This window comes from Neopelma chrysocephalum, unplaced genomic scaffold (genome assembly GCF_003984885.1).
Source record: "Neopelma chrysocephalum unplaced genomic scaffold, ASM398488v2 Primary Assembly neopelma1_274, whole genome shotgun sequence".
NCBI lineage: Eukaryota > Metazoa > Chordata > Aves > Passeriformes > Pipridae > Neopelma > Neopelma chrysocephalum.
In genome coordinates this window covers 650851-722939 of record NW_020897936.1, presented here as the reverse complement: position 1 = coordinate 722939, position 72089 = coordinate 650851, and the positions used below count along the sequence as shown (strand labels likewise).

Genomic DNA, 72089 nt, shown 5'->3' with positions numbered 1-72089 from the left:
TAACAGAGATGTGGTGTTGTGGTAGGGTAGTGTCTGCCTTGCAGACATTTGAAATGATAGAGTTATTGTGAGAGTCTTTTTTCCTCAGTAAAACCTAAATTTTTCATAGCCTTTTTTTTCAGGAGGGTAGTGATTTTGCATACTGCACATTTGTAACATGGCAGCATATTGCATTGCTACTAATGTTTGTACTTACTTCAGTCTGAAACGGAATGGTTCTGGAAAAATGGGAGTGAAAGGTCTGAATTCATGAGGGCTACAGCTCTTCCTAATTTTAAGTTCTTACCAATTATTTCTACATGTCCATTAAAAAAAAAAAGAAGTAGATTTGAAGCACTTTTATTTGCACTGAATTTTTAAACAGGTTTTATAAAAAAATTCATTATGACTTTCAAGACTTCATGTCCCAAAACCCCCACGTAGTATAGTTTTGGGCACCTGAATTTCAAAAGTATTTTCATTGCTGTTAAAATGCAGATGAATATTAAAATAAAATTAAAATATAAAAATTTTATTACATTTGGAAAATTTGATGACCAGCTAGGAAATTTTGGATCATTTTAGATCTGAATGAACTGCTTGTCAAAACAAATGTAATGTATCAATTTATTGCCTTAGCTAGTGCACGAACCTAATCATTAGTTATTTATTCATTTCTCAGCATTACTGAGTGATAATTCTTGCAAGCCTAACTACGTGAGCCTTTCTTGAAGACTGTTGGCTCCACCTATTTCCAAGTCTTCTCCCAGAGTGAGTCATCTCCACCCAGGAGGTTCCCAGATGGCTGTAAAATACCTCCAGCAGGAATGGCAGCTCCGAGCACAGATTTGCACAAGCCTGATATCCAAATATTTACAGAAGTATTTGCAATACTTTTGAAAATAAAACTTAGCTCACAGAAACGTTTCTGTAAAGAGATGCTGGTGAAGTAGATGAATGACACGAGAAGGTTTCCTTGAAGGTTTTGCCTTCACCCTCCACCATCAGTGGCACAGTGTAGGAACAAGAGCTCAGTGGCTCATTTACTCTCCCCTTACACACGGGGCTTTTATAAGAGCTAATTTTCCACCAGCAGGTGAAGCACTGCCTTCAGGACTTCCTCTGCCACCCAAAGGTGCACAACATGAGTTCTGCCTTCCTCACTGTGGAATAGCACTTTTCTGGCCCTCAGAGGAAAGATCCTTTGCCAAAGAGTCTTTGTTTCTGATTCTTTTTCTGCTGTACCCCAATTTTTGCTCTTAACGTGGGTGGCACCATTTCACTGGTTAATCGGGGTTAACCCTAATCAACCCTGAAACCAAGCCTAAAGTCATCTGCAAAACAGGATGCACAAACTTCTGTTGCCATGTGCTGGCTTTGAGGAAAAGCACATCAGCTTTTTCTGATGTCCCACCGAAATTGGTGGAACTGAGCATATGCTTAAAAGTGACTGTATTTTTAGGTTTTCTGCTGAATGGTAGGTCTCAGAATAAGTCCCTAAAAAGTGAGGGTCTTTGCCATGTTAGGTGTTCCATGAATCCAGACCTGTACTTCACATTCCTTGCTGTATTCTGAGCATACACTGAGTCTCACTGACCTTGCCTTCCTTCCTGAAAGGGAAATGCTGGTGTGTGTTAAAGCTCCGTGTGACTCCTGTCCCCAAGGTAAGCACGTCCCAAACCCCTGTCTCTAGCTGCACACACTGGTGAGCAGTGCCCTGTTTGGTTTGCTGTGATTACACCTAATTTCTAATTGTCAAAGACAACTGGGATTGCAGATTATGCTAAAACAGGCCAATCACGTAAAAAGAAATCAAATATTACACTTGATTGTGTTTGCTGCGGAGACTGAGAAAACTGGCAGGATAAAACTTCACAAAAGCCAGAAATATTTAAGAATTCTTAGGGCATTAGAGTAGCAGTAGCATTTGATACTCTGAGAATCACTTCTGTGTAAAGCTGTGCTTTAGAAATACATTAGCAGCAATCCACACCAGCCTGTGTATTTGAGTGAGTTGTATCTTTCTCAGTGAGGAAAAAAGTAACAGCACATATGTAAAAACAAGCAATTACCATGAGAATTCACTGTTTCCCATTTTTTAAAGGATTTGTTTCTATAGTATGTTTTTAAGATCTCCTACTCGTAAAAGAAAGAGATTTACAACTGGTCAGCATGTAGATAAATTACTCTATTCTAAATTATTGAATACATTGTATGTTAGATTGTTTTGAAAAATTAATCGGTCTTCTGAATAATATCAGGCTTGTCTCTATAGGATACCAAACCTGAGTGTTCATTGTCATCCTCAGGACACTCAGATATTTCCATAAAGATTTACCACTTCTGGATTGCTCATTTTAAAACATGTGTTATATGAAATACTGTCAGAACACCTTTCAGTTGTGCCCGTTTCCTCAGAATCCTTTTCTTGGAATATCTTTGAATAATTTTCTAATTGCTGGTTTCTTTCAGAACTCTCTTCAAATATCCCACAATTCTCTTGTCCCCTAACATTTGCTATTGAAAAGAAGTTGCAGGCCTACAATGCAATTTGCCAGTTAAAATCTACCCGTAATTTCCTGGTAGTTCTCCTTTTTACTGGATATTTAGTACTAAGGGGGGGGGGGTGTTCCTTCTTTTTCTTTCTGAGCTCTTTGTGGCAGTTGTCTGCATAATGCCCCAGTTGGCATTGAGCAGTCCAAACCTGCAGGAACAGTGCCTCCTCCTGAAGGAGTGGTTGTCCCATTAGAAGAAATCTCCAGCTATAAAAGGAAATTTTCTGCCTGTTTTTTTAGAGATAATTCCCAATGAGTTGCATTCACCAGCACTGAAAGAAATTGTGTCATTCCTCAGCTGTGTGTGAGAGGCAATAATCTCCATACATAGTTTTCTGTTGCACTATCTGCTAACCTTTGACTGCTCTTTTGGTTTATTTTTCCTGACAGCTGAAGGTATCTGCAGCCCACAGGCCAGTCAGTCCTTCTTTGTGCCCTCTCTGTGCCCTCCAGACCTTGTGGAGTTACCTCCTAGTCCCAGCTGTACAGAAATCAGGGTTGTTTTGGAGGGACCTGACTCATTTCTTGTGTAGCTCAGGTGGCTGCAATACTCACAGATAGTTTTGCATTTGAATGTGCTTTTTTCCCCTTTATCCTTGATAGTGATTCAACATTTAGCACTGTTGTCTAGATCTCTGCAGTACAGACTAAATACTGGGTAGGCTACACCTTCCCAGAACAGATCCAAAATTACCAGGAGATATGTAGGTTGAGGGAAGCTGGAATTCTTTTCATGTGTGAATGTGCAACTTTTCTAATTTAAGAAAGACTTAAACCCATTATGCAATTTTTTTGGTTTATTCATAAACTCTAATACAAAGGTTTGTAACAGAGGATGCCTGTGATACATAATGGGTTTCAGTCACACTTTATATTAAAGTTCCATTTAAAATGCTTTATAAGGAGTTGATAAACCACAGTATATTTTCAGAGGTGGGTATCAGTTGTAGCATATGGATAACAAGCAGCTCATTCAGAAGAAGGTTTTGCAGGTTATCAAAAGTAACTTCAGGTATTTTGGATTTTAAAAAATTAACTTTTTGTTCTATAAATGCAATGGGAATATTGTCCCAGCTTTCTTTAGCAATTAGTTGCTTCTTCCTAAGTCAAAGGTAACATTAAGGGTATCAGTGAAGGAAAGATGCTGTACTTGAAAAATTTTGTGTTGCTTATTTCTAAAGAAGTCTAAATAGGCCAAGTGAAGTCTTCAGAGTCATCTTTTCTCCAGCTGAACACTGGTGTGAGCAGAGCTCCTGGGTCCAGAAGGACTGAGGAGACCCCCTGGACATCTGAGGCAGGGTCAGTCCTTGCCCGGGGCACAGTCAGGGTCATCTACTTCTCGTGTGATGAATGTGTAGATATCGAAAATGCACAGCACAGATCTGACAAAATACTGCCCTCCAACTCTCCAATTCTGCAAACACTTACACTGGTGCTCAACTCCACCCGCCTGAACAGTCTCCTGACAGCAAGGAGTCTGCTGCTTTTCAGAAACTTCCAGAAAGTGTCAAGGAAAAGCGTGAATGTTTTTATCAAGGCCTGAGCCTTCAGCCAGTGTCTGTTCCCCACAGGCTGCCTGATGTTACTCTTCCAGCAAGAGAATCAATGAGAATTTTGCCTGAGGAGTAGAGGGAAGCCTTAGGCCTCTTTGGGCTAAATCTGCTGTCCCCTGAAATCTGAGGACAGAATCCCATTAGCAGTGGGGGCCTTAAATCAGGTGCTTCATTGACATGTAAAATACTTGCAAGCTGGACATGAAAGTGGAGTACAAGCTCATAAGGGAGTAAGGTCTTCATAACACTGGGAGAGTTTTGCACAGGTGAAAACCCATATGTTAATAGAAACCACAATAATCTCAAACTTAGGTCCAGAGAAACAAAATAACTGATGCTGATTGTAGATTGCTTTTCAGCTTAGTATATTTGAAGTCTCTGTCAGTGTATTTGAAGAGTATTTGTTTTAGAGAATGGCAGCTTACGAGGATCACCAAACATGTATAGCATAGGAGTGAAATTATTTCAGTAACAGACACTAGTATCTATTTTAATTTGCACATGGATTTTCCAGTGTATATGACTAAAACACTGTATTGTTAAAAATAAGAGGAAAAGAACACAAAGGTGTTTGTAAGTATGTTCTATTTGTAGACTTAAGGCTGTATTATGTTGGAATTTTACAAGCCAAGTTTAAATTGTAATATAGAAATTATTTTTATATTATTTTCAAAATACGCTACAGAGCAATATTTTGCGCCTTTATTATAAACAGGGTCATCATTTTAGAGGTTCCTTTCAGAAATGCTGGTAGAAATTAACCGTGAAAAGAAAGCTTTGTAAATGTAATTGTTTCTAACTGCTCTGTCTGTTGTGCACATCTATATCTAATGTCAGTTGAATATACAAATTTTTTTTAATTGAAAAGCTTTAAATTTTTCTTTATATATTTTAGTACACACTATTCCTCCCTATTTAATTCCAGTCCCTACCAACAGCCACTTTTATAAACAGCTTCTGAATAAACATTCATCTAAAAATTTCCTTACCAAATGAAACATTTCTGTGCAGATATTGATTGACTTGGGACATTCATAATACACCCTGAACCCATTACAGTAGGATTAGTTTGCCTTTTTTTTTTAAAAAACAGAATCAGAGATTTATTATTCCTTCAGGATGAAAACCAAGAATGAATAACTTGTGCAATCATTTAGCATCTGTGGGAAGAAAATCACTCAAGATCACAGAAATGCCATCACTGATTGGCAGATACATCGTGTCTTAACAGATCTCAAACATGCATTTGCTTCTTGCAGGTTGAAGGCTTCAGATTTTATTTCTTCATTGTTCTTTGTACTGTCCATATCAATTACTGATGAACTGTGCAAAAAAAAAGACATCATAAACTAATGTATATGCTAAATTAGGAATGTGTGTAGTTTTTAAAATTCCCTGACTTTCGTGGTTTAGTTTGTTGGGATTTACTTGTTTGTTTAAGAATTACTATTAAGGTACATTCAACAACCAAAATGTTCCAATCTGGATGCCCAGTGATTCTGGGTTTGTCCTGGTAAAGAGACTGGGGTTAGGATGTACTGAGCATCAACTCCTGTGGGAAGAAAAGCTCGCTCTTGGTTTCAGAAAATCAAGTGAGCATTACTCCAACACATATCAGGGCCTTTCTTTATTAACACTCTACTCTTCAGTCCATGGAATTTCCATTTCCTCTTTAGTGATTTTCCGCGTGTGAACAAATAATTGGGCTTATTCATAAAGTGATTGAGTATGGAGAGACTTCCCTTGTACCAAAACACCATCTAATTGTTTAACTGTTGCATTCTTAATGGGGTAGTGTATTCCACTGGCTGGGGGGGGGGGGGTTAAGACCTTATTTATTCCTTGGATATCACGGTCACGTTGTTTTGGTTGGTTGGGATTTCTCCTCTCAAGTGAATCTGCTGTTCTGATTGCTGTGTTACCTCCCATTGCCTGAATGTGTGTACTGTGTCAAGAGAATTGAAATGGCTGATGCACATTTGCACTGTGGAACAGGCAATATGGGTAAAAGCCACCATGTTCCAAACAGCCTTAAAATTATGACTCTCTGGGGACTGAGAGTCACTTAACTGGATGCAGCCTCTGTCCCACTTCCTCGTTCCCCCATGACTGTAGAACACTCGAGCCTGCTGTGGTCTGTGTGCACATATCTGAATAACCTGTAATCTTAACATTTCCTTTAAAAAATTGTGACTCTGATAAGTGTCAGTGTGTCAGGAAACCTTAATCAAAAGAGGAGATGGAGTAAAAACAGAGAGAGAATGGTAGCTTGTGGGGTAACCAGGGCACCAAAATCCTAAAAAGAGGGAAAACAGTTAAGATGTATCAAAAACTATTTGCTGTTAAGACTGTAAGTTTTAGAAGTAGATCCTGTATTTTGGGAAAACAGAGAAATTCATCTCTGCATCTAATGTAGCCTCTTACTTTGTTGCAGAGGTTTGCTGTTGGGAAAGAAGGGGGAAAAGGAAGTTTTCTTCCCTTCTTAAAGCAAATTCTAGTGGTAAAATCATCTGAGATTGCAAAACGTATGATCCTATGTTGAAACTAAACAGTGCCTAATTCCTGTGTGTGTTGTGTATTTCATTTGCATTTTGCCCCTTTCGAATTCTATTTCTTTTTAAAAAAGGGGGTGGGGGAAATTTAAAGATTTGGCTTATATGTTAGTGACCCAGTTCTTCCTTTTTTCACATGAAAATGGAATTGCACTTTCCTTCTTGGGCAAAGCTGAGAGATAAAAGCCACCTTTATAGGTAAATTCCATATAACTGCTTTGCCACAGAATGAAGTTAGAAGCCCTTGGCACAGCAGCTTTGCCTGAGGAAGCCTGACAGTGTGTGGGGAGCCTGAGAGCCACGGCCAAAACAGCAGCTCTGGGTCACTGTAAAACAGATGCAGTTCAACGTGGCCCGTGGGGTCTGAACAGCACCTTTGTAGTGAAGGTGAAGTGGAACACTGCTTAATTGCCATTTGCCTCCAGGTTTAAGTAACACAAGGCCTCTTCCCCAGGCTTTTGGTTCAAATATGCAGGAGATGCAGCACCAAACCTGGCATCTCCTTTCCGTGGGTCTGAGCTGACACACAGCCCTGTGGGCAGGACAGGAGCGCTCTCGTCTCTCAACTTTGCCAACTGTGTGCACTTTTAATGCTGACAGAAGTTAAGCAATGGTTTTATTGTTTATTTGCTCAGTATTCTGAGCACTGTAAATACAGTCTTTGTATAATGCCCGGTGTGTGTACAGAACAGAAATGCTTTTCCCCGGGGGCCGCTCAGAGAGCTCTGCATGCACGTGGGGCTGGGCTCTGCTCATCCACCAGGACCAAGGAGAACAAACAGGATTGATGCCCAGACTAAATAATGGATAAAATCAGCCACACAGACTTAAGCAGCCAGAAGTTCCCAGCCCCAGTGTTGTGGGCCAGCTTTGACAGCTTTGTATAAAACTCTGTCCCGGTGATCTAGATTAGGTTTGTGCTCTTCCCTGGGAAGGAGCAATTGCTTCTGTGTCTTTTCCAAGCCCATTGCTCTGAGCCTGCTCGTTCCTTCTGCAGCTGCAGTGTGCCAGGCTGAGCACAGGCAGCTGGGAAGCAGTTTTTCAAATCTGCACAGAGTTCTCGTTTTGTTTTGGAATCCATCTGGAGTTTTCACTTTGCATTCAATTTTAAGACATAAAATACTGTTATGAACTTTTCATAATGCCTTGAAGTTGCCTCTTGTGGGGCTGAAAGACTTTTGTTCTCCTTGGAAGGCCTTGTTCTTCCTCATTGATTCTTGTGACTGACATTTTTGTATGGAAAAAGTTGAATGAAACATTGAGCATCTCAATGCTGTTTACATGTGTTTCTGCCATTTGGACACACTGTGTTGTTAAAGCCAATGCCTCTCAGACACGGGCAGATCTTGAAGGACAGTCTGAAATATTATATACAAAAGGTATTTGGAGTTAATTCATCATAACTTTACTACTGCCAGTGTATCAAATGCCCCCCAAATTTGTTTGTACATCTTTTTTGCTATTGTTAACATTTTTATTTTCATCTTGCAGTTTCTTAGACGAATTCTAAAGCTCTTTGTCCCTAAAGCCTGTAGTAGATTTTCCAATAAAGAAGACTTGGCTTTCTCAGTTCAGTTTGCATTAGAGTGGCTTGTCTCCCCAAACAAGAATTAAAGTAACTCAGATGTCCCACCCTTGGTCTAGAGTTCATTTACTCATTAACTGAGGATCTCTGTTCAAGTATAACCAAAGCTAATTCTGTAAAGTTTAAAATATCAGAATAGGTAATGTGACTCTTTCTAATAAGAACTGCTGGCAAAGTCAGCATTTTTTAACCCACAGAAATGTACAATAAAGGTATTTGTACTTGAAGCCCATATTTCAAAGAAAGATAGTAGTTGGCTGTCACTGGGGCTTAAAGAAATGGTAATAGGGAATAAAGTAAGTCTCATTGATTTTTGCTGGCTAAGAATTCAAATTCTTGGTAGTCTTACTACCCTTCTCATTTTTCAGAGCCTGAGCTTCTTATTGTCTTCTATAAATTTACATTCTCTTAGCAAAGATTGCTTTAGGACTTCAATAAACAATATGATAGCTATTACAGAAATCTGTTTAAAGCTGAAGTGACTTTTCAAGTTTCTTCTTTGACCATTTTCATGCAAAACATTTATCCCATATGAAAGGAGTGAATTTCTCTTTTCTCATTCCCCTCCCTATTCCTAATTTCAAGACATGATTGGTTGCAGTCACTTTTGTCTGCAAAGAAAACAGTTGATCATTTTTAAGCTGACTGCCATCTCATTTAAATCCATTGTTCAAAAGAAACAGGATCATCAATTACCATTAAATGATAATGAATATTTTTTGTTGTGAAAAGTGTGAGTTCTTGAGAACCTTTTCTACATGCTGTTTTCATTCAAATTCAATTTAAGTCATTTTTAATCTGATCCATATTTTGACAAAGATGATGTGTGAGAGCTGTTTTTAGCAGTTGGATTGTTACTTTGTAAAGTATTAAAGCACTAAACTGATTTTTGCAATAGGTAGAAAAACTTGCTTTTGTTTTGAAAAACTTCCAGTATAACTGTCGCACTTTTTATAGCAGAACTGTATTTAATTTCTTTCTTTTATGAAAGATTACTCAAAGTAACTGATAGCTCTGTAATCTGTGTGAATTGGCTTCTCCATTATTTGAAACTGAGAGAAGCTATGATGCCTATTCAATAAAATTAACTTATTTCTAAAGTACCTGTTTGCTGTGATTCCTGTCTGTGCTGTCTGGGTGCTCTCCTGGCTGGGATGCTGCAGCCAAGGGTGAGGGGCATCCTGCAAACCTGGGGCTCTGCTGGCTCATCACCAGCTTGTGCTCTGCTGCCAGAGTTCACTGTTAGATTTCAAATTAAGTTACATGAATTAGATGACTGAGAATCTGAGGCAGAAGGCAGAAATCAGGCACCGGCTGCTCAGCTTCTGTTTTCAGAGCATTCCCAGCTCCTGGGCTCCAAAGGGACGGGACCCTGAGCAGGAGGGGCAGTGCTGCCAGGCCACTGTGACTGCCCCTGTCACCCTCCTCAGGAAATCTCTGCCTGTGTCAGCAGGGAAGGACAAGATGTTTGTCACACAACCACTTTAATGAACTGCAGCGTTTCTTTAGAGAACTCCCACGTGCTGAATAATAACCATAATAACATGGCAACTTGTTCCAATGTTAATTAGCCATTTTTAAAACAAACTTCTGACTTGAATTCGTCTGACTCCAGTTTTAGCCTTTGGATCTCCTTTCACTCCTGCCTGATTGAGGAGTTGTCTGTTGCCCTTGAGGTGCCTGTACCCTCTGAAGGGGCCATCCCTCACCCTCCTGTGTCCAGCTGAGCAGATCCTGCCTTCCAAGGCTGCTGCAAAGGTGTATTTCCAGTCCCTGAAAGATAATATTTCTCATGCCTGTGCTTAAAGTCTCCTCGAGCCTTTTAACATCTCCCCTGATCTGTAAAGACCTGAGTTAGACTGAAAGCTTTTTCTGAAATACACTTCAGCTCTGGTAAGAATTGCTCCAGGCAGGCTGTGCTGCAGGTGGATCAGACAGCCCCTCTGCTGAAACAGTCTCTAATTCTGTTTAGAATTGACAGTGCCTGCATCTCAGTACAAACTTATTTCTGAACTGAAATTATTGTATAGTGATTCACTAAGATGTCTTTAGTTTTTTATGTTTAGTTTTCCATCCATAAGCTGTAGAAGGAACAGCTGCTCTTTGAGCTCGTATTTTTTGGAGTCTGCGTTTCCTGAACCAGAGTCCTCCATGTGGTGATGGAGGTGAATATGTATATATATATATCTATATCTATATATCTATATCTGGTGAGTAAAGCCAAGTCATTTGTTTTCTAAATGTCTAATTTTGATTGTATCCAACACACTTGGGTTGTTTGTACCCAGTTTTCTGAGCAATCCAGATTATGCTGTGTCAGCATCCAATCATTTAATCTCCTAATGGCATTAATAATTCTTTGAAACACTTTCCCCTGGTGATTGATAAAATGATTAGTTAGTGTAGGTCTGGCCCTCTCTTGAGACAGTGGATTGGTGATTATTTATCAGTTAAACTAATCTTTTCAAGTGATCTAAAAAGGTTTGAAAGGGCCTATTTTTATAACATAATCCTGGATTTTTTAATTTTGTCCTTTCATTCTTGATTCAAATTCCATATGAACCATTTTATTGTTGTGCCTTTTCACGGAGCATGTTTCCCTTCAATAATTGCTGTTTGACATCACCTTGAATTTGCATTGGGGATAAATCAGATAGTAAAATAGCGTTGGGAGGAGAGATAAAAAAACCTTTGAACATGTTTACCTGTTCTGCAGATCTCAAAGGTTTCAATATACTAATAAGCCAACCTCCTATTAAGATTTCCCTTCTTCCTGGTGCAAACATACTCTACCTGCAGACAGAGGAGAAGCTAAGGGTCAGCAGAGGTTATGGACTTGCTGAACTCTGTGCATTTGCTGGGGTTTTCTGACATGACTAGTTTCTAGCAGTATGGTCCTTAAATGTAAGCACAGTAAGCTTATCTGCCTGGCTGATTGATATTGGAGTTATTTTACGTTTATGGCAGCATTAGTCCTTTTGTATTGATTTAAAAACCACAATCACGCAATTTATTCAACATGATCAGATTCCTGAATCCCTCTAGAGCTCTAACAAATCCAAGAGGGTTTCAGGGAAACACAGAGCAGACTTGCTTGCAGAATTTACCTTCAAGAAACACTTCAAGACATCCCCTGGGGAAAGGACATTAAAGCAACATAAGACATTGCTTGTTGAAATCTAGCTTTGGCTGGCCTCCCTGATTGGCCTCCTGGCCAAAATTTGGGTTCCCTCAGCTTGTTTTGGAGGTTTGTTCTCTTTTCACTGTGCACTCTGCCATGGGTGAGCGTTCAGTCCATACAGAAGTTTGGAAAAGAGCATTTCAGCTGCTGCTGCCTGTGGCTCATCTCCTCATCTCTGAACAGGTTTGGAAGAGAACAGCAGTGCTGGTAAAGGATGACTTCCCGAGGGTCTCTCTGGGAGCACCTCCTTCTCTGATGCCCTGCTCGCTGCCCCACCCTGCCCTGCACAACTGGGACCAGTTCCCCCCTCCTGCTCTGGAGTTGCTGTCACAGAGCACTGCACAGAAAACTGCTGACAGGAGCTCATCTGTCATAGCATACAGTGAAAATCTGATTTAATAATGGAAAGAAAGGAAATACAGCCCACATTTGCAGAGGGCTCATAAAAAAGAATTCTCCCCCAGCCTGTCAGCTTTGTAGTAAGTGATTCCAGTTTTCTTCTGTGGCATAGTAACTAGAACTGTTGAAAAATGTATCACATATGGGTTATCTGACTGGATTTTAGCTTGAAAACAAAATGAACCATGTTTAAGTACAAAAGTGGTTTTACTTTATAAAGCTGTGCTCTACTTCCCATGGTCTCCTTAAATAAATCTATGTATCTCTCTGAGTCGTCACCACATTTGAAAGACTCACTACTTACAACACAAGTGCAATATTTTTCTTCATGTAACCATATTTCCAAGAAAAAAAGAGCATTTTAAAGAACAAATTGAGTACCTTTCCCAAAACTCCACCCAACTTGGATACCTTGCTGAAATCAAGCTGTTAATATTGTTAATTCAGAGGAAGCAAAATGAAAGTAGTTCAAGCCACCTAACATTGCTATAAAACCCCAACTGAGAGCAAGTAAGAGTGGGAAAAATTTCATTTCTCTTCCCTGTTGTAAGGGCTGACTGTCCCTTGTCCAACTTCAGAAATGTGATGATGGAATTGCACCACTGAAAAGCACCTGTATCATAGTTACCCAGACCAGGGACCTGCAGTAAGTGGGGAGGGACGATGAAGACTTTAAGGAGAAAACAGAGTTAAGGGGCTACACTGGGACCTGATAATAATGGTTTACAGGACTGCTAAACAGCTAACCTGAACTCACAAAGTGCTGTGAACCTAAGACAAAAAGGAACAAAACTACTCTTATTATTCCTGTAACCATAGCATTTGCTCAAATGATTAGCTATGTGCATCATAAGAACTAAGAGAAATCTGAGTGATGAAGCAAAGGCTAAGGCACCAGAGCTCCTTGGGCTGGGGAGATTCCTAAAGGATTCCTGCCCTCCCTCTATTGTGCCCCCGTTTTATGGTTGCAAAACACTGTCCTTCTGCACAGAAAAACATTAAGTCCCTGTGCTCATTCAAGGCGGCCACAGAACCATCTGAGTAGAAAAGCTGGATGTCTCAGTGCTGTGCAGAATGGTGCTGAATTTACTTTTTTCCATCTACAGCAAATCATCTTCAGGATGCCTGCAAAGCTGAACACCCTTGGAGTGACTGGAATGAGGAGATGGCAGACTCAAGGACCCGCAGCTCTTGCACAAGATTAAACAGCATGTAAGTCATGCTATGGTCAGGTTTCTTTGAAATGTAAAATACCTCACATTGGACTTCATCTGCCAATTGTAATAAAAACTTTGATTGTTTGAGTAGGAAGGAGGGGGAGCAAATGGCAGTGGCTAGTGTAGGAGCCAGCATTAATATATTCTAATTAGTAAGTGTGGGAGTAAATTTACCACTGTTGGCCAGAAAAAGTTGCCTATCCTACATAAGATGGGTGGCAGCAGCAAGGTGGCTCTTTGGCACAGTTACAGAGAGAGCAGGCATCCAGTCCAGCCCCATCAAATCTGTTGTTAAACCTCCCAGGTGATCCTTACTGCCACAAATCAGTGCCCATGACCTTTGAGAATGCCTCAGATCAAACTGCTCCTCAGGCAGATGCTGCTCTCAGCTGGCTCAGGGGGTGAGCTCTCCCAGAAGGTCCCCTGGTGCTCCTGCCCCCAGGAATGCTGACAGCACAGGCACACAGACATTCACTGCTCCCACTTTAAGTGCACTTTCTGTTGCTTGGATGAGTCCCCAGCAGAGTAGTTTTGACTCTGATAAATGGAATACAAGAGTCATAACATAATACAAGGTTTGAAGCCCAGCTGTCCTGCCTAGACAATCAGGAGGAGTTTCCTCTAGAACTGAACTTGATTTGAGGTACAAAACATTGGAATTAGTGAGTTATGGGCAATGCATCTTTCTCCTTTTGCAGTGCTTATGGGTAATGTTCTCCATAATGTTCACATAATTTGTGTGAACAGAGAAGAGTCATGAATTTAATTTGGTATCAGAGTCTGTTGTAAAATCTGTTATTGACTTCTTGCTTCTGCACAGTACTCCAGAACACCACAAAACTGGCAAATGTACAAGCTAGGGGCTTTAAATGCTGGCAGAAGGGTTATGTAAAAAATATTGCTTTTCTTCTTTAAAGAAAGGTTTTTAACTTTACAAAGCAAAATGGAAGTTGTTTCCGGGCATGAACTCAAATTATGGATGTGTGACTACATAAAACAATCAACTACTTCGTGGCTTTTTCAACAAAGTTTGGACAGCTCCATGGCCGTTTCTTTTCGAAAAGCTGACACATTACTGGTGCTGATAATTTTCCAGAATTTCTGGGTTCTAGCTGGGTTTGAATATAGCAATGAACGCTTTCCAGAAGGCAGGCTGATGTGTTACCAAGCATGTTATAAATTTGCCATCAGAACTAAAGCATTTGTGAGGCTGAGTGGGACACATCCATGAAGGAAGGCAGCTCTAAGGCACAGAGGTGCTGTGAGGCATCTGCTGTGCCTGTGCTTAGATTTGGACAGTCCAGACAGGCTGTGCATCTTCACAACTGATAAAACCTGTACTGCAGCCAGGCTGCTTTGCCTTTGGCTTCTGTTCTTCAAACCATGACTCCTGTTTTTTGAGGAAATTATCAGAGAAGCAAGGAGCTCAGCTGGAGCATAAACATCTCATGCAGCTGGGTTTCTAAGATTTGTGGGCAATAATGCTGTCATATTTTATTGTCAAAAATAACTGAAAGCAAATACAAAATATAAATGCTTCAGCATCACTTTTACTGTGTAGGGCTTCATATTATTAAAATGTGGCTAGCACCAAGTAGCTGAAATGCTCATTACCCTGTCACACGTGAAAACCTTTTTAAAATTAGAAATACTGTTCACTAGAAAAGACAGTCTGTAGCATGTCCTCATTTTCCAATTGTTATAGCTGTGCATGGGAGATGACATTTACCTCCCTGAACTTAAAAATAAACAGATCTTCATCCAGCACGTTTGCAGAGGTTTTGTGCGGAGACATGGGACAAGTATTTATCAGGCAGAAAAGGTATAATTAGGAATTAAACTGAATAATTCCTAGTGATTTTTCCTAGCCCTTCCCAGACCACAGTCATGCTTACAGGGAATGGTAGTTCTAAGTTAAAAAGATAATTTTTGTGTGATACTCCCTGTGTCAGGGATTTCCAGGCTGGGCTCAGTGCAGGCTGAGGGGACCCTGCAGTGCAGGGTGTGCAGTGGTGAGGGCAGACTGCAGGGGAAAGGAGGGAGCAGGTGTTTGTCCTTGCAGGAGAGCAAAGATGCCATTTGTGCCTGTGTTGAGTGCAAGGTGCTGTGTGTAAGATGCTGGGCAAGGAGACCCTGCTCTGAAGCATTCCCTGTTTGGAATTAGGTGGGATCTGAACACACGAACAGAAAATGACTAAGGAAAGGATTTTTTCTTCTAGGGGCAATGGTAACAAGAATACTGATTGAAGACTTTGTCATGAGGCTGAGGGATGTGAATCTAAACCACTGCTATCAGTAAAAAAACAGAATTTTGAAAGCATTGCACACGTTGTCCATCATATTTCAGCTCCTGTATCCAAGAGGCCAGGTTTATTTCTAAGAACTTCCTATCTTAGTTCATTAAACCCATGTTCTATCCTTGTAATAGCCCTGTGCTTGAGGCAGATGATTTTAAGGACCTGTTGAGGGTGCTACATAATTTGGCTGTGATTTTTCTCTTGCTGAGTAACTTCATGCACAGGCCTGGGCACGTTCTCGAGGTCCCAGCCAGCCCCTCCCAAAGCCAGATCACAGCACCACCCAGAGAAGCTGGGAGCCTGAGCACAAAAACACAGCCCGTGCACAGCTGGGGTTTAAAGCTGACCACTCAGCTGTGCCTCTACTCCTATTTAACAGCAGTTAAGTGGTGAAGCCCTGTCTTCTTGAAATGCTTCCCCTCTCTCAGCAAACACTATGTAACGTGCAATTTTTACAGCGAATTGAAGCATATTTTTACTCCTGAAATACAACCCTCCTGTTTTAGTCGTCCTTAATCATAGTGATTTTGTGGAGAATAACAAATTTTCCATTCGCGGACTTAAAACTTGATTTTTTTCCTTATTTCCTTCAGCATTAATTATCCCTCCTAAAAATAGACAGGTGGAGTCCAAAAATACCCAGTGAAGCCTTACTGGAAGGTTTCTTGCAGGGATGCCAACAGCCAGACCTGATTTATTGACCCAGCCTCGTTGTTTGTGCAGACCCACCCCGCCCCAGGTTCCTGTTTCCAGGCTCGCCTCTTGTTTGCTCAGTTAATCAGCACAGCTGCCTGCGAGGGCTCGCTCGGGGGAAACTCTCCCTTCCCCAGTCCTCGGGGAAGGTTGCAAAAGCTGGGGAGCGTGTGGCTGGTTTCACACCCTCAGCTCCTGAGGCTGCCTGCTCTGCTGCAGGGAGGGAGATGGATGTAGGGCATGTCTGGGAGGGTTCTGCCAACCTGGCGGGCGGCTCCCCGGGCTGGCCCTGGCACAGGAGGGACTGGCACTCCTGAGCAAAACTTTCTTCTTTCTTCTTCCTCTGTGTGGTCCTGTTTCTCCCAGCAGGCTGCAAACGACAGCCCCAGAATGGGAAAGATTGGGATTTGTTTTATGACTTCCAAAGTTAACAAAAAGCTTGGATGTTAAACCAAACCTGCAAGGCCTTGCAACTTCATGGAGCTTTCTGTCTGTAATTTCAAAGGGTTTGAGATAGTTCTCAACCTCAGCTCTGATCAGTGGTGACTCTGCATTTTGGTGTAGAAGCCTCGATACAGCCTGGATTTGGGGCCAGCCACTCGTGGGTGTGCCCAGCTCGTTACTCCCCTCTGGACAGAACCGAGCTGTGATTTTGATCTTTAGATGTATGGGAGCTTCCAAGTGTGGCATTTTGAGAGTCCCAAACTGACATCTTTTTTGCAGAGGGTGGGGCATGAGGCTTGAGAAAAAAGCTGTAGGGTCTTTGAAGTGCAAAGCTTTGAAGTTTAAAAAAAGCTAACAAATTCCTCTCGCAGTTCGCTGTCTGTGGAAAATCTGGAAGGTAAGACTTTTAACCGAAGAGACTGGATAACATTTAAAAGTGACAGACTGGGGAAGTGTGGCTTTCACATTTAACTGTTTGTGCAGTGGTGGAGAACGTGAGCTTGATTCAAAGAGTGTGCACCAAACACTGTCAGTCTCCACCTTCCTTCTTCTGCATTCAGATCACGGGCATAAAACGTGTTGTGGAAAGAGGAGGGAGGAATTTCTCTCTTCCCGTTGCTATTGTGTTTTGTTATGTTTTGTGTCTGTTCAGTTTGTCTCCAGGATCAGAGAAATGACTCAGAAAGTTATTTCCACAATAGGAGGGCATGGGAAAACACAAACATTGGTCTCTTAAAGACACACAGCCCTGTTTGTTACACACTGACATGCCTTACCTTCTAGTCTGTTGGAATTGCTACCACATGAGCTGCCTTACTCTGTCCTCTAGAACCCTGACTGGATTTTGCACGTTAGGCCTTTGTTTTCATCTCTAGAAAATGACATAGAATTACCTTACCCTATACTTCTTTCTTATTTTTCTATACTTATCTTCCCCCTGTTTACCTTCCCTTCCCCATTTATTGCACCTCTCCTCTGCTCCTCACATTTTTTCACCTTATTTCTCTTTCTGTGCTGCCGTAAACCCGAAACTCTCTCTGTGACAGCAGCACCATCTCTCCTGTCCTTCACACGGGCCTTTTTTCTCACTGGCGTTCTCCTATCCACCAACCTGGCACTCTGCACCTTCCCTCTGGGACATGTCCCAGCCATACCTGGCAGCCTTGGGAAGAGCACTGAGCTCTGAACAAGCCAGTTTGGAAGCCTTTGGGAGGCAGTCGTGGTGCTGCAGGCCCAGCCCTGCTGGGCAGTGCCCAGGCAGGATGAGGACCCAGTGATGCAGAGAAGAAACATCAGCTCAGCAGAAACCAGCGGCACCAGCGTCCTGGAGCCTCCCTCAGCCCAGCCCCTGCTGCCAACCCCTCTTCTTCCACTGAACATTTGCTGCAGCCAGTAGGAGCCAAAGATTAAATCTATTTCCTGCCTGTGCCAACCACGTAGGACAGGTTGAGCCTTTCTTTAAAATTATGATGAGGCAGCAATTACACTCTAAAGCTGTTTTCTCTTGGTGAGGTAGAGCTATTACTAAGCTCAGGGTTTTGGTTTTGTTAGCAGACCTTTGGGCCTGTTCTTGCCTAAAACCCCCCTCAGGTTTTCTCAGGTCTCTTTTCTTCACTCTTGTTTTTTTTCAATGACTTGTTTAACATAATCTTCTTCTCTGAGTTGCCTAAAGCACAAATCTGGCTCCCAAAGCCAGTGTTCGGTCCTGCTTCCCTCTTCCCCTCTTGCTGTTCAGATATCTGGGCATCCAGACTCCCTCCCTTTCCTGGTGCATGGATTGAGAAATATTAAAATAATCTCTCCCTTTATCCTCTTAGCTGTGCCAGCAGCAGTTGTAGCTGCCTAAACATATGTCTTGCCTGCTTGAGTGACTGACTTAGCTCTCCTCTGCTGCTCTTGGAAAAGATGCTGCAGTCTCTGGTCATCTTTGGAGGTGCTGCCTAACTTGCTCTGAAATTCTTTAGGACAGCCCACATGTATCCTTGGTGCCGTGTAAGCCTTCCTAGTCAGGTGCTAGAAACACTTGTCTCACTGTCCTCACCTCATTTTTATTTCAGTCTCCATTTCTCTCCCTTTTCTCTCTGTTTCTATTGACTGTATTTATATTTGTGTCACTTTACTGTCTTGCAGCCAACTAGCAAAGCGTGCCATGGGTGTGGTTCCTTGAAAAGCCAGGGCAATAAACTTTAAGGTGGATTACTTTGAAGCCAGAAACGATAAACAGGTAAGTGAAAATAGGAAAATTGTAGCACTATTGTCACTCCTCTTCTGGATTGGTGGACTGCTGCCAAGTCAAGGAACGTTTCATGGCACGTGCTGAGTCATAGGCAAGACAGAAACCCGTGCATGCGTTTGGGAACTGGAGAGAAGGTTTTGTGCAGGTGAGGATGTGTTAACACACGTTTCAGAGTGGGTGTCTGGGTGGGGAAGCACATAACAGCACAGTATCACGGCAGCACAACGTCAACTGAAACCCCAATCCTTTGGGAAGGAATTGGTTCTTTTTTCATTCTCCCAGCAAGTTTAGAAAACAGTCTGTGACTGCTCTTCTGTTACCAAACCCAAGGCAGATCTTTCATGTAGGAGGACTTCTGAAGTGCTGCTCTTTGGGGCCTATTTTCACAAACAGTGCCTGGAAGTGTCATGTAACCTGTATATCTAAGAAACTTCAGACTCATTCCTTCACATCTGCAAATGCATCATGTTTTTGAGAAAGTCATTCATATTTGTGTTTCAATTCCCTCATCTTTAAAATCAGGAAAGAACATTTCAAGATCCTTGTGAGATTATATTGCTGCTGTTTCATCAGGACATTGCCACTTGTGGAGATGATATCACAAATTTGCAAAAACTGGGCTTTGAGAAAAAAGGATGACTGACTCTGACCTTCAAATCATGCATATTAATCCCATAACCATCTTGTAAAGAAAAATACGGTAGATACCAGCTTTGAGAAAGGAATTAAAAAATATCAGTTAAAGCAGAGAAGAGTACACAACATACACAACAAACATCACAGAAGCTTTCTCTCAATGGTTAAAAATTCCCATTTTAAACAATAACACTGGATGAAGTTTAAACAGAGATATCAAAAAAGATATCAAGCATCAAATGAACAGCAGAAACATTAACAACTGATGGCTTTTAGCTGATAGATAAGAGAAGGAAATTAGGAGAAAACCAATATTTCATAGTTATAGTTTATTTTGGAAAATGTAAACGTCACTAACCATGCATACAAGTTAAGACAATATTTTACAGTTCTTAAGTTTCTTCCTTTTTCCTTTGTTTCCTTTTCCTGTTGTTGCATAGGACATTATCACAATATATAATCTATGCAGTACAAAATACATAAAAAGTTACAGCAGAGCAAGAATAGATGAACATATAACTGTACAAGTGTAATACTTCAATGTAGTGACTTGGAGTTGAAAAGTGAGCCATGGAAGCATTCACGTGCTGCTGGTGAGGCTGTACAAGTGAGGGTGACAGCAGCAGCCTTACAGTTCCCCAAAGCTGGCAGAATGGATGTGAACACGTGCACACTCCTGGCACACGTTCTCTGTCACCCATCCAGGCCTGTGCTTGTGGAAAAGCACATGTGCTCCCACACACGTCCCCCAGAATGCACAACAGACACAAGCACTGCAGCTGTAACCAGAGATGAAACTCAACCACAAACCTCCAACAGGTTCAGCCTTTCCAGATGCAATGGTGTTTGGATCCAGAGATTTGGTTCAGACCCATCACTACCTACAATGAACTGGATCCCTGGTTTTGCTCTGTAGATATCCCTTCATTATTCAGCGTGTGGTACAGACACACTGCTGTGTATTTATGTATACACACATACTATACAATATACACACATATATGCATTTATATATATGTGCATATGCTTATATAAATCCATATATATAAATATATATATATTCACCTATACCAGTGAATGGGCTTTTGCATTCTATATTCTGGTTTATGGGATAAACAAGTATAATTTGGTTATTTTCTTCTGCCTAAGGCTTTAGCTTTATCCCCAAAGGAGTTACAAATACACAAGTTCATCAACCATTCACTGACACAGACTATATGTTAGCACCCAATGCACAAACACATGGTGTGACGGAGTAAAAGAGCACCTGCAAGTTGGTTTCTAGGCATTACCTGATGAAATTAGTAAATCAAATGACAATGAAAAAGCAAGATTTAAGCATGTAGAGTTGATTTTCCTTATTCTTCACAAACCATGTTCTCCAACACAACAATGCACTTCACAAAGTACAAATTCTGTAGCTCATGACAAAGACCTGGAGAAAGGCAGTTGTGAATGGGAAGAGCTACAAACAGGTGAGCTCCTCACACAGCCTTTAATACCCAGATGCATGAAACAAGGAAAGCATTGAATGTCTGCAGAGAGGGGACTGAGGTTTTCAAGGTGCACACAGGCTCTCACAGCTACAATTATTGCAAGGGTTAATGCAATAGAGAAGAGGATACATACAGGAATTAGATGTTAACCATCAAACAGAGGCTTCTGATGACTTGTCATAAATATATACCTTTGTGGTTATGTAAACAGACAGTATGCGTGTATTACAAAAGCAAGGAACAACTAATTTGCAGACATAAAAAATTCTCTCAGAATCTAGCTGCCAGGAGTATCCCAGGACTGCCTTCTAAGAAGCAGGATGGAAACTGAATTCATGTTGCCATTGGGCCTTTGCAGAGGATGAGGTTAATGGAAGGGGTGACTGAGTTTCTATCTCCAGGTGAGTGGTGGTAGTGAAATGATGATTTTAGCTTGCACCCATTTCCCGCAGCAAGGCAGTTCAGCTCAACTCTTCCAGCCGAAGCCAGAATTGTGGCTGGAGAAAAACAGACAAACTTTCAGGGCTTCCTTAATAATAATAATAAACCTGTTGTTACAGTCTGAAATTAAAATTAAAAACTCCACAATGGCAGTGCTGTCGTCTGTGAGGACTCACCTCAGCAGGTTGCTGGGGCAGCAGAGGAGGCAGGAGAGATGCACCCCCCTCCAGACACAGGACTGGGAAGAAACTGCCCCTTGCCAGGGCAGGACTGCCTGAGTGTGACTGTGTGTTGCTGTGCCAGGACTGGTTTAGATTACACCACTGGGGCAAACAACAAGGGCAAAAACCCTGAGGTTAGTTTGGATAAGCACCCAGATTTCAAAACACAATTTGAGCTGCTTTGACTTCTTCTACCTGCAAAACTCAGGAGGAACCATCATGAGAATGGAGCCTAATGACCTTGCTGGTCATTAGCCATTTCTAGCAGATGTTGGAAAACAACAAACACTCTTTTTTCATATGAAAATATTATGAGAAGTTCTGTTCACATTCAGTTTTGGAAACTACTAGTGGTTTGGAATTCATAATTTATCCTAAAACTATCATGTATTAAACATCTAATGGCGTTCTTTCAAACTCTAGCTGGGATTTAAAAACACGGTAAATTGACTGTCACCCTAACACACACTGAGGAATTTACAACAAAGAGGTAAAAAGAAAAGTTTTAACGACCAATTTCAGAGAATTTCCTGAAAGTGTAGCTGTGTTGGCTACATACAGTCCCATACTCTTCTCATTAAATGAAAAGACTGAACTGGAAATTTGACTTTGAACCAATTTATATTTTCCTGCTTAAACTTGGAGAATTAGTAGTAATATCTATGAGGAATATATGTAAAATGTTAGTTTACTGTTTGAGTTAAAGATTGCATTGTTCTATGTCCCTTAGAAAGGGTTGTTCCATAATCTTTATGTCCTACAATCTCAGCACAAATAAAGCCTGGTGCAAATATTCCTTCTTCAGGCAATTATTAAACCAACTTGTTTGGAATGCATCTGCTGAATTATTGAGCCCTAAATAAATGGACTGGAGCGGTTCCTCCTTTCCTGAAGATTAAATGATGCTCTTGTTGGAAAAGATGATGTTATAACAAACTGAACTTGGAACACGAAGCCTGTCATTTTTGCTGATACTTCGTGCTCCTTTTGGTTTTGGTTGTTCCTCCTGCCCTCCATATCCCTGTATTAAGGTATAATGATAACGAGAAATGTGTTTATGACTTGTTTTGAAGTATGTGCACAAGACACAGCTGACCTGTAGAATTCCTTGAGCTAGATATCTTAAATGCCTCTTTACTAACTACAGCACAAGAGCTCTTTTAGCAGTCACAGAAATGATTGGAATGTGAATTCCTGTTACCTGAATTGTATCAAGTTGTTAAAATTGTGTATCTCAGCAGATGAGATTTTAAAAAAACATAAAAGAACAGAGGAAATCTGTAGAGGCAAACAGATCTGGCTTTCCACTAAGTCACAGAGGTTTGGCAACCCATCATATGAACTCAACAATACTTGTCATCTTGCAAAAAACCCTAGCAATCCTCTTTTTCTGTGAAATGAAGCAGTAGAATTATGCCTTGCACGACTTCCAATCCAAAAGGGGAAGTTGTGATTTTCCAAGAGGTGAAATCTGGAGAAAATGAACGTGAAAAAATACTGAAATATTTGCACTTTGTCCTTAAGTATTTATCTATACAACTAATAGAATGTGTAGTATCAGGAATAATGTAAATATTATGGAAGTACCTATGAAACTACTTGGAAACCTACATTAGCCTCTCACAGTTAACACACAGTACAACAAAACCTTGCAAAATTGGATCAATGCAAAGCAGCAAGTAAGATACAGGTTCATTTGGAATCTGGGAGCGTTCACTTAACATCAAATGACAGGTTTGGCATCGAGAGCTTCTTTTCACCATGCTACACTTAACTGCATTTATACCCTACAGTAAAAACAGGACCCCCTGAAATTCCAGAATCAAAAGGACCTGAAGTTATAATGTGCACTATCAGACCAGACAAACACGGAAAGTGTATTTGCTGCCAGTGAGGTCTTCAGTACATCACAATGCTCCTGGGCTTTTGCTATGTTTTCTACCACATAAAACATAAACATCCACCTTCTTCTGCTCTATCTAGTGTCAAATATTTGAAAGTTATTGAAAAGTAGCCAATATTCCCTTTCTGTTATCAAGCAGTTATTCAGAAATAAGAGCACCTTGCTTTATGCTGGTATGTGTATTTTTGAGAAACCTGTAGTAGTGCTGAGCTATACTCACTTTAATTTAAAACTTAATGCATATTTTACTTTTCCAGTCAGAAGATACCTTATGATTTTCACTTCCTTTCATCAGCAACCACAATTTTGATGCAACAGAATACAGAAACTATGTCTTAGCCAATTTGTCTTTCTAAGACACAGCTGTACAGCAGGTAAGTACCTTGATAACAGTTTTGGTGGGCGTTGGTTCAGTAATGCTATTTCCACAATTCATTAAAAAAAAAGAGAGAAAGAAATAAAGGAAATTGTTCAAGTCAGTGTGGTTTGATTTGAATATTCTGTTGGTCCCATACTGAGCAGGCAGTGCAGACAGCTGAACAACTTGGAGAGTGTGACGACAGAAAGCCTCCGAGACTCCAGGCCACCTTGCAAGAAAATGTTACCCAGTGTAAATATGTTTCTTCGTGATTTAGGTTACTTACTTTTAAGGCATCTTGTTTAAATGATTTTCTCAGAATTTTATCTAGCATGAAACAAACCAACAAACAAGTTTATCCACCTCCCAGAGATTTTTGCAATAGAAAGTTGGTTTTGGAGCATCTTCAGCATGAAGTGAAAAGACGGCTTGCCATCAAAAGCAGAGGGCAGCTTGGAGAAAGACAAGACTTCTGTTTAGACACTCCCCAACATAGGTATATAACGAGGAAAACAAACAATGGAAGAGTCTGGTACTACATTCCAGTATTGGTTTGGTTTCTGTGTTGTTTGTTTGTTTGTTTTCCCAATGTGTGAAAGAACCTAACAAAATCTTCTGAGTGCAATTATATTTACAGAGTAAGGCCGTGGTTAGGGTGTGTCTTCATTGTAATTATTGTGTAACATAAATATCCATCCCTGAGAAAGGAGAAGGGGGACACAAATCCAACACAGTTCATTTGTAAGTGTATGTACGCTCATGTTGTGCAATCCCGTCTTATAAACTACTTTGACACCTGAGGTGAATTAAGTGGGGCTTTTTGCCTTTTTTTTTTATTTTTTTCTCATTTTCTTATAAAGAATAATGAAGAGGATCCATAAATGGTTGCAAAATATATGAAATATTGAGACAGCAGGAGTCACTAAGTGTAACATGTAAGTTTGTCCGTCCATGAGGTTAGAATAGCCACTGGTGTGGTCGGGTAAAGCAAATTTGACTAGAAATTGCAGTGGGAGGAAGCTATTTACTGATTTTTTTTTTTTAAAGAAGGGGGCGTAGGGGAGGGAAACAACAGTTTTCCGAAGGTGCGGCACACGATGCGAAGTCCCCCCGGCCGTCGGAGGCGCGGTGCCGCGGGCACCTACGGGGTGCTCTCCTACGGGGAGCTGGCGGGGCTCAGCGTGGGGCTGGAGGCGTCCGAGCGGCTGTGGTCACTGAGGGAGCCGGCCCTGGAGCCGCTGCCCGCCCGGCCCCGCAGCATTCCCGGCTGGAAGTTGGCGTGGCGCCGCGCGTGCTTCGTCAGGTGGTCGCTGCGCATGAAGCGCTTCTCGCACAGGGGGCAGCGGAACCGCTTCTCGCCCGTGTGGGTGCGGTGGTGCCGCGCCAGCTCGTCCGAGCGGGCGAACTTCTTCGTGCAGCCCGGCCAGCTGCACTCGAAGGGCCGCTCACCTGCGGGAGGCACACACGGCACGGTTAGAGCACAGCACGGACTCCGCCGGGCTTTGTACGCGCAGGGGAGGACAGAGAGGCTGGGGGCGAGGCGGAGCCGCTACCTGATGGGGAAGGTGATACCCTCTGCTGCTCTGGTATTCCAGCCCATCAAAAAGTACTGCCAATCCAGCTAGTGATATACCTTATTTGTAACTGCATCTTCAGGGACGCTGGGCTCCTGATCCTTTCATGGATATCACATTTCAAATCTCTTGTGCTCTGTTGGACTTAACTTCATTACTTGATAATATCTGTACTGAGCTTTATAGTATATTCACTTATTCCTCCAAGCTGTCCCTATGTGTCTGACTCAATGCTGAACTTCAGAAGGTGTGATGAAGTCTCCCTCTTCAGCTATTTAAAAACAATTTTGGTAAAAATGAAGATTGGCAATGTTGAGGCACTGGATTTGAGGCTCTCACCTTTTATTCTCCACAGCCACGCCTGTGTTTTCTGCATCTGCTACAAAGCACTGTGGTTTCTCATGTTCCCTGCCTTATGCCTCCCTCAGAAGGGAGGCAGGGAGCACTGTATTCCAGCCAGGTAAACGTGTCACGTTGAAGGGATCAGCTTCTGTCAGCAGCTCACCTGAACCCCCTGACCTGTGACACTGGTCAGACCCATGACCAGTGAGCCCAAAGGAGCCCTGACCTGGTGACCCGATGCAGTTGTGAGGCCTCAGCCATGGAAACCCCTCTCCCAGGACAGATGCTGTGCAGGAGCTCTGCACGTGGGCACTGGGGGAGATGTGCAGCCTGAGAAGCTCTGCACGTTGTTGTTGGGCAGATGGATATCTGGAATGTATTCCCAGCTTCACCACTGATGTGTTGCATAGCCTTGGGCACCTCACATGATCTGTTTCCATTCTTAGCTTCTCCATTTGATAAAAATGAAAACATTGAACCATGAAATGTGCTACTACTTCTGCATATTGCTTTGGTTCTTACTGTCACTGAGTCTGAACATCTCATGTTCCTTATTTGTTACTAATCAGAATATGTTATTCTTTTGTGAATACACAGAGAATTTTTCATAGTTATAATTTTAATAACTTCCTACTTGCACTAATCCTAATGTTTCTAATTCTGAATAGCCGGTTCAAGAGGCCTAGAGAGCTATATAAATTCTGTGGCAAAATAAGAAAGAAAAGTTCTCCCCACGCTACACTAAATGGGAAATAAAGAAAGAAACTAGCCTTCTGGAGAAATTCAATACACCTTAATCAAAACAGAGAGCAAAACTGACCCCAGCAAGCCTTCAATCTAAGCAGCCAATACTCTGCTTTAAATTCACACATTTGGCTGTAACAATTATCTCCAGGATCTACTTAGGGTGCTCCTGCTCAGAAGAAGAGTTTTATAGGTTCCTCTTCTCTCTGTTCTTGATGCCTCCAAGTTACTTCAGCCAAATCTCAAAAAGTGTCTCAATGAACAGATAAGGAAGTCTTTTTTTAAATAGGATTTTGTTCAAGAATCTAGAGAAAGCAAGTGTTCCTGATATTTCATTGATTATTTAGCAGAAAGATCAAGTCTCATTAGACCAGCTGTTCTTAAGCACCTTTGGTGGATTTCATTCCCCCTCCAAGTACACCGTATAATGCAATGGTGTATCTGTGCAGGACCCACAAGATCTGCAGATGGAGAACCACGAGCACCATCTCTAGTGATCTGCAAAAGGCAACAAAGACAAACACAACTGCTTTCAGTTGGCTTCCCCTGAACTAAAGCCTAAGAAACCTAGGGCTCCACAAATGGCTTTAAGAATACAACCACAACCAACTGGTTTTGAAGGATATGGTCTTTGTTGCTTAAAATAACCTGTGCAAACCCATTCAACGTCCTCCTTAGCCTTCTCCTGCCTGCCAGCTGTTAGGGAGTGACCTCTCCCTCTGCTGATAGAAATGAGAAACAAATATATTTTGGCTGTTTTTCATATATCTTTTCTTAGATATGCTCCTGCCTGTGGTGGGACATGCCAGTCATCCCTGTTGTGAAACCAGATTCACCAGTCTTCTCCCTGTGTTTTGGTCATACAACAGATAAAATTCTGTGAGGACTCTGGAACCTCTGGGAAGGGCAGTGAGACATGGTCTGAGAGGTGGAGGTGGATCTGCCCTGCAAAACTGGAGTTTCTCATCCCTCAGCTATGCCATCATTTTTTGGTAAGGCACTGGCTTTTGGATGTTTCTGTTGCCTGAGTCCATTTTCTCTGTGTTTATTTGCATTACAAATGGTGTCAGCAAATGTTCTTCCCTTGAAGAACTGTCCCATGAAATGACTGCTTGCAGACAAGAAAGGCAAAAGTTTTCATGCAGTGTTTTGCTTCTGCTGTTGAGAACATCATGAAGCACAAACAAAATGGTACCTTTTTTTCTTAGTAATTTGCATGGCATCAGCTGCTCTTGTCTATGATTCTATCATTGGGGAGCCAGCAGTAGGGACAACATTCCAGTTCCTCATGAGAGAGATGTTCTGAAGCAGGGTTGTGTAAGACCTGTGTTATCCAGCACTAACAGTCAGGTGATGAAGGTATTGCACAACTTATCTCCCCTCTCCCCACTGCACATCAGATGTGGATGGGAACATTCAGGTTCCTACTCACCCTCTGATTTGATATTAATGATGGTGGTGAGGATTTGGGTGCTGAGCCAAAAAATGCTGTCGGTCTTCCACTACATTTCTACTGTCCTCTGTCCTCCTCCTTCCTAGGGACTATTTTTTCCCCTCAGTCCTCTCTAGTCTTGCTTTGATATCTTCTTGGTAGTTGTCTTTAAGTTTCTTGGTCAAGTGGTTTTCTACTAACAGCTGGCATCACTCTAGTAGTGGTGATAGCTCTCTAGAGTGTTTCCCAGCTTTGTTGAGGTTTAGCAATTCCTCTTCAAAGAAAAACTGTATTGTGAGGAAATGCTGGATGCCTTGTGTCAAGATATGAGAGTCATTATTGTTCATAAAAAATGAATACACAGTCTGGAACAAAGTTGCTGTGGGGTATTAATTAAGACAACCAAGTTGCTGCTCCAAAACCACATGTGGAAATTCACAACCTGTCATCGTTCTCATCTCTCAAAAGAAGGGATGTGGTTTTCTGTGCAGGTAAGTTATATAAATGTCCTTTTACCAGCAGTAAAGCAATCAACAGAATGAGAGATTATATGACTTGATTGCCTAATCTCATTAAGGAACAGGCAGCCACAGTACAAGGTTCTTGCATAAGCAGCAGCCCATGGACATGTTGTGCTCAACAAAGAGCTCTCACCATTAAAATGGCTGCACACAACACAATAAGGGTTCATTCAGCTCCACTTAGGCAATGCCCAAGTCAGAATTTTACCTTTGTACCCCGAGTGCAGAATGTGATCTTACAGATTAATGCAGAAATGTTATCAAATATCTTAGATGTGGCAGGAAACAAATTAATCATGTGAATGTGAATGTTGAGAGTGTTAATGCTGTGCCTTGGCAGCAGCAGTATCTTTGTGCATTATGAGCCTTACTAGCAAGTCTCAAAGAGTGTTAAGTCTCCAAAAGGTAAAGATGTTTGAAAAAAAAAGAGCCAAAAAGCAACTCAGGCTTCTTTACTCTTTGGAGAGGCAGGTGAGAGATGCCTTTAAGGCACTGGAATATTGTAAGGAAGGAATATTGTAAATTATTCTTTCACAATTTTAAATAGGTTTGGATTTCCATGTTCCAAATCCCACTAAACAGTAACCTTTCTAGCTCCTCTGCCAGAGCACGTGACACCACATAACTTGTGTTTAGAGCTACACAAGCTGATGGGAAGACATCACATTTGAAAATTGAACTCAGCTGATCTTAACTGAAAATTACACAAGCAAGAACATTTTTGGCTTTTTCTCGAACTCCACCCAGTCCAAAAAAAAAAAAGAAGTGTGTAAAGCTGCATTAAGAAACTTGCAGTGCTCGGTGAGTGAAAGTACGTGAGCTGTGCAGGTGCACTGAGTTCTGAATTCATTCCAGAGGCACAGACCTGGCTGCTCGTGCTGCTCATATTGTCTGGCACAGCTGACTGCCAAGGGAAACATGGAATTGCCTGGGCTATAGAAACAGAATTAAAAAAAGGCACCTCTCTCCTCTCTTCCTGGAAGGGATTCAGAAGCATCTAGAGCCAGCCTGTTCTTTATAAAGGCCCTTTCTATTATTCTGTATTTGTCAATCATTATATATATTGAGGCAACTACATGTAGATATGAGAAACAAAAACTACAGAGACTGTGGAACCAGATCTGATGTCTACTGAGCTTGACTGGTACTGTACTTTTAGTGCACATGTAGTTTTAAGGACTCCTGTCCTATGTAGTGACACTGCTGTACAGACCTGGAGTGATCTCCTTCCTTCCTGCTTCACCAATTCACCTCTATGATATCCAGCATTTGAGTGTCATTTAAAAACAGACACCAAGTACTGTGTAGGCCTGAGCATACTTTAAAAATAACCTGCTACTGACTGAAATGCCCAAGCAGTTTGAGACAACTGTGACCCCAGCCATTTTCTGAACTACAATGCAAGGATTAGGCAATGATGTCTGAACAGTGTGAAGTGTGATATCTGCTGCCCTACAGATCAATGTACTAGCAAGTCAAACCACGTACTGGGGGCTATTTTTTCCAATTTAACTCATGTAATAACCCTGCACATTATGTTAAGCTCTTCCAGCATATGCCAAGGACATGCAATAACAAAGAAATTTGTATACTGGGAATTCCACAAGTGCCTGCAAAACCAGAAACAGTAAGCCAGAAACAATTTTCTGTGATCTTTAATCTGTTCTGCTGCTTCACAGAACAACATTGTATGTTGTTATAAAAACAGACTAGAAACCTGAACGTGCCACTGTGTGCTATTCTTATATTTCTACATTTTCATATATGTAATTAAGAGTATATTTGGAAACACAGATCAGCAGGCTGGGTGGGGAGGATGAGGGCCAGACAGTTAAATAGAGATGTGACAGAAGCAGCCTTCCTCCAGGAGAGGAAATGCTATCCTGGGAAAGAACATTCAGCCAAGCAGACTATGCTTCTTGAGAGTGGATGTTATTGGGAAAAAAAAAAAAAAAGAGAAAAGGTCATCATTCAATAGCACTGATACATATTTCTGAATATTTTAGTTTCTGTTATTCTCTTTGTTTATAAAGAAACCTGTTTGCATGGCCAAAAACCTTCTCGGTGCAAGAGAGAGTAATGCATAGCTTTGATGTGAGACAAATGGTGGTTTCTTTAGTAAGGATTTAAAAAAGGAACAAAAAATTCCAAAGCCTCACAATTCCTAATTCCTATAAAATGAAACTAGTTAGTTTTAAATTAATGATTTTGGGAGTGATATAACCAAGTAAGGCAAATGCAGGAGTATTTTACATCTGCTGTTGTGTCTGTACAACAGCTTTTGGGTATCTCGTTCACACCCATCTAACAGAGGTAGCAAATTCAGCAACATTAAGCTTCACTAGTCCCAGGGAAATTAGGATGTTTTAGTAATGGTCTCAGTGAAAAGAAAAGTTAGAGGGTGAATTTGACTGTCACTAGACACTGGAAACCCCAGATGGGAGTGTGGTATGAATGTCCCAATGCAATAAAAGCTCCAGTTGGAGTTCCCATGTTACCAGACCCCGGCACACACAAGGACCTGGGTTGCATTAGGACCTGCTGACAGAAGCAGGCAAGTTCTGCTAATTCCATTATCTGTCAGTGACCTTTTTTTAGGAACTGGAGTTCTCAGAATTCCAGCAGGGACAGAGCCAGGCATATACAACCTCACTTCAAAGTGTGCACATCTTTATTTTGAGCTTAACAAATCCAGTCATTAAACTAATAAATTTTTGGATCATTGTTTTCTATGTGCATAGGAAACTACTCCCAAGCAGGAGCTGCAACAGCTACCACAGTATCCACTATTTAAATGCTTGGTTTATTTTCTGTACCTTAACATTTTCATTGACTTATTTAGACATGTGTGAATATTTCTTGAAAGAGGAATTTCCATGTGTGGCAAGTTTACATTTTAAGTGAATCTGTGTTACTGTTTGCTCTGGAAGTCCTGTATTGCTCCACGTGGGAGCACAGCTCACAGCATGTGACTTATCTGTTAAACCACAGCTGACTGGAACACCTCAAACAGCAAATGCTGAGCACACATGTTCAGGTACTATAATAAAAATGGCTGCAAAGCAGAGAAATGTCAGTAGTGAAAAATTCCTCGCCAGTCAGATCTGCCCCAAAACCAAAATAGCTCCTCTCCTCTGTTCCATGCAGATATCTGGTCCTCTTACAAATACTACCACTCACTCTCACCAGAATGGAAACAATCCTTTTTTTCTTTTTTAAACAGATTACATTCTATCAGTTATATTCTAGGCTTTTATTTCAAACTTGTTCAATAATGGCTGAAAACTCAGTTTACACTAATTTTAACAACTGCATTTTTATCAGCCACATTTGCTTCTCTTTTGTCAAAGCAGAATCATTCTAACATAATCCGTTGTCTAAAATACACATTCCATGGCTTTACTGAATATCTTTTTAAACAGGGATGCCCAGGCTGAACTGCTCTGTGTGAGGTTCTATAGCTTGGCATTTTTTAAATATCCATGTTTTTTATTCTGCATCTTTGCACAGTGAATTAAGAATCATCTGAAATTTGAACCTGTTAGCTTTACCAAGGCATTTTCTGCCTACCATGGTAGCTCCTGATTGACTCCTGCTTGGTTCTTGCTTTCTCTCTGCTGCAGGGCACCACTGTGTGTTCAGTAAATTAAAGCCCTGTGTTCCACTCCCAACCCAAACCTAGGTCTGGACCACTTCACACACTCAGTAAGTAGCTGGAAGTTATGTTCCAGGATCTGGAAAATAAATCTTACAGCAAATTGGCTTTAAAATGAAACGGGCATAAATTTAATAAAAAGAAATATTGCTACATCCTTTGCTAAGGTTTTGAATGAAAGAGTGAAATAAAGGTTAAAACTATGTGGATAACTTTTTTCATGCTCATTTGAAAAATTAAAAAAACTTTGAACTGCAGAAGAATTCAGCAAACAAAGAAGCCCACAGTAATTTTATTTTTAGTTGACCAAAATGTTTTACTTCTTTTGGCATGTTTTTTTATAACACTATTTTAATTCCTTTAGCTTTGGGGACAGTTTTCAAGGCAATGATGACGTTAATCTGAACTGAAGTAATGAAACACACTAGCACAATTTTTCTGAAATCAAAAAAGTCAGTCTAAACTGTTTTCTGACTACTTGTCAGGGAACAACTGTTCACCAGAAAGTGTAGTTTCTATAGTTCCTGCTAGTAAAGAAATGCAAAGTTTTTAATATTCTTCATTAACGTTTCTTGGCAGCTTTCCCTCCATGAAGATTAAATGCCTCACATTTTTATTAAGTGACTAACTGGAGATCTGATCTTTTAAGGGAACAATTTCATTTGTGTTTTCAACTTCCACTGAACTCCCTGTGTTTATAAGCACAAGGGAATTCCAAAGACAACCAACAAGGGGCTAAACAGCCACGGGTAAGGACCATGAAAGTCTGTCCTCTACTTCACAGAGAAATCTTGGAATAGATTTTTAGATCTATGCTGAAAATGTGACTATGCCCTCTGGCATTGCAGTAGGACCCAGGGAGTCTGAGGTGATTCCCTACAACATGTTAAGGACAAGAAACATTTTCCAGTGTTATGCTAAGCTGCTTTTATTTCCTTGGACTTTTGTCCTCCTGAGTAATTTTGCAAATTGTTGGTGAGTGATGCAGCCCTTCAAAGCACTGTCTGTTTTGAGTTCTCCCAGCAGTACTAAAATGCACTAACGTGCCATGTACTGCCATGGCAAAGAAGCAACCAACCCAAAGTCCATGCCAGAAAGACCAAGCATATTTTCAAAACATGTATTTTTATGATCTTCTCTGCACTGGTATCAAGTGTTAAGAGTTCCACGGATACACAGTTCATTCTGTTTGGTTTTCTTCTTTCTAGCTGGGTTTACACCATAGTCTTTCTCTGCTAGAGAGAACTTCAAAACACAGGTAATCCTGCTGGGCAATTGAGAAATTAAATTCTTTCTCATCAATTGAAGATCATAAAAAAGTCACTAAAATCCTGTTAGGATTTCCAGTTTGAAATTCATATCTGTATCTGCAGACCTGAGCACTGAGAGTCTGATGCTCCTTTGTGTTACTGCACTCTTGTACTCAGAGACATAATGTTTGTCCTCACTAATACTGGACTTGCCCTGTGCAGTTTGTCCCTTCCTGCTTTTACAAGTTTATGGTTTAGCTCTTCTCCCTTCCTTACACACCCCCCCCCCATCTTGTGTGTTCCTTTCTCTTTGAAACCATAGAAAATCAGCTGCTCTAGGCCAGGGGTTTGTGAAGCTCTGAAGTCATAAACTACATCAAAACAGAGCTGGCTGGGTGGGTGGGTGGGTGGGGTAAGTGGGTGTGTTAAATATGCTCAAGAGTTTTTGTCTTGAAGCTCAACCAGATAAAAAATCATGAAGGTGAGTTTAGCCTTCAAGATTCCTTCCTTTTATGATGGGGCCTGGATATATGGACACAAATCTTTGAAATACATCCTCTCTCTAGGAGTAACAGGAGGATTTAAAGCTACTTTAGCAAAGAGGCTGAATTAACTGAATTGATCCAAAGGCACTTTTATAACTTTCTGCATAATTAATTAACCTAGTCACGTGCTCACCACTTTGGCATGCATGTGTGCATCTCATGGCTCCATGAGACACATCAGTAGAATCCAGTGCAGTAGAAAAGCCAGCAGAAAGACAACTGTGAAGCTCAAGGCTGAGAAAGGGAGAGCAAGCACACAGAGATCTGTGTAATGTCTAAAACACCCCTATGGCTTAGGGATTCCTCATCATTCTTCTAACCAAGGGTCACAGGCTGCCTGGAGCTGCTGGCAAAATGATGGGAGTTCACTTAGTGAAGGGAGGTGAGGGCATCCTTGGTTTTGCTGCCCTCCCCAGCCTCCCATCACAACACTGCTGGGAGCCACGATGGGATGGTGAAGAAGCAATGTTCTTGTTGGTATCTAAAGCACTGAAATTTAGCAGAACAGCTCCAAATTCTTAGTTACTGATCATATCCAAATGCAGTAATAGCAGGTCCTTTTGGCTGTCAGTTCTCCTTGGTACTGTGGGTGTTCAGGTTAGCCATGTAAGGTAAGGAAGAGATGCACACATAGGTTTTCTCCTCACAGAAGTATCTCATTACCCACATCTCCCAGGGCAGGTAAAGTTTTCTTTGCATGACTAGAAAAAGCAATGCACAACTTCATGACAGCAACTGCATTACTGCTGTTACTGCATTACAACTTCCAGATGGCCTTGTCAAAGTCAACAAAAATAGTATTTCTCTTGACCCTTTTCTGTCATATTTGCTGTAGTTTTCCTATGTGACTGCACTAATAGCAAGTACACTTCAAAAGCACTACAGCAATACCTCTTAGTCTGTAAAGCTGTGAATAACCAAAACTTGAGTTGTCTCTTACAAAGGTAAATGGTAATTTGTACAATTGTATGAGATGGTGTTTACAATGTATCCAATTTCAAAGATAAGGTAGAAGTCTCCTTATAGTTCTATATGGATTTATCATTGTTATCTAATGCTGCTCTTTGGAGATTCTTGTCTTAAGTCTGAAGCCCAAAGTTCACTACTTTACTCTCTTTCCCAAAAGTTCTGACACAGGACCAAAATGGGGACCCCCATACAAGAAAAGAGAGACATGTGAGCCATTACATACCCATGAGGCTGGAAACCTCCCCTGCCTGGCAGGGACAACTTCTACATCTAGGGGAGTGTGCAGGCTGGAATGGTCCCTGTCTGCCCCACAGGGATAACTCCTATCGATCCTGCTTCCATTAAGTGCAGTGCCTTTGTTTACATGGATTTTTGCCACATCCTGTTATAAAAGCAGCATTTTTTCACTCTCTTGCTGGAACCTATGGGTAAATAATGCTCTTTTACTGAATACCAATGACAGGCCTAACTTAAAAATGAAAGGCAACAGCCTCAGTATCAAAGAGCTTATGCTCTAAAACAATACAAACTAAACGTTGGGTTTTTGTCAGAGTTAAGCACCTGCAACTGCTGTATGTAATTTCTGCTCAGTAAGCCTAAAACTCTTCCTGGGTCTCGTTATCTCAGAGGCATTAAATCCTAGACCAGTTCTCAGTAAAACAGCTCAAATTCACTATTTAAAAGAGCAGCAACTTTCACTTGATTTTGTCTCTCCTGTGGCTTGTTCCAAGAATGGAGATCAATGGCTGACCCTTTGCCTTTGCACTTAAATTCCAGATAATTAAATTGTGTTCTGCTGAAATGATGAAGTGATGAATTCTGGGGAGAGGAAGATGCGTCTTGGCTTTGTGTCATTTGCAAACCACACTGAAGTATCACACTTTGCAAAGAGGGGAACTCTGAGGCTTAGTACAGTAGCCCTTTAATTACTGTATTTCTCCAGTTTGCTCTACTCACATCTATGAATGTAATAAAGAAAGATGATTATTAAAACATCTGTTGTGAATAGAAAATAAAAAACCACTGTAAATAGAACCTCTGAACACAGCTGGGTATTACTGAACAACAAAACTAAAAGATGGGGGAATTTTTTCCATTGGTCAATTATACTTTTAAACAAATATACTTGAAAAGAACACTGGAGTTGAAACACCAAAAAATCTATGTGCTAATCAGCAAATCTGACCCATTGCATCATCCCAGCAAAGGAATTTCTGCCTAGAATTCTTGCCTTGAGCCAAAACCTTGTTGTTTAAGGGGCTCTTTTCATTCCTTACATACGAAGGTTGTCTTCAGCATAGGCCAGAGAAGTCTGGCCTCTTAAAACATAACAGAGACTGACATCCATGAAGGTATGTGGGGATTTTTTTCTTTTTCTGTCACGTTGGAGAGCCAATTCAAACCTTTTAAAGTGGCAAAAGACAAGAGGAGGGTTCTCCAAATGTATATAATAATAAGCACAGTGTTTTTATCAAATGAGTCCAGTTAAAACTTGCAAGTAATAATGTGGACCTTGATGAGTATATTTGCTGGACTGAGGTCTGTTTAGCCATCTGCAGTCTCATGTTCCTCCTGTTGCAACACGCTAACATGCTGATTTGTTGTCTGCTACAAGCTGATGGTTTCGGCTGCAGCACTCACCCTCTGTTAGAGCAAATAAGGTGATTAATGACAATGTTATGCAGACAGCAACTGAAGCCAAGAAAACAAACTCCCCAGACTTGATTCTTCCTCCTCCAGGAGAAAAAACATCTTACTTATAGCTGAAACAATGGACCCAAAGGCATCTACAGGGAACGTGTAGTTAAGGTACCAACAGAAACACAAGGTTTCCATTACAAACTGCTGTCTGGATCTTTCCTGCGCTACCTCAGAATTGCTCTGCAAACTCAGAACAGCTCCAGATCGGACATCTGAGTGTCAGCAGCTCCATGGGAGCTCTAGAGCAGTATCCTCCTTGGCAACCTGGCCTTCTTCAGCCCACTCCTTACAGTGGAAAAAAAGGTTACAGGCTCAGTGTAGGAGAGTTCCCCCTCTTCTCCCAGTCTGTGCTACCTCTTTGTGAAACTCGGGGTTATGTCCCAGCAGAGCTCACGGGCTGCCAAACTGTCAGTCCCATGGTGTGGTCATCACACAGAGAAATTAGACATGTAGCACAATGAACCAGTTGGTCAAATGGCAGAAAACAAAAATGCCACGTGGTGATTTCCTAAAGTCGTAACTTTTTTTGGCGATTCTCTTGTGAACAATCTCCACAGATAACTGTGCTCCTTTCTTCATCAATTTGATGACCTTTCTTCCCTCAGCTTTCAGTGTGGGACACAGGTTACTCCTTGCTTGTCTAAAAATGCACAGGTCTTCTCTCTCTGAAAATACTGTTACCTAGTCCTTGCTGGAAAATTTAGTTAGCTTACTTGGATGGTCTGAAATTTAAATCTATCTGAGTTCTAATTGCTGTGGGAGACAGGAACTTAAAAATTAGATCAAACCTAAAAACTTGAATCTGAACATGCTTGTATTGCAACAATGTTTGAAATCAAACTGAAACGTCATAAACCATCCCTGTCTGTACCATGACCCCAGAAACAATCTCTGTAGATGTTTAGGCTGCTTTCAATCAAAGTTGACCTCACAAATTATTTTTTGTGGTGGCTTTCAGAAACTTTGCATGGTAATGCTCCTGATCTCTGGTTCAATTGTAATGTTTTAAGTGGGAGAGCAATGAAATAGGTAATGACAAATTATATTAATCTGGTGTGAACTGTGGATGAATTCATGCTGAAATCATGCCACTTTGGCTCTGTGAGTTCTGCCCCAGCACTTGTGTGAATAACTGCAAAGGAGGAACCATGACCCCATGAATCAGTTTTTTCTGTTGACATATCAACGATTCCTTTATTATTCTATTCTACTAAAAACAGAACAGTGCTTGTAAAAGCAAAGCCTATCAAATTAATGAAAGGTTGTCCCGCTATGCAAAATAACAGACTAAGGGATTATTCATCTAAATGGAGACCTGTACTTTATTTATCTGAATTCTGGAAGATGTTGAATGTCATCTGCCTCCAACTGAAGTGCACATACTTTAGTCCTTGCGGGTAAGTTATGACATTTTATGTGCACAGCATCTCCCAGGATTTGGGGACAGGATGAGATTTCACTTTGCTAGAAGCCAAGCAAATAGAAGTTAGTAAAGTTGTCTTTGGCTCTAACTGTGAAATGTCTCTTTGTGAACTTTTGAACTGTTTAATCAACAACCTCACAGTAACACAGCGTGCATGAAACATGGAACTTCAGCATTTATAAGTACAGCTAAAGCAGTAAAGCTGAGTGAAAAATCTGATACTGAGAGTTTATTGCAACTGTATGGAAGAGAGAGGGAGTGGGAATTTCCTGTTATTTTATTCCCATTCTGGATGGATTGTTTGCCAGAGAGCAAGGTGGTGTTGAAGTAGTTTATGAGCAGCATCTGCCAATGACCATGTTGAGCATCCAGCTTGAGGGAACAGGCAGCTCTGGAAAGCAGTTTTATGGGCTGATAATCAAACAGTAAATCTGTTGCTTGACACCAAGCAGCCACCCTTCAAGGTATGCATGAACCCACTGCATACACCTCAAAATCTCCTGCCCAGACTGTAAAGCCACACTTCCTGTTTAAACCGGGCTGCAGGTTTTGGGTTTAATAAAGGAATCAGATTCTGTGATGACAGTTGTGCTTATATTCTAATGTGCTCACTTTTAAAAGACGTCAATTTTTTTTAGAAAAGACAATAGTTGCAGTTCAACATTCAACCTTTTGCAAGTCTCATATTCTGACAATACCTTCCCTGTTTATTTTGCATCTCCTGATCTGTCTCCTTCAACCACAGCTGTGTGAAAAGGAAAAAAGAACACCAGTTACCTGCTCCTTTCTAGTTTCATCTTTTTTCAGCCTTTCTCATGTGTTAATTCTTTAAAACTACAAATGTTTGTAAGTACATATACATCTAGGCCTCATTCTCATATAGAAGCAGAAAATAAATAAGAGAAGATTTTCAACACTTATCACTGATTGTCTCTTCATTTTGACTTCCTTAATGTTTTAATCACCAGAGTGAACTTGTAGGGCTGTACACTCAAGCTTTTGAAAAATCAGGCTCCTACCCAACGACTCAAGCTGTTTCTGAAAGCATGTGTTACCACCTTGGCCATATTTTATTCAAAATAGAAATAAATTGTCAGTAATGAGATGTTGCAATGCGATTCCCTTAGCATTCCTTCTGAGATAGACCTGCCAGTTCTCTCTAAGCCTGCAAGGCTTCAGGAATGCCCAGGTCCCATGGAGGGGGTCCATCCTGTGCCAGAAGACAGGCTGTTTGATTAGACTGCAATGGAGGAGCATTGCTGCCACAGCCCCATTTCTCTGAGCATGAACGCCCCGGTGTGCCACCCCCTCAGCTCAGCTCAGCTCAGCTCAGCTCAGCTCAGCTCCAGGGAGCTCCATGTGCCCTGCCTGTGCTCCCCAGCTGGGTGTGACACGGCACAGGCCATGGCCAGGGCTGGGAAGGGATGAAGGAAGCCGGTGGTGGTGGTGGAGGATACGAGTCACGAGCCCGTTATCTGAGTGTGACTCTGGATGTGGAACAGGACCGAAAAGATCTTACAGAGAACACACATATTGCAAAGACAGCTTTGTCAAGGGCATCTTGGTACATATAATGTATACAACTCAAAAATAGAGAGGTGTTCTCAAGCAACTATCTCACCATGTACTCACAGAAATCAACTGGATTCCTTTCTTCAAAAGAAAATAACACTTTCACTACTTTCCTTTTCAAAGTAGTATTGAAAGGAACACCTTTACTACTTTAAAATTTCCTAAAAGGTACATATATACATCATGGCCTCTTTAGCAACTCTGTCTTCCCTTGCATGCTGCAGCTGTGTCTTCACTGTTTGCCTTTACAGAGCAGTCTAGCATTAAACCCAGTTATGCCTCACTGCAGAATGTGGTTTGTACATAGGAATCATGCTGGAAGGGCTGCCCAGCAGCCACCATTTTCTCTCTACATACTTTAAAAGCCTGTTGACATGTAAACCATTCCACTGTGTGATTCTTTAGCGGAGATTCTGAATTCTGCAGGTCATACGTGTCAGGTAAAAATGCAAATGTAATAAAAATGTAAATAAAAATGCAATGCTGCAAAGGCAGACATGTTGTAATAGCAAGATGCCTATTACTTCCCAAAACATAAATTACTAGTGCCTCAGGACATTTCTTCCTGCTCTGCTACAATTCTTCATTTAAGAACATTTAACTCTAGGCAAGGAGAGGAAACCTGCTGGCTTTTTGAGGTGGAGCACCTGCTCCCTGTGTTTGCAGGAAATTGGTTGACCATACTTGGCTTGCCTGAAGCAGAGGGGCTAATGAAATATTCTGTAAAATACAGGATTTTACTGTGGCCAAAGATTTTTCAGAAGCTTTCTGTTATGGGAAAGTTCTGTGAAATACAGTAAGAAATGCACTATTAGTGTGAGATTCTAGAAGATATCACTGCCATGTAAGTCTGCAGGCTAGCTCCCAAAACCTGATATACAGGCTATAATTTTTACTTTGAGAAAGATCACACAAGTTCCCTGCTGTTTTTCCATTTGGACTCTTGGTCAATCTGGTCCTAAATCTGAGAACCATAAAATGATTTGAACCTGACTTCCTCAGCTCCTGCTGAGCCCAGCTCTGGAAGCCGTGAGGGGTCTTGGGCTGGGATTCAGGAACTGCAGAATGAAGAACTGCAAGGTTCATAAACTTGAGTAATCAGGAGGTTCTGTTACAACAGACTGACTGTAAATAAACCCAGAGAAAACAGGAATTGCAACTTCATAAGCTGTGTTGTATCCTGACAGCATTGGGGGATTGAGATGATGCAGCTACTGCTGTTGCAGCTTAACAGTGCCAAATGGGACAGCTTATTATTCCTACCAAAAGACGTGAGGCACAAAGTATTTTGTACTTGATTTTCAGCCAATCGTTTGGAACTTGTTTCTACTTTTTTTTGAAAATAAGTTTTTACAGCTCAATTTTAGGATTTGTGAATAATGGACAAGTAGGAGAAAAGCAAAGTCTTAGGAATAATGCTACATCGTTACACTGCACACAAACAGGTATACATTTAGCATTTTTTGCAGAAGATACATAAGCTCAGCACTGTAAAGCTGTATACCCTGTGCTGTCCCCATGCTCATTGATGCACACTGAAAATCACCTTTTCAGTATAACCCCTTCATTCTACAACTCAAGGCTGTACATGATGTTAGGAGAATAAATTTACCAATCTGCATGAGGCAGCCAGGGCATAATGCCATGGTTTAACACAGGAGAAGGAACTGGATACAGGGAATGCTCACACAGAAAGTAACACAGAAGCTGAAGTGTTAGAGTTGATTATTCACTGACTACTGTTGTGTCACTGGAGTTCTGCACAGATGGGAAAGAGCTCTGTTTCATAATCAGAAGAGTTGGACACAAGCTTGGTCTAGGGACTCAGGACTGTTTGTATATTTTTTTAAAATGAGATATTAAAATACCCAAAGGTGGTTTGATTTCCAAGTGAAATACGGTTGTGCAGTGAAAGTTACTGTTGTTCCTACTGTGTTTGTCCTCGGAACAGCAAGGAATGAACTCAAATGGAAAGTGTGTCAGAACAAATCACTTCTTCATACGGGGAATACACGGACCTTGCAGTGCACCATGAGGATGGTACAGCCTCTTTACAACCACTGGGTTGAGAAGACAGTTTGTGATCACTTGGCCTTCTTTGCAAATGAGAGTGGAGCTCAGTTCTCCCCTGCATTCAAAGAACAAAAACTATCAAGTGTATCAATCACATAACTTCCCTGCCTTTCATCAAAACGTCCAAGAAAGCAATTTGGGTTCCAACACCAGAGAAACGTGGCTTCTACCACGTGAGTTTGAGACTCCTGCAAACAACAGTGCTCATCTCCAGTTTGCAGTGTATATCTATGCAATAGAGAAATGGAACTTGGATGTCTCCAAGGACACACTGTACACAACAGAGCTGGCTTTTGGAAAGAAGCTTTAAGCAAACATTTGCACAGAAGTTCAGCACAGGTGTCATATGCTGTTCCAAATGAATTAGTCTGTAACCCACCCACAAATGCTAACCTTAGCAGCACAAATTCGGGTATCGAGGATAAAATCTCAGAAAGCACAGCTGCTTTTTTAGGAATTCATTACAAAAGCAAAGCACCAGCCAGATAGAAATCTCTCAGACCTTTCCTGTAATTTATTATATTCTTAATGACAAAATGTAAATTTTAGTAATTTTTGCCTTAGTGACAAAAATTAATCTAGCTATTTGTACGTTCAGGAGGAAGCAGTCTATTGCATATAAAAATGGAATTATTTTCCTGTTAACAGTCTGTAAGAACACCAGTCAAGATGAGGACATGAAAAGTGAAGGGTTCTTTACTGAGAGCCTTGATGTTAGACTGAGAGGAGAGAAAGTACTCAAATCCTTATTAACCTATCAAACATAGTGAAAGAGCAGAACTATGATTTTTTTGTGTTATAGAGCCCTAAAACCATGGAATTAACAGCAGCCTATTAAACAATCTCATTTTAAATGACAGGGAAGAGAAGAGGAAGTATCCAGTGAAAAATGAGGGTTTAAAATAGTGTATCATTACAGAGATGACTTTGTCTAGATAAGGTCAGTGATAGTGTTTTTCTCCAGAGGCCACACTGCTCCAAAAAATCACATGCAGAAATGCAGAGAAAACAGGCGAGTTCTACATGAGTTTTCACCTGCAATGTTAGCAAAAAGCTGTGTTTGCCTGGTCCACACTGCTTACTTGAACCATCAGTGCGTTCCAAGTACTGATCTGGGGGAAGAACAGAATGACAAGATGTTCTGTTCTTTTTGGGTGTTTTTTAAAAAGAACACCCCTTTGGGGATTGCCTGAGACTTTGCACAGAAGATGCTGGTGCTGAACAGCTGTACTTTGACAAGCAGCCTTTAAAAGCTGTTTCTCATTAGAGCTTTGTCTCTGCATTGTGGAGTAAGAGCTGCGCAGATTCTCAGTGCAGTGTAAGGTGTCTGACAGTCATGTTCCTGAACACACTCCAGATGTGCACTGCACAGCTGGAGAAGTCTGGGGCAAGGTTCATGGCAGCCTTTCGAAAACTTACCTTGTCACCAATTCTGCAGAGCAGGTAACAGTGGAGATAGTGGGTAAAGGGACAATTCTCCCTCCAGGCAACACATCCCACTACCTGAGCAATGCTGAGATACAGAGCTGCAAGAGCCCTGTTCCCCCTTCAAAGCCTCACCAGCACAAGTAGGAGGGGCAGAATCAGAGTTAGGGTTCATTAAAAGTTATCTTTAACTGTACAAAAACATTTTTATGTGTATTATGAATGCAATGTTTACTATATTTGCAGGGGGTGGGGAGAGGAAGAGGTTTCTTTCCAAAAGAAACACAAAATTCTGTACTTAAAAAAAAAATATGTTTCCTTATAAGGACACTGATAGAGGTTTTTTTAAGACAAGGGGTAGGTAATTAGCTAGAGATGGTCTTACTTCATATCATATAGGTTGAAGTAAAACTGATTCTATAGTTCTAGATAGCAACTATAGTTCACCATAGATTAGTAATCAGTAATTAGAATTACTTTGCCCCATGACCAAATTTTCTATCTTCTCTGTCGCTTGTGAACACCCAAGCCTTTAAATCCATTTCTAATAAGTCTATTTATGCTAATACTACTATGTAGGGCCATCTATAAATTCCAAAGCATTTGCTTTTCTGGTTGCTCATAATTTTGCTCCTACATTTCTATTTACACTAGAATTTGATTCCAAATGTTGCCAGTCTGAGAAAGACTATTTCTAAAATGTTAGTGAGAAGAATTCATATGTTTTTAATGATGAAATGTGGGGCAAATGGAAGGTGTAAATATGGTACATCTGCACAAAGGGGAAAAATGTATTAATGAGAATCCTGGCAGAAAGTAATCCTTTGGGATATCTAAGAAATTCGTTTTTGTTTTGGCCATGTTCTGAGAATTTAAAAGATATAATTATGAATACATCCTGGATTTATTATCCAGTGAGTCCAACCATTCTATGGGCACTGCTTGTAGACATACATGCACCAAATGAAATCTCCATTGACTTACAAGGCTCTCTGTGCTCTATTCAGAGTTTCACATGCATAAGAAAGCTGCACACAATTCACATAAGGCTTGGAAAATAGATCAATTGCCAGAACAATCAAGAACTACCAATGCCCTCCTGTATTAATGCTCATCTGCAGTCCTTCTGCTGGCATTTAAAAGAGACTGCAAATTCAATGAGTCCCTACAGTACATAACAAGAATCAGTCTGTGGTTCTGTGAGGTTTTAGCAGCATCCCTGGTCATATTTGTTATAGCAGGATAAGGCCTAAACTACCAGATTAAGAATACAGGAGAGCCTTGCATGCAACTGTGAGGTTTTGCAAGAATCTGTAAAGTCCCAGTCTAGTATGTAAATTTGTACCAATGTAATTTCATTTATTTACCCCCAAAGGGCAAAATAAACGTTTCTCTGATCTATTAATGAACAGCTCACCACTTCACAAAATTTTGCAGGAAAGATGTCAAGATGGACTGGGCTGTCATGTTCTAATCCTTCTCAGCTGGCTCTAAGTTCCTCCAGTGGGAATACTTCCAGCTATTTAGTTTAAAAAGCTCAATACATCCCTCGGGAAGAGGTGGCATTTCTGTCTCTCTCCTTTACCAGTTTTAGAAGCAGCTGTTGTGGACAGTAAGGACAGAACCAGCGTGTCCATCCTGTTTGGGTGTTTGCTGTCTGGGGGTACCTGAGCTGGTTGCAGCACCAAAGCTGATGGAAAGATGCCACACATGCAGCAGCAACACAATGCTCTCTCATAGGAGTCTTCCAGGTGCCTCTATTCCAAAAACTTATATATCTTATAACTGAATAATAAGAGAGCTGTCTGGTAGAAATAGAGTGTGCAAGAAATCTAAGGATGGATCTATTGGTCCATTGGCTGCAACGTCAGCAGATACCAAGTACAAATATTTTGCCTGTAATTCCTGAGAGCACTACAAAAGTGCTGTAACTGATTACAGAAAATCTTTCCCCTGCACTAGAGGTCATTTCAGGATATGCTTACTTTAATACCATTTGACTTGTGCCAAGTTCCTGGTTAGCAAATGCTTTTTATGTTAGGGCTGCAAAAAAGCTTCTGAGGTCGTTTTTCTACAAGTAACCACAACGGTGGCACTTTGAACTTTTAAAAACCTTTCTTTTATATTAAGTGGAGGCCCTGTAAGATCTGCTGAATCTGCAAGACCTGAAAAGTACAGGATATGTGTGTCTGACTTCAGTGCCTGCACTTAAATAACCCACATTGTCTCGCTATTGTTAAACTGAACACATCAAGATAATGATCTCACTGCCCATGCAAATCTACCTAATAAAAGCCAAGTGGGTAACAAAGGGAAAAAAGTATACCTATAGAAATTCTACAGAAAGGACCCTTCAAAAGTTGTCCAGCATTTGAACAGCAGAGTATTTTTTTGGCTCTGTCAGCACCGACTTCCAGACAGCTGATCCAAGACTGGAAGGGGGCAGGGGAGAAGTTGGAACATGCTTAACTTATAAAACAGAACTAGAAACCACATGTCCAATATAAACAAGTTCCAGGTTTCTGCTCTTGGACGTGCCATAACCATGTTCAGCCAGACAAAAACACAATGGAACAGTTGTATTTTAAATGGTTAAAGGTGCCTTCTTTTCAGATGGAATCAAACTGTGAGTTTGTTTCATAAAGAACTCCAGTTTAGCAGAAGATTTGTTTATGCACAATTTACGTCACATACACTTGCCAGTGTCCTGCAGAGAAAGATGTGCTACTGCAGAAAAATCTTCTACTGATCATTCTGAACACTTTTTTTCCACAGGGCTGGAAATTGCAATCATCCTTTCACTCAAAAGCTTGTTTGCTGGTTTACCTCAAACTATCTGTAAGATTTAGGTCTTGCTACTGAGAAGGAAAGTGCTACTACCAGTGTCTAGGATGAGGAAGACAACTGGAAGGTCACCCACCCCCACTGCTTCCAGGATTAATAAGGTTCATCACACTGGACCCCAGTCCCACCTCTACACCAGAAGAAAAGTGGTTTGAATGGTTTGTGGAGAGAGAATTCTGTACTGAGTTTCCATGAGGTACAGTTATTACAATGATAAGTACTGCTTTACTTTAAATGCTTTTGAGCTACAATACCTAAGTTCTGTACATTGTGATCAAAACTTTTGGTGACTTCTGCATGATTAAAATTTCCATAAAGACTGAGGAGAAAAAGGAGGGAACTGAAATAAAGGGAAGCCTTTCACAGAAAAACCTGTATAACAATCAGGAGAGCCAGTTCTCTCTAGCAGCTAATAGGACTCAAGTGTGTGGTAAATACAGTTGTCAGCCAATTGGATTCACCATGCAACTAATTTAACCCTAACTCTTTTGCACTGAATTAACTGAATCCTGTTATGCAGTCTTAAAGCAGTCATGTAAAAGGAGTGAGTAGGAGTAGTTCAGCTTTTCTTCCTGACTTGAGTTCCTTTTGAAACATGTAAGTTTTAAAATTTACTTACTCTTTTAAAAAATTTATGCCCTGTCCTTATTTCAAATACTTTAACATGAAGAAACTTATAGCATGTATGATATTTGTTGTCTTCCATGAACATAAACTGTTTGATCCAGGCTTAGAATCAGTATTTTTAAATAAGAACTTCAGTCTTGGGAATTGCATGTTAGGGTGGGGACTTGGGCAGGGCTCTAAAGCAAGCTGTTCTATGTTTTCTACTGACTTTTTTAATGTGTTGAAATTTTCTTAGAGGAAGTAAGAAGTTGCAAAGCTCTCTCAGAGGAATCACCAACAATGCTTTACAAATCTGTATTGCTTTTAAAAATACAGGCTTATTAAAGGACACTTAAGATTACCAGTTTTCAGGAAAAAAGCAGGAGCAGGCTGCTGAACTTCTTAACGCTGAGAAAAAGTGCTTATGGCTCAGGCTGGAAAGAACTGTTTCACGAGGCCAGCATTTGAATCTGTCCAGAAGCCACCATTTGGGCCCATCTCAGAGACAAACTTTAGAGAAAAGATTTTGATGCAGTCAGCAAAGTGAGGAGGTGGAGGGCAGTTAGGGAGCACACCAGCCCAGAGGCACCCTGCAGCCTTTGGCTGAGCTGGGTGTACTGCAGTGGGTGAGGTGAGCATGCAGAGCCTGAGAGCCCTTTCTAACTTTTAACACAACAACTTCAAAACCAGGAGGCCCAACGTGCAGAGGGACGAATTAATTTAGTCTGTCCTTTGGCCTGTGGAAGACCAGCACTGGAGAAAGGCCTTTCCAATTTCCGCTGGCATCCTGTTCAGAGGGAGTGCAGCTCCCCAGAAGTCCTGGCACGCAGGGCAGCCCAACTGGCAGCTCAGCAGAGGATGGATTAAAGCCCTAGTACCCACTCATTTCATCCTGCTGTACAAGAGCTATCTGCAGGCACAGGAGGCATTAGATTAGGTTTCTCCTCTGGTAATCTTTTCCTGCAAAGCCTTGGGTCTCCACAAGCACTGTGCACTTGCTGCACGTGAGCCCTTCGGCAGTCAGGGTGTGCCTAAGGCAGGCTGAAGGAAACCTCACGGGTTTTGGCTAACTAGCCATGTTTCTGGTAAATCCAGGTGCTAAAACAGAATATGAACTTTATTTCACTGATACAAGAACTTGCTTGGTTAATTGGTTTCTTCACACACACAGATAGCATCTTCATTCAGAACTTAGAGGAAGCTGTGCTTTACTCTTTGTGTTAACATAATACTAGAACTGAAAGTGAAATCCAAGCCCCTATTCAAAACACATTATCTGTACTTTATATAAAGGCCTCTTTACCAACCTGAGCACAGGCCATATTCTACTCCAGTTTGTCCAGCCCAATTGTTATGCTGTTGTCATACTTGTCACAATGAGGTTTGACAGCTTCATTTCTCAGATTGCTTTCAAATACCGAATACGTTATTAAATTCTCCATTTTCACATATCTCAGCTACAAAATAATCAGAAAAATGCTGCCTAAGGAAACAAGATAAAATAATTGATGCAACAAAAGAGCACATAAGCTAAAAAATAACTTTTTTTCATCTGGGTTCATTAGTGTTGTCCTCAAAAATGTGCTTATAGAGATTTAATGTAAAGAAATGGAAACTTCTTTACAAGGGAATGGAAATTAATCAGTCTGTTCTACCTATTTTAATTCAACCAATATTTCATGAATAAGGGTTAGACTAAAAACAACAAAACCTCCCTAACTGTAAGGCTAAGCAGAGAATACAGAGCTGCCCAAGCTCACTCTGCCAGATAGAGACTGACACAGGTCTTGACCACTTTCTCTTGGATGAGTCCTAACCTGACACCTATGAGCAAGGGTCATATAATTAGGCCTTCTCTTCTTCCCGTGCCCCAACATCCACGTAGAGCCAGTTTAGCAGCAGTACAGAGGAGCCACTGTTAAGCCACAAGGCCCACAAGTTGTTTTGCTGCAAGACTCTCCCATAGTAAGACTCCAGACTGAGACTGGTGCCCATATCTCCATAAGTTTATGCTAATTTGTGCAAACTCATTTAGTTCTGATGACTTCCTGAAAAGCTGTTCCTGTTATGATGTGCTGCTTAGTGAGTGGGATGACTGACTTTAGAAGGATGGAATTAAACAAAGGTTTATTTTGTTTAATCTCTGCATTTGTGATGCCATGCTAATGAAGATGGCTAAAAGCTTGAGAGGTCACAGTGATTTGGAGAGGAGCTGCAATACAGGATTCTTGTGATCCTTGGCCCAAATCCAGTCTGTTTTTCTACACATAAATGCACAGTATAATGCAGTAAGTCGGGGCTCTCTACAACCTCTTCAGAACGTAGTGGCCCTGGAAAATGCTTTATGAGACTGTAGCCTGGGGATTGCTATCAGGCTCTGCACTGTCTCCCTTTTCCCACTGGTGCATCAAGAGACAAAGTGGTTTCCAATGACTCCAGAAAATTTCCAAACCTTTGTGCTGAAAACCTGCTTAGAGGAAGGACAACTTAGTCGTATAAATGGTTTATCTGATTTTCTGAAAGTCCTTTGTGTTCATGAATTTTCTCAGGAGTGGAGAGAATTTTTAAAACCAGTATGGAAATGAAACTCTCTGTATCAGTGGGGTCAGTATAGCTTGGACAAACAGGGTGCTGTATCTGTGCACCACAACACAGCTTCTGAGACTCACAGGAACCTTACTGGACAAGAATTTGGACTTGCCATCTACCACCAAAACTACATATAACCTCCTGGTAAACATTAAAACTTTAAGGGCTATGTGGCTGATGATTATGTTGAACTCCAGGACATCCAGTGAGAAAGTAGGGTGGAAAACATAAATGTGAAAAGAAACGTAGGGGAAGGGGAACTTTGAAAGCTGGTGGAAAGAACAGTAAAGATTTTGGTGACAAATGTTTTCTGCCTGGTGCAAGGCTTTGCAATTTAATAAAAATGAAGGATTCATAAGGCTGAGACAGCTTAGCCACTGGAGTGCCAAAGAAGTGCACCAGAAACCATGGATTGCCCAGCAGTTTGTGCTAATCAAGTACTTAATTCTAAAACTTTTTTGTTCTCTGAGTAGAGGATAAAAGGCAGATGCTGCTTCCTTGGCTTTTCCACGTTGTTTCTTTTGCTTTAAATAAGATAATTAGCATCCTCTGCACTATGGTTTTTGCTTTAGATAACTGAGCACTGAAATCTAGCTATAACTATCAGAAGGATTTCATGCAGGGCACCAAACAGCTGGAAAACGCTACCAGCTCTCAGTCCCTATCAACGTGGGCTGGATTTGACCCAGGAGTATTTGGAAAGCTCTGTATCTCTTTGCCACACCACAAGCTCAAGGATCTATCCTTCCTCCAAGCATGAAGAGCAAAGCCCTTAGTTTCTGAGCACAGCAGCAGACAAGGACAAGGAAGATTCTAAAGCAGGTCATAAACTGCTCTGTTCAAGTGCCTCTTGCATGATCATCATCTCTAGCCTGCAGTACTGTTCTCAGCCTTCAGTTCACCCCTAAATACCAGCTCACCTGGTCATACAGCAATGGAAGAAGCTGCACTCCACAGCAGAGGTTTTTGACTGTTTCTTAGTAAACAGGTTTGGCAGTTCTTTGGGTTGGTGTTTAAAGCACCTTCCCTGTGTCCCTGGTGTCCTCTCAGCACTGCAGGGTGAGGTGGACACCCATCCCCTTACCCATCTGACACACGGGTAGACTGAAGCCTTACTGGGCTAGTTCAGGATTACTGGAAAGCACAGGAGACCCAAACTCCTCGTTCTAACTCAGTAAAACCCATTATGTGTTTCGCAAAAGCAAACATTTGCTAGTCCTGGAAGTCATCACTTGTTCTATTAGCTTTTAAGTCTTAGTGTCTTACCAACTTTTTTCAAGCCTGTCACAATTTCTTTTAAAGATAGAAAAAATCTGAACACCTTAGAAAACATTCTGGAAGGGGAGTAAGAGGCATTTAAGCCTGTTTAAAACTCAATCCAAACAGAGACAGACCTGTTGCCAATGAGGAGGGAAACTTGGCAGCTTTGCTTAAAGCTTCCCACACAGACACTGGAGACGAAAGAAAACAAAGAAGCTGTAGTCCCCGAGGGTCTTGCCACTCCCTGGGCAAAAACAGTCCCTTCCCTGCTTTTCCTTTAGCTCTCAGACACACGCACATGCTCTCTTCTCTGTGCCATTAGCTACAGCAATAGCCAATTGAGCCCTACAGACCTGGAAAATATACAGGAAATTAAGAGTTAAAAAAAAAACGGGAAAAAGAAAAAAATCAGAGAACTTGGAGGCGAGCCAGCGTCCCCGAATGACTCCGCTGCGCCGGCACTCCCCGCCGGCTCTGCCCTCCCTCCTCTCCCCATGCCCAGCCCTCCGCTTTATCAGGGACACGAGTTCCCTTCTTGGGCTCTGCTTGCTTTGGGAGCCCCGAAACATCGCTAAATTTATCTTTCGCTTTCAGGACAATGGCAAATGCCAGCAATAAGAATGCAAAAGAACTGAAAATTAACGGAGACAATTCCCTGCAAGCCAAGTGGAAGCACCTTTTCTGTGTAGCTCCCAAGGCGGCAAAAAGCAGTTACACAGTGCAAAGCAGGACAGGCTGCCTGGGGTGCCAGGAACATGCTGTTCCTTTGGCTGTGTGCCACGGGGAAGTGTCCATCCATACGCTCAAACTTGATGGGGCTTTCTTCTCTCCCCCAGAGAGCAAAACATGCCCTCAAATTAGAATGGCTCTTGCTTTATCTCAGGAAGGCACCAGGAAAATCCGAAGGGACACTGAAGGTCTGGCCAGGTGGGTGAGGTTGACACCTCTGAGCTAAAACTGTTCAGGAGTTGCTAAGTCATGTTTAGTTCTGGGGATCTCTTTCTTACTGCTCCTTCCAAGAGAACTGACCGTACGTCCCAGTGAACTAACGTGCCGTCTGGAATCAGGCAGTGGAACAGCTGGCACAAGCTGCTCTGGTCGCTGTGGTGCCTCGGCAGATGTGCTGTGGTTGTGCCTTCAAGCAGAGACCAGTCTCCTCAATTTTTTGGTGTCCCCGTCTGACTGAAGCCATCCTGTTCCCCAGCACCAGGCATGAGGTGTGGCCAGTCCTGGGGCCTCTTTCAAGATGGCTCTCCTAATACTTTCAGGACAACTTTCACAGCGCTTGCAAGACTTCCACTTTTTCTATGGGTGTGTCTCATAAATTACAATAGCAACAAAAAAGTGGTCAGATAAGTCTTCAGCAAGAAGTAAACACTGAGCACTGATGAGTACAAGTTAATGGTTGCATTCCAATGTTTTTTGGTTTTAAATTGGTTTTACCCAGCTGTCAAAAGCCTCTTAGAGACTGCCCCTATCCCCCTCTCTCCTCATTTATGGTGTTCAGCCTCTCCATCTGCCTTTCTGCTTTCTCTAGCTTTCACAAAGTGTCTGCTAAAGAAAGAAACAGACACACAGCCATTTAGGTGCCTCTAGAACATTTAATTTTAAAATATCAAGAATACTAAAGCTTGCATGGGAAGTGATAAGCATGGTATAGTGATGGGAGAATGGGGTAGGAAAAACAGGAAGGTAAGAAGTATTGGAAAGGGAAGTACAAGACACACAGAACAAGAAGGCTAGCAGCTAAAAATTACAGCTTGGTACAATCCACACAGATGACCCACATGCCATTCCCTGTGACATTAATAAAACAGGGCAACATTAGCTTTGAATCTATGCCCAGTAAGGGTTTATTCCCAGAGGTTTGGGGGGGGTTTTTTGCCATTTGGCTTTCCCGAGCTTGAGTTCCGAGAGGTGAAACCATAACAGTGGCCAAATACAAGTTTGTTTGGTTTTGGTTTTCATTTTAATTACCAAGCTGTAACAAATAAATCTCTGGCTGGATCGTAACTAACCTGTGTGGGTCCTTAGATGAGCTTTAAGATGGGAGGATTTGCCATAAACTTTTTCACACCCCACATAGTGGCATTTGTGCTTTTTCTGGGGTGATCCAGGGTCAGTCCAGCTTCTTATGCGTTTGTTCTTTTGTCTGGGGCTTGGCTCAGTGACTGCAGCCAGGCTGGTAGGTGTGGCTGCTCGCTCTCCTCCATGCTTACCAGCCGAAGACACACTTTCTTCCCCAAACTCCTTAGGAGCAATGGAAATGTGTATTTGTTCTGTTCTATCAAGGGTCTCCGTGTTTTCCATCCTCAGCGCAGGTGAGTTTGGGACATGCTGGTTCAGGTCTGCTAAAATGCTGGCTACCACCAGTAACGAGGGTCCATTGTCCTTCCCGGCTTCTCTCGCTTCCCGCTTATCTTCTCCATTGGATGGAGGAAATATTGCTTCACCAGGTTGGGGATCAGGCTCCCCTCTGGGACTGTGGATAACAGCACGACTTGACATGGAAACAAGGCACTCTGCCGCAAAATGGTCCACATATGCTGCTGTTGCCATTTTTCATAAGTTTAGAAAGAAATCCAAACAGACGGGGACCAAAAAAAAAAACAAACCCAAAACCAACACCACCACAACACCGCTGTCTCCCTTTTTTTTTTTTAGAATATCACGCAAGCAGCCTTTCCCCCGTGCCGTTCCGCGGTGTCCCCGCAGGAGCAGCGCGATGCTGAGGGCGGCCCGGCCGCGTCCCCTCGCGCGGTGACAGCGGCGCCTCACGGCCCGTTACCGGGGGGCGGGGCCTGGGCGCCACCGCCCGTGACGTCACCGCACTCGGCCCTGCCCCCGACCGCAGGTGGGCGGTGCGCGCGGGAACGCGAGGAGGCGCCCGATTGGCCGGCGGGGGCGCGCGCCCGGCGCCCTCCGCCCCGGCCCCCTCCGCCCGGACCGCAGCGCGCAGCGCCCCGCGCGGGCGCCTCCGCCGGCCCGTCCGCCTCCGACGGATGGGCACGGTTCGTTAAAATTGCTCTGAAAAATACCTGCCCGTTTCTGTTGTTAGGAGCCTCAAAAATATCCCAGAGGCGGAGGAGCTAACTAAACTTTTATTCGAATAAAAGGGAGAGCTCACTGGCCAGTCCCCAGTGAGGTCTCTCAATTTAATGAAGGTCACAGCCTCTTTTATCCCCTTGTCCGATATGTCCGTCCCCGTTTCCTCGCTGGCTGAGGTATCATGGGTTACAGCCTTCTCGATGCCTACCATGTGTCCCCCATTCCACGGTCCCCTTGTTTCTGGGCAAACTGCGCCTTTCTATAACTCAAAACTGAACCACCAGTAACCTGTCACTTCCCACCACCAAATGCAACCACGCTGCAAACTTTGCAAGAACATCTGTTTATTCCTAATAACACCCACATCAGAGCTGTGCTGCCAGGGACAGTTGACAGGCACTGACCTGCCCAAAGATCCAAAGAGTGATCCAAGTGAGCAGCGGGGCTGCGTGGATGGAGCCCGTGTGCAGATCCGATGGGCTGTGACGGGTTTAACTGACGGCCAGGGAACGCACCTGGAATCACCCACCTTCCTGGCAAAACCCCAGTGCTCTGCGGCCTCTGGATTATTCAAAACTACAAATGGAAATAATTTGGGTTTCATTATTATTTTCAGCTTGCTGAAGATACGGCTCGGCCGGTTTTAAAGAGATTAACGCCTGAATCAACGAGGGAGTCGTGTGTGTGTGTGTGTGTGTGTGTGTGTGTGTGTGTGTGTGTGATTAACTTGCCAATAAAGGTAAAGAAACCCATCCGAAAGGAGATCTGAAGGCACTCTGTGGTGCCTGTTATCTTTGCTGGAACATGTTTCTTCGGACTATTTCTTTGGAAATTCATGTCTTTAGCACAGATGGGCCTGTTCTCTGAGATGGAGGTGTTCACAAAGAGGAGGGCTGCTTTGGAAGCCTTTTTTTCTGGAGGGAAAGCTTTGGAGTTTGAGCGGGTGTGAGATGAAGTGAACACCTGTTGCAGACACTAAAATAGTTCTGGTGTTAGGTTGAGCAAAAAGTTGGTTTTGTACACATGAAAACACCATATTCAGGAGCAACGTCTGCTTCTGCTGTGCTTTGTGAAAACCCAGGGTTTCTGTTCCCGTCAGCACCGTCCCTCAGCTCTCCCGGGTGTCCCCTGCCTGCCACAGCCCCAGGCATGCCCTCTGAACGGGGCAGTGCTGCCATGTGGGACCTGAGACTGCAGCCAAGGGAGGCACAACCTGTGCAGGAGGATGTGGTTTGATGCTGAACTGAGCCCTTTTGATGCAGACATACCATACCATACCCTTTGTTCTGCTGAGCATAGCTACAGGAAGTGTTTACATGTGTCCCAATACAAAGGTTGAGTTTGGGACCTACCTATTTGCTCCTAGATGAAAAGGGAATCCTGGGGAAAACGTACAATAGTTGAGTTCAAGCTCAACCTCTTCCTTGAGGGAGGAGAATTGCTTAAGTAGACCTTCCTGGTGGTTCTTTAGTAATAGATTCAGAGAACAAACCCTGCAGCTGTCTCAATCTAAGGACAGACATGGGCTGTTTTCAGAGAAGTGAGGAAAGGGCAATGTTTAGGCACAAGTTCACAAGTTCTTACTCCAGCATCAAGGACAACTGTCAGAAAATGTGCAGGAGAGACCTGGAGTGTCGTGGTTGCCCCCGCACTGACGGGGGTTGCTCTGAGCCCCCAGCCCACGCAGCCCCTCAGCGCCGCTGTGCCTGCTGCCCCCATGGCCTGGCCTCCCCTCAGCGCCGCTGTGCCCGCTGCCCCCACGGCCTGGCCTCCCCTCAGCCAGGCTGTGCTGGGGGAGCTGTGGGGGTGTCCGTGTGCCCAGGGTGCTCTGGCTGACACTCTGATGCTGCTCGTGTTTGTTCTCATGGCATGAGCAGGCAGGACACGGCTCGGCCGGCTCCCAGCACCTGTGGCCCAGGAGAAGGGCGGGTGTCCTGTGCACAGCCAGGGCCGCGGGCAGAGGTGCCGTGAGGGGCAATGGCTGGGACAGCTCAGGGCAGGGAGAAGGACGGACTTGCTTTTTCAAAAGATCTGTTGAGTTAAAGCCTTGTCCTGGGAGCAGCTCCTGCTGTTCAGGTAAAACCAATGGGCATAAGCAAGCCCCCGGGAGCTGACGTCCTCTCCAGTCCTTGTGCCGTTTTGCACTGAGCGCTGGTGCCAGTCTTGGGCTGCAAAGGAGCCCCAGTGTGGCTGGGGACAGGCGGGGGCTCAGGGGACGACGTTCAGTTTGATGAGAACTTGCTCCTTTTTTGCTTTTATGAAGCCTATGAGCATGACTTCTTTGTTTGGGAAAGAGCAATGTTGTGAAGGTTACTTGTAACAAAGCTTTTTGATGCAAAAGAGAAGTTAGTCATATTCGGCAGGTGTGTGTGTAGTCCAGTTTGAGTTCATTTATTACTCTCTTTTACATCATAACTATGAAGGAAAATATGCCTCTGACTTTTTAATAGCTGACTAGAAGTAAAAAATTATCTTGTCTTGCACACTAATTGTGTGAAAGAGACACTATCTCTTGGCATGTACAAGTGCATTTGTCATGGACATAATTCCAGCTTTGGCTTTAGTTCAGGATTGGAAATCTTAAATGTACTTATGTGAACTAACAGTAGCTAAGTAGCAGGGGTAACGAGTCTCCTTTGTAAGGAATTTCAGTCATTACATTTGATCAGTAGTACAAAAAATTTTATGGAAAATCACTAGACAAAATAGTGTGCCCATTTATCAACTCTTTCTTGTATTTATATATATATTTACCAGCCTATTTGTTCATTGTTATTTATGGCATGTTTATTTTCTCTGAGCAAGTGGAAAAGTGGATTTCTCTAAGTACATAGTAAATCTCAAATTTGCCTTCGCTGAATATCCCACACCTGTTGACTTGTTCTCACCAAATGAGCTGAATTTTGAAACTGAGATTACAAAAAACTAATAAAAATAGATCCTACCTATTTAATTTTCTTTATTTGATTACATTGTTGATGTGTTCTCACCTGTAGGCCTTTGTCCCACAGGTTGAGGTGAGACTTTTTTCCTCTGTTATGGCACTATTTTTGCATCCACTCAAGTAATATTGCCTGGGGTTTGGGAGAGGTTCTTAATATTTATTGTTTTCTTATTACATAACTTAGAATTTTTTTTAGCTACAAATGCATAACAGCAGAATAATTTTAAATGGAATCCACCCTGTTCTGCCCCTCCCAAAATAGCTCATTGTTTTAAATTATAGGAATAAGAAACTCTAAAATGCTTTGTGAAATGAAAATAGTTTTATGGACTCTGTTAAGAGGAACTTTAAACAGAATAGAACAAAGTCCTTACACAAATGCCAGACTGGTGTTTTATTTTGCATAGCCAAAATAAGTAAAGAAAAAAATTGATCTATAGCAACATTTTTTATAACTGATGTAAAAATTGTTATTCCAGGTAAAAGGATGCTGTAAACCAAATAATAGTGGAAGACTGCAATATGCAAAATTGAGCAATCTGAGGTAAGAGTTTTATGAGTGGGAGATATGAGGATTTTTTTTTCTGAGAGAAATTGGTTTACTATTCCCAAGAACATGGTAAGATCTAAACATGCAGTTTTATAGTAGCAGGTATTTGAACAGCACTTTTCCTGCATAAGTTTGCTCAGTAATTTCTTCTCTTTTCATACACTTCTGCTTTAGATCCAGTGAGTGAGACACACAAAAAGCGTAAACCACAGGAGATCTATGGACTTCAGTGAAGTTACATAATTCTATATCACCTCGGGAATCTCTTTATGAAACAGAAAAGGTAAAAGTCCATGTAGTCCCTCTCCCTGTTTCAGTTCCTACATGGTGCCTATAAGATGAAAAGATGTAGGTTCATTTTATTTTATCTGTGTAAATAGTTCTTTGTCCAATAAAACTGAAGAAACAAGGAAAAAAGAAACAAAGAAAATAACAGGTAGCTCTACCTGCATTCTTGTGGTACCTGTATCCCCAATCCTATACTTTGACAGAACATATCAGTCTTGAGTGATGCTTTCCTGTGGTTCCTCCTTAGTGGTTCCATGGTTTGAGGGGGGCTCTCTAAAGAAAAGGGAATAAAAGGCAACAGAATCATAAAGCCTCTGGCCTGTACCTCTCACAAAGATCAGCATGCCTAAGGATATCTCTTTTGTTGATGCCAGGTTAATAATGATGCCAAATTAGCAGAAGATAGGAAGAGGGAGGACATGAACAGGTTTCTGCCAGAGATGAGCCATGCTCTCCATTGAACGTTTTCACAAGTCCCAGTGTCTTAATAAAAGAGTGAGTATCAGATGTTCACCCTCATCTTCAGAATCCCATTAGCTCATTTTAATTTGGACAAATTTTGTTGTGTTACAGCAAGTAATTGCTTGAATTCATATCAATATCACCAGTAGGTCTCCAGTTGTTAAAGACTTGGACTGTAAAATAAAAACCAACCCACCCCCCAAAAAAAACCCCCTCTATAGTGGCTTACATTTGGCAATACTTTTGCAAAAAGTGAAGGCTTGAATATTTGAAAAGCCAAGAAGCCATTGATTCATGAGGGTCAGCAATTTTGACATTTCAGAAACAGTGTAAACATGTTCTTGCATTAAACAGCGATTGAAAGGTTTATTTTGTTTTCAGCTGTTCATTTCTACAATAGGAGACTGAAGTGACAGTGTTGCAACCATAAGGGGTAGGGAAATGGAGGGTCCTAACTGGTCTGACTGACTTGTTAGTTACTGTGTAATGGGGTATCTTTGTGGACAATGCTAAAAGCTGAGAAACAAAAGGAAGCACAGTTGTTATTCAATGCTTAGTCTTTTTCTTTAACATTTAATAGTTTAGATGTAGAAATGATACTGTATGCAAACTGTATCCATTTTAATGGATTTCTTGGGAGGACTCAATAGGAATATCCACATAATCCTCGAAGCCACTGTGTGTTAAAGTAATATCTGTGAATTTCTAAGCAGCAGGACTAGTTGGGGACTGTGGGGTGGGGGAAAGGTCTTGATTTATTTTATTTATTTATATATTTTTACCTCCCCTTGAGAGGAGAAAGATAGGGAGGAAGGCTCAGTGGAACCACTGCTGCTTGTATAGGGAAATGTTTTATTCCAATGCTTTTATTTTGGAATCCAATTCTGGTTCTTCTTCTCCTCAATAATTTTATCAGTTGTGACTTCTTGGATACCACTTATCCCAGTATTTAGGAAACAGACAGGTATGTTTTGAAAGGTGAGATTTACTTTTTTATATACTCCTTTTTTTTGCTTTTTCCCTTTAATAGCCTTTCCTGCTGCTCTGTATAGGACTGGTTCCATGGCAAACCTGGACATGCCTCTTGGTTGCACAGGACTTGTGAGGTTCTGTGGCTTCTGGGCACTGCCCTTTCCCTAGGCTGGAAATCCCAGGGGCAGAAATAAAGCACTCCTTTGGGAGCAGCAACCTGAATCATGAAATGCAGTTTGTGCTTCAGCTGTCAGACACTGGGTGCCCAGCAGATCCCAGGAGACACCTGCAGTTGTGTCCTCACTGCAATATTTTGTACAGACAATCTCTGAGAAAACTGTGCTCAGAGTAGTGCCACACATGAGGCTCTAGAGGCCAGTTTCTCTGGTTTCTCTCAGCCCTAAAGCAGGCCTTCTTTAAGATGGCAGTGCTGTTTCTTGCAAAAATGATCAGCAGGTCATCCTAAAAGGCTTCCCAGTGCTTAGCATCACTGAGTATCCCCAGCAGGCTTGTTCCATAGTGTGCCTGACCTCTGCAGCTGAGGCACCAGAGTGTCTTGGTTCCTCTGCAGGCACAGACACCTTTCTGCTGCGGTCAGACCTCTGAACTGGTGACCCACAAATAAACATCCAGGGTTTTTGCTTTTCATTTCCTTTTTCATCTTCCTTTTACCTTTCTGTCTCCTAGTTTTTATAAGGTTGCTGTTCATCGTATATTACAGGAGAGCAATTCAGTGAGAGCCAGGTCAGTGGTCTGCAACACACTGTGAAAAAACTTCCAAGTGAAGGAGTAATGTCTGGTGGCCAGTGGTTCTGAGACATCCAATCATAACAAGTCAGCAGCTGCACCAGTAAAGGGTTTTTTAACTGTTGATGTAAAAAGTTAAGAATATTGGGAAATGTAACGTTCCTTCCATGAGAACATCATAGAACTTCAATGATGAAATCCAGTTCTCCACCTGTATTTGTGAGGAATCGGGTCAGAAAAAGAAGAAAATAACTTCTTTTTAATGCAACATCAAGTTGAATAATGCTTACCAAACAAAAGGAAGGTGTTCAGGGTAAGGTACAGCAAACATAGGAAGGTAAAACATAAAATAACGACTTCATCACTTTCTGCTTCACGGCTGGCAAAACCTGACTGCTGTTACAGAGTGAAAATAGAGGAAGTTAGAAGCCATGTATTGAGAAGAATCACTTCCACTGGATTTCATCCATCCACAGAATCATCACTTTGAGCTCACTTTAACTTGTTTCAGTGCTAGTTTTGGTCTGTTATGATTTATCTGTTTATTATTTCTGTTTCTTAACTTACCTGTGCTTTTTGCAACGTGTGAATGTTGCATGTTGTCAGTTTTGCTAAGCTTCTTTTCGTTCAAAAGCACAGAAAATACCAACCCAATACCAGGAAGTGCTCAGATGAGTGAATTGATCTAGTAGCTTATTCAGTAAAAATTGCATAACATTTATTCACGCTCACACTTGCAAATTAGCAGTGAATCACAGGTGAAAATACCACTGTGAAATAATCAGCTGAATATTTTTGCAATATGCTATCTGAAGCAGATATTATAATGTCAGATGGGTAAGATGTTAGGCCTGCTGAAATGGTCAATGCTCAAAAATTGGCATGTTATATTTACAGAATTATTCTGACAAGATCTGATGTTTAAGTACAGCTGATGAATAATGCTTGCTGTTGGGCAGTTGGTATTTATGTTTGTGTGAGACTGCAAACTGAATTTGGAGTAGGGAGTTTTATCAGTTTTTCTCCTGCCTCTGAACTGAGCCACTGCAAAGAAGAAAAGAAATTCTTTCAGACAGCATAATGTAGTGGTAAAATATTGGTAGCTGTGCATCCCAGGGGAGCCTGCACGGGTAAGAAAATGGCTACTTTCCCTGGCAAAACATTTTTTGTAGTGTGAACCTGGATATAAAGGTGAGGGTGTAATGGAGATTCAGGAGAGGTGATTACATGATGAGGCTGATGAGAGAACTGCTTAGCAAAGTAACTGCAAATTCTAATACATAAAAGCGTCTCTGAATAACCTTTCTCTTTCCTTTTATGGGGAGTATGAGGAAACTACTGGTAGAGGAAATATAGGACACAGGGGAAAGAAAGAAATCTATTCTGTTGCTGCTTGATTCAAAGGTCAACTAGAGAGAGAGATTGAGAGAGACTGAACCACACTGAACTAGATTGCTCAGAAATCTCTGATGTTGGAGTTGTTGTGAGGTAGCTGAAAAAGTGCCCCAGTGGGTGGGAGTGGTTACTGTGTCTATAGACACCTATAACTTGTGATATGCAGAGTAAAACTCTTTGGTATTCAGCAGTCTCATGCGACCTGTGTCTTTATTTGCTTTCCATAAAGATTGCCACTGAAGAAATAAACTGCTAACCCACAGCATCCATTTAGCTGGAAAACTTTGACCCTTTTCAAGAGTCTGAAGGTAAATGGGTCTGTGAGATCCCACCTCTGCAAAATTTGTTCCCAAGGCAGGAGAGCCCTGGCCACCCGTGTGGCAAAATCCAAACCCAGCAGAACTTGCAGTGTCCAGCTGAGGGAGTGCTACCCAGGTCTGTGGCAGAAACACAGTGTTTAAGTGGGTGCCCTGTGTTAAAAAATTTATCAGCACTGGCCTTTGTGCAGTAAATTTTCCTTTCATTCCTGTCTTTAGGTATACAGATGCTTTTCCTGCATTGAGGTCACTAGACCAGGTGCATGGTCTGTCCGTCTGTCCACACAGCCTTCAGTGCAAGCTCTGCAAGTCAGCTCCCTGAGTTTTGTGTAAAATAAGTGAATCTGTGTCTTACTGATTCATTAAAGCAGAATGAAGCACCCAAGCCTGAATTCCACTCCCCTGGAAACCATTCCTCAAATGCAGCTGGGGGCTGACGGCGCTCTGGAGTGGTGACTGTTGGCAGGGTTCAGTCAGCTTTGACTGTCTGCAAGTGGGGCCCTGTACTGGCTCTGCCTGAGATGGGGTTCCTTGACTTCCAGGGAGCTGTACAGTGCTGTGCTTTGGCTTGGGGAACAGAACTGTTGTGACAGCACCCAGGGGTTTTAGCTGCTGCTGAGCAGTGCTCACACAGCACCCAGGCTGTGTCCAGGCCTCGCTCTGCCCCTGCAGTGAGGAGGCTGGGAGGGGACACAGCCAGGACAGCTGACCCCAGCTGACCAGAGGGGTATTCCAGACTGTACCACACCATGCTCTGCAGTGAGGCTGGGGTGAGTTTTCCAGGGGTTGCCATTGCTTGGGAACTGGGTGGGTATTGGTGTAGCTGGTGGTGATTGCTTTTGTATCGCTTGTGTTTCTTTGGTTTGTTTTGCTTCTCCCCCTCCCGATTAAAGTGTCTTAATCTCAACGTGAAACCTTTCTCACTTTTGCCCTTCCAGTTCTCTCCCTCATCCCACTGCAGGGGGACTGAGGGAACACTTGTTGTGGGACTTGGTTTTCTCCTGCTGTGTCCTCTCTATGAAAAGCAGTCCCTTTTCCTGATCCTATCTCCCCTGGGCAGTGTCCCAGTGCTGTTTTGACTGGTCCAGCCCAGGGCTTTTGGTGACTCCTGCTCTGCTGTGGATTTCTTGGCAGCAATGGGAGATTTGCCTGACTTTGTGAAACTTGATTTTTTTTTTTTCTTTGGAACCACTGTCAGTTGTTCTGCAGCCAAGAAGTTTTATTGCCATTTCTGCAAGGGAGACTTAGCCAGCAGATAATCCTGCTCCCTGAAACAGGGCCTGAGAAGCTAAACCAGCCTTTCTTTCTCATCTGTGAACATATGCTGTTTCACTGCCTTTTGATACCGTAAACTCTGGGATTAACATTGTTAAATACATATGTACTCTCTTAAATGCGGAGTTTGTATGATTCCTTATGAACAGAAATGGTTTATGAAGCAGTGATCTGTTCTTCTTTCCTCCTCTTCTTGTTTATTGCCCATAATAAATATCCAGACTATCAGTATAAAATCTGCATCTGGTCCATGTCTTGTGCTTCCCAGCCACTGTGCTGGCATCTTGCACTTCCGTGACAGTGTTATGACTTCTCTTCATCTCTACAATAACCTGACAGCTACATACTGAAGTCTGAGTGCCATAGAGTTGCCTAAAATCCAGATTGAGATAGGATGAGCTACCCCCATAGCAATTCACAGATTCCCAAACTTAATCCACGTGGGAAAGTAACATAAACTAGAAAAAGGCACTCATGCGCAGTCAAGCAACTTTATTATTGTAGGATGAGAACTGGGATACATTGTGTCCTGGCTTTTCAGAAATGCCCAGCCACAGGGCCCTGGGCACATGTTTTGCTGACACCTTAAAAGCAAATACTTTTTACTGGCATGGTTTATGCCAATAAATGGATTAAGTGCTAGGTACATAATTTAGACATTATGTGTCACATGCAGACAGACTTCAGAGAGTTCTCTAGGTTATTTTTTTCAGGAACACTAGGTGACAATGACATCATTTAACATGACAGTGTGTTCCCTCCTGACTCAGTTCCTGATGCAGAAGATAGATCATATCTCTACAGCAGAGAAAGACAGTTGCAGAACTGTGTCATCAAACTACTAAAAAAGGCTTAGTTTGTAGTGTGTAGTACAGAAATGATCCTCATTTGACTAAGCAGTGTGCAGAAACTTAGCGATATTTGCAGGAAGCCCAAGCAGTGGGGGAAGGCTCCTGGGACACAGAAGTGTGAGCTGTCCCAGCTGCCACTGGGGGAGGTGGCCCACGAGTGTCCCCATTCTCCAGCATGTCCCTGCAAAGCCACATCAATGCTGGCGTTTCTGAGAGCATTGGGCACACGGACATTTTGAAAACTGGGCTCCTTTAGTGTAGTTTTGGGGAACTTGGACACCCATTTTGTAAATTCCTGGCTGTGATTTCTTCCTTTTAAACTAACAGTAGTTTAGCTTACTACCTGTAAACTTGTTCTGAAGCAGGCACATGTGCTGCATTGAGCTATACGAGAGAAATTCCCTTTGGGAGCACTGGGACTGTTCCGTTCCCTTGAATGAGGCTGCACCTCAAGTACTGTATCCATTGTGGGGCCCTTGCTACAGGAGGGACACTGAGGTGCTGGAGTGAGTCCAGAGAAGGGCAGTGGAGCTGGGGAAGGGTCTGGAGCACAGGTCTGATGAGGAGCCCGAGGGAGCTGGAGTGTTTAGCCTGGGGAAAAGGAGGCTCAAGGGAGACCTTATCTCTGTCTACAACTCCCTGAAAGGAGGTTGTGCTCCCCAGTAAAAGTGACAGGGTGAGAGGAAATGGCCTCAAGTTGTATCAGGGATTGGATATTAGGAAAAATTTCTTCACTGTGAAAGGGTTATCAAATATTGCAACAGGCTGCCCAGGGAACTGGTTAAGTCACCACCTCTAGAGGAATTTAAAAGATGTGTAGATGTGGCATTTAGAGTCATGGTTTACTGGTGGGCTTGACAGTGCTGGGTTAAAGGTTGGACTGGATGATCTTAGAGGTCTTTTCCACCTAAATGATTCTGTGATTCTATTCTGACTTGCACACTGATCCATATACTGCAAACATCTGAAATCACCTAATATCCTTCAGGAAAGGCTTACCATATCAGTGGTTATCTCACTAGCTCAGATATAAATAGGCTTTTACAGGATCAGGAATGATTTCTCCCAGTGATGGTTTTCCCTAGGAGTTATCCTAAGTTTCTAGCATTTGTCATTCAAGGTGATCATCCCACATGTGAGGAAGAGTATGTGATATCTTTCTGCCAAATAGATTTACCATAAATGGTGCAAATGGAAATGTACAGCAGAGGGGAACCCTAAAACTTCTTCCTCTCTTTCCTTAAGTGATTGGTGACATTGTTGCTGTGGTAAATCTTTAGTGTCCTTAGTGTCCCATCCTGTTTCTTATACAATTGAAATCAGAGGCACCTGGCCTGTAAGACTTCAGACTTTGCATCAACTATTCAAACACATGTTTTTGAATAAAAGAAGGAAAATCTGGGTCTCATTAGACGACAGAGGAACCAGTGCAGTCACTACACAAATTTGCTCAAGGGAAAATATATAAAAATGCAGAGCTAAATTCCTGGAGTCTCCTTTGCATGGTCCTCCTTTCTCCTAGATGGTTGTTGTTGTGGTTTTTTTGTTGTGGAAGCCAGGCTTACACAATTCTGGGTCTGTTTCCTACTTAATACCTTTTCAGCTTGTTCTGTGAGTCCAAGTGATAAAACCAAGTAATTTCATAGATGTCCTTTGAAAACAGGTAAGTGGCTGGAGAACAGGTCCCTGGCCATGTAGATGGGAAGCTGCAGCAGCATTTTACCCTTTTTGGGCATAAGTTACCCCATGCTGATTACCCTAGGAAATAGTCTTTCTTTAATTCAGCTGCCTGTGAAACTGTTTGCTTATTGTTGAGCTGCCTGTGGATATATCACAAAACATAGTTTGCTGTTTAACATTATTTGCACATTGTACCAGGGAATTCTTGGTCTACAGGTGGTTTGCAGACAGGTGACTGAAAATCTGCCGTTTGTTTTATTGGTTAGTTCCCAATTCATGCAGTAGTTCCAGGTCCTGAATGTAACTGCTCTAAGGAGAGCACTGGCAGCATGTATTTCCAGTGCACAGCTTGCATTGTTGCAGGGTAATTGTGTAATGCAGAATTTACTTTGAGTAAATGTTAAAAAAATAAACACGGACCTAAAGTTAGCTCTTCAGAGGATTTATCATTCATCAGAATCAAAAGCATTCACTCAAATTCAAGGAAAACAAACATAAAAGGCTCAAATACCACTAACTGGAATGTGTTTAGAATACAGATACTGATAGTTTTCCAAGTGCCTTGGTTGATTTACTCTTAGCCCAGATTATTTACCTGGGTAATGAAACTGACTTTTGTTTTATGCATTCATCTGTTTGCAAAATAAAAATGTAGTGGAAAATGTGGTCTGGCTAGATCTGCTAGGCCATGGGCTTGTGCTCTCTGCAGTTAGGCAGTTGAATACATTCTACAGTGGGAATATTCATTGCCTGCCTAAGAAGCTTGGTTTCCTTTTTGGTGGTTAGTGTATTAAAAAAAGGAAAGTAAGAAGATGGGTTCAGTGACATTCAGTAGAGTATATGCTGGTAGGCATTTGGGCTTAGGACAAAGCCTTACTTGTAAACTTCAAGGGGACAGTGATCTTAGGATCTCTGCTGGAGCTGGAAGGAGTGACAGGTTTGTGGTCTGTGTAACCACCTTATCTTTTGGGTGCCATCTGTGAGTAGCTCCCTTCAAACCCTTCCCTGCAGCAGCCCCAGCATCTCTGCTGTCAGCTCTGCCTGCACTGAGCAGCACTGGAGTTTCCCTTGGGAACAGGACATTTAATTCCTGGGCTGTGCTTCCCCGGTGACACCCCGGCAGTGCAGCAGTTGCTGGTGTGATCTGTGGTGCTCCCAGCAGAGTGGTTATTGTGTCTCCAGCAGCCCCCTGATCTGTCAGAGGAGAGCTTGCTGTCAGGAATGAGGGTTGGGAGTGCCCTGCGTGGCAGGTGCTGGCTGGTTGCATGTGTTGGTATCACAGCTGCCAGTGTTCTCTGGCCAGCTGAGCACGTCAGGGCTCATGTGAACCATGACTGTGGTCAACAACAGCTCAGAACAAGGGGCTGCTTGTGCCCCGTGGTGACAGCCAAACGCCCCGGGGCACGGCTCACTGTTCAACAGCTTCTGGTGATTTTGCATAGCACAAGTGCTGAACAAAGCACAGTGAGTGAGGGACATGATGTAATGCATTTTCCAAGAAACCTAGATAGAAAAAAATCATAATAAATCTCTTCAGTGAGTGGGATGCTTCTTGGGGAACTAAGTGGGCTGTACTGTGCAGTGTCCAGCAGCAAGGGTGCTGCCTTTCTGATAACAGTGTACTTACCCCATAGTGCAGAACTGCCCTGCTGTGTCTTGGAGTAAGAGAAATAACATCATTATATGATCACATTCAGTCACTTAAGATGCATTTGTGTCCTCCCATAACTGCCTAGTTTTTCAGTTGTACTGTGAAGGCTGATGCTTGTACCAGAAGTCTTGTACAGGCAAAATAAGGATGCAGGCTTAACTACCTGTTGCACTAATTAGTGCAGTGCCATGACAGCAATTGTTGGTAAATTAAAAACCTTCATCTAATAACTAAGGTAGATTTTATTTTCATTCTGTGTGTTTGAATGTTGTAACTTGCAGGACCTTTCAGAAATAATCCCATGCAGGCAGTTCAGATTGGAATGGGGTGATACTTACTAACATATGGAAATGCTTTAGAGATTACATGATGAAAATATTAAATATTACATAATACACTGGATGGCATTGTTTGGGTGAAAAGTGTTACTTTGTGCATTATGATACTGTGAGTCAGAGCACACACCCTCTAGCAGGAGCTCACAGAACCCTCAGAAGGGGAGAAGGTTCCTGTGTATTTGAAAGTAGCTGCATAAAGGAAGGGTTACCTCTCTAGCTCAGCTCTGAACATCAGGTTTTCTGTGGGTTAGGGAATTTCCCAGGGGAGAAACCCTGCAGATGAGGGAGCAACAAGTGTGATGAGGCAGTTCTCAGAAGCTGGCCCTTAGGGAAAGGGCAGGTGAGCTGTGGTTTTCTCTGTGCAGGAAGAAGTCAAGGTTCAGCATCTGACAGCTCACTGAACAACAGATTGTGAATGCCTTCAGAGTAAGGAAAGAGCCAGGCTGCATCCCTGATTTCCCTTTCAGTGGGAAACTAATTTTGCCACTTGGCTGAGATAGCCTGCGTTTGTTTTTAACAAGGAAGTGAGGGGGGGGAAATCCTGGATTTCTCCTCTTGTATCCTTTTCCACTAGATGCTTGTCTTAATGGGGGCCCTGATTTCCAACTCATCTGCCTGCCACCACTGAGGCTTTCTTACTCCTCAGGTCTGACTTTGTTCCTTGAAGCTGTGCTCCTAGCAGTGTCCCTAGTGTGGAAAGACAGCTGTATTCAGCAAGGGCTCCCTGACTGTGTCCTTGAGGCCACCCAAATCAACAATGTGTTTCTGAAGTAGGACCTTAGAGTTTCTCACACAAGCAGGGAGTACAGCTCAGATAGCATCCCATGTGCACAGAGAGCATCCAGAGAACAAAAATGTCTCATAGGAAAAACTGAGGCAAATAAATTAAAATAAGGAGAAAATACAAGGAAACAAAGGGGGAGGAGAAGGCTAGGTATTAAAAAAAAAAAAACCAAAACAAAACAGCAGCAGCAAAGAGTCACTTTGAGATACTCAGTTCAAGCACTATCCTGAGTTTGGAAAATCCTCTTCTACCCCAGATTTCTGAATTTTAAAGCTATCTTGAGGAGATACATCATATATGTCATGGACTTTGCACCATCTTTTATGAAGATTACTAGAAGGACTTTATGAAAGTAGTGAATGACACAATTAAAAACACAAAAAGCATTCTTAATGTGAGTGACCCATGGGGCAAGGACACAGGGTTCCTGGGGGGCCTTTTCCCAACCCTGGAGCTCACTGATTGTCACAGTGGACACAGTGCCCATTGTGTGCTGCACACGCACTGTTCCTGTGTGTCCCAGGAGATGCAATGGCTGGAGGAACTCACTGCACAATCACAGACAAAGCTATGGAGTATCTCAGAGAGAATCTAAGCAATAAAACATCACCCTGTTAATTAGCATGTTTCATGTGCTAAATAAAAATGCTTTGACAATCAAGAGAGGGAAGGCTCTCAAAGCTTGACTGTAAATTTTGCTTAAGCAAATACTGCAGTTTACCTTGAAGGAATATCTCCTGTGCATAGTTTATCCAGTATTGGGAATAGGGAAGTCCTACAGTTTTGCATTCAGTGGGAAAACTGTTAGAAGAATCTCCTCTCTATCATTTTCTGCCATCTGGAATAGGCTCACCATAGGCTTTCCTTAATTCTCCAATTTATTTTTAACACCCCTCTTACCCTTCTGCCATAACTCTAATTTAGGTCTGATAAGTATTTGCAGAAGTGGACCTTTCCAGCAAGCTGGGGCAAAACCCAGGGCTATGGGTCAGAGACAGGAGAGGAACACTTAGCACAATAGGGTTTTAGCATTCTGTTGTATCTGTTATGTGGGTTATCCAAAAATAATGCATCAACTAAGACTGCCTGTTTAATTCTCTGATAAAGATGTTGAGAAAACATTTCAATAATGTCCATCAAGAACCCATTTAACAATCCTGAATCTCCTTTACTCTGCTGTGACATGATTTGGTGTCTCTAGGTCTTTGCAAATATCTTGAGTTAACTCTTGCCCTGCACTGAGGTCTCTGTGAGCTCATTCAGGTTATGCTGCTGTACAGTATCTTTCAAAAGATCCATTCATTTCTCTCTTGCTGCATTTAGTTAATGTATTTGTGCCTGGTGGAAGTAACTAATTCATTACTATCTCTTTACCGTGTTGTTCTATTTCATAAGATTCTGGGCTTTTTCTGGCAGATTTCAGGCTCTCTGCAGAAGAGTTCCACAGGGCAATTATCCCCCAGGAAACCTGGGACTTCTGGGGTTGGGACCTGTGCAGTGCTGGTCACCTTTGTGGGCTGGAGGAAAGTCCCACCTGCTACAGATCTTGCTACTAAACCCATCAGGAGAGCCAGGTTTTCCCAGTTCAGCAGGTGCTGAGGCAGAGGCTGAGAGAGGCAGGAGAGAAGGGACTGAAAACATTTGTCTCCTGAAGAGCTGGATATGGAGGAGGAGGAGGAAGAGGTTTAGTTTTCCACTGAGGCAAGAGAAGAAGGTTGGTTGTGTGAGTGCTGGGGTGGAAGAAGGCTTGTTGCCTCCAGAGCAGGGCTCTTGGCTAAGAGAGGAGCCAGAGTGCTTGGCTTATCAGCAGTGAGAGGTGAGAGTGAGTTAGGGGCTGGGAAAGGCTGGACAAATGTTTTTGATTTTTATCAACCTTCTGGAAGTTGCCCATTACCTAATTTAGCTGGTAGTTGTGTCAGTGAGGGGAAAATGACCACTTCTCAGGGCAGCAGGAGAGGAAATCATCTGTTGTGCTTGTTACCATGACAGCTCCCCCCAAAGTATTTTAGGAACCAAACACTGAAATTAATAAAGAAGTGAGTGGTGGGGGATAAAACTTGCCATCTTTAGGTAGAAGCTTGTTTCATTCCTCTACTAAATCATGTGGATTGCTGTGTAGTCTTAAACTGGTTTTGAATATGTTTGCTAGAAATTAAAATTCAATAGTGACAGCTCATTGAGCCCCTGCTCTTGCAATAAGATATGTTTTAATGCAGAGCCTTAGAGTCTGGGGTCCTGGGTGATCTTTTGCAGTCTGTTGAATGTGTAACTACCTGTAGCAGTAAATACAGATTAAAACAAATGACACAAGTAGTACAGGTAAGAGCACTGCACTTCTTCATCTGAACGTAGTTCTGAATGCTTTTAATTTCTTCACAGGGTGAAGAAATGTCCTTTTAAGAGATCACTGTTACTGTGTAAAATATCTTTATAGTAAAATAGCTTTGAGACTTCCACTGAGATTGAACCCTCAAGTTGTCAGTTATTTTCAGAAATAGATTCTATTCTAAGCTAATAGACAGGGAATGATTTCAATTCTTACACATTCTTTCTGGGATTCATAGACTTAAAAGAAACAATAAAACCAAGAACTGTGATCTCTGATCAACTTCTCCCTACAGGCTGTGATGCATTTTGTTTCTCATGCTACAAGGGAGAATAAGAAATCCTTATCAGTATCTGACAAGCAGCATTTGCAGTGAGAAGAGAAGGGAGGATGAGACACTGCGAGAGGGGCTGTCAGTCAGCCAGGACAGAGCTTTGGCAATGCATTGCAGGCCAGTTGATCATGAAAGAGTCGTGCTTTTGTCCTCTGAGACAGGCTGCCCTGGGAGAAGGGGTGACCCTGGTGATCAGGGTGGGTGCAGACAGGTCAGGGTGGGTGCAGCTTGCCAGGTTACTGTTCAGTGAAGGGCCCTCGGGCTGAAGGAGCTTAAAGGAGTGAAATAAAAGGGGAATGAAGAACTGAGACCACATGTTAGAGAGCAAAGGTGAGAGATAAGGAGCAGGAAATAGCACACAAAGTGAAGAATTCTGGAGATTATTATTTGAATATTGCAGTATTTACAGAGTATTTTGTCCATCCTTTCTCCTTCTGTCCCCTGAGTGGATAGCAGTAGGTGGCAAATGTCACTAGAGGTAAATACCTAATGACAGGTGTAAAACAAGCAAAATATGTTTCAGATTCTTGGTTTCAAGTTTGTAATTGAATCAGATGTTCAGATGCATGGCCCTGACTTTGTGTCACACAGAATTAATTCTATCAAGTATTACCCTTCTTCTTCCCTGTCTCCTATTTCCACCCACAGAACAAATTTAGGAAATTTTGAAATTTTATGTGAAATACTCTTGTATAATGCTGCTCAGCTAGACTATAGCAACAGCATCTCAAGGAAACTCTGGGTTGTACATGACTATTTGTATCTGGGTTTAATGACAGCCAGTGGAAAGAAATAGTAGGGTGACTTCAGTAACTAGCAGGTAGATTAAATGGTGCACTGGACATCCATTATTGCCAGCTGTCTGCTGGTTCTTCCAAGGAGTGCTGGCATTAGAGGTAGAAGTTTTCCCATTACTGGAGAATAAAGTATAACCTACAAGTGCTGCAAACCCCAGCTTTAAGGAGTGTTATCTTTTATGGCATCTGCATGCTTGGGGGTGTGATACCTGGAGCTGAGGGTTTGTTTAAGGAGCAACTGAAAACTTTGGCCCAGGTCCTGGCATTCTGATGAACCAAGAATGCTCTGCTGGCAGTGCTGTGACAGGCAGGGCAGCAAGTGGCCTGGCAGTGTGCTGGTCCAGAGCCCTGGGGTGGCTGCTGGAGGCATAGGAGGGGCATTGCTGGAAAGCACACCCTGCTTAAAAAGCCCCATGGGTACCTGGAGGGAGGCCAGTGTCTACAGAAACAGGGGAATAAAGTAGCCAGTCACAACTGCAGCCCAGCCTGGCTGAACTTGCCAAGGCCTTAAAGTGTGGAAATATCCTTTGGCCACCCCCAGCCCTGCCCCAAAGCCCATCAAAGAGCTTTGTAATGTGTCTGCCCTGAGTTCACTTCTCCATGCAGTTTGGTCTAATGCTGGCATTGGAGAACTGTAGCAGGCATCCCAGGCTGTTTGAGGTAAGTGGTATCCACGGCTTGGGAAGGGGTGATTTTCAATCTCTACCAGGTCTCTTTGTTTCTCGTGGATCAGCAGTGATGGTGCTACAGTTCATCCTCATGCCAGCAGCAGTTCTCCAGGAGTACTAGTCTATACATCCCCACCACTTCTGACTCAGTGCAATGAAATTGTACACCAAACCCATTGTCTAATGGTTTATCTACTCCTGGGTTCTAAAGCTAAGACACTGAATAGAGGCATTTCTTTCAGCTCTGGCTTCATGCCTCATAGCAAACATAGAATTCCTGCCATTTGCTTCAGTTTTACTCTTGGCTGAAATGTGAACGTACAGTACAGGGAGTTTTTCACATTTCTCTTTCTCCCACAAGCCAGTCTGGTTCTGTAGGATCATGCTCCCC

The 72089-nt window shown here is 42.2% G+C and overlaps 2 protein-coding genes across 8 annotated transcripts in view; one reads left to right on the top strand and one right to left on the bottom strand.

Annotated features, from left to right (window-relative positions):
* Positions 1-5193, top strand: part of OTUD7A (OTU deubiquitinase 7A) — a 122473-nt gene extending 117280 nt beyond the window's left edge. For all 7 annotated transcript variants that reach the window (XM_027704421.1, XM_027704423.1, XM_027704418.1 and 4 more), the window contains one exon: positions 1-5193. This exon is cut by the window's left edge. The gene's annotated coding sequence lies outside the window, so the exon portion shown is untranslated.
* A 14446-nt stretch (positions 5194-19639) lies between these two features.
* On the bottom strand, positions 19640-53073 carry KLF13 (Kruppel like factor 13). The gene is made up of 2 exons (XM_027704425.1): positions 52290-53073; positions 19640-25195 (listed from the first exon to the last, which is right to left on the bottom strand). The coding sequence occupies exons 1-2, from the start codon at positions 52828-52830 to the stop codon at positions 24903-24905; spliced, it is 834 nt and encodes a 277-aa protein (XP_027560226.1). The 5' UTR covers positions 52831-53073; the 3' UTR covers positions 19640-24902.
* Between the last annotated feature and the right edge of the window lie 19016 nt (positions 53074-72089).

Coding starts and splice junctions, on each gene's coding strand:
- KLF13 (XM_027704425.1), bottom strand. CDS start 52,830: ATGGCAACAGCAGCATATGTGGACCATTTTGCGGCAGAGTGCCTTGTT. Junction 25,196..52,289: donor TCATCTAAGGACCCACACAG/GTTAGTTACGAT, acceptor TGCCTCCCGCAG/GTGAGCGGCCCTTCGAGTGC.